General features: G+C 47.6%; 3 protein-coding genes across 7 annotated transcripts; 2 read left to right on the top strand and 1 right to left on the bottom strand.

The window, feature by feature from the left end:
* Positions 1-14,447: 14,447 nt before the first annotated feature.
* On the top strand, positions 14,448-29,274 carry Pes1 (pescadillo ribosomal biogenesis factor 1). Of its 2 annotated transcripts, XM_008841048.3 has the most exons (15): positions 14,449-14,599; positions 17,572-17,651; positions 18,556-18,709; positions 20,060-20,169; positions 22,524-22,695; positions 22,796-22,885; positions 25,117-25,233; positions 25,338-25,412; positions 25,658-25,747; positions 25,915-26,045; positions 26,421-26,546; positions 26,640-26,824; positions 27,532-27,692; positions 27,800-27,961; positions 28,968-29,274. In XM_008841048.3, exons 1-15 carry the CDS (start codon positions 14,576-14,578, stop codon positions 29,049-29,051), a joined length of 1,761 nt encoding a protein of 586 aa, XP_008839270.1. In that variant the 5' UTR covers positions 14,449-14,575; the 3' UTR covers positions 29,052-29,274. The 2 variants fall into 2 exon arrangements, with proteins under 2 accessions (XP_029423186.1, XP_008839270.1); XM_029567326.1 differs by lacking the exon at positions 28,968-29,274 and having other exon boundaries at positions 14,448-14,599; positions 27,783-27,947.
* A 1,934-nt stretch (positions 29,275-31,208) lies between these two features.
* Gal3st1 (galactose-3-O-sulfotransferase 1) lies at positions 31,209-50,931 on the top strand. Of its 4 annotated transcripts, none has more exons than XM_008841049.2 (3): positions 31,209-31,282; positions 48,483-48,622; positions 49,494-50,931. In XM_008841049.2, exons 2-3 carry the CDS (start codon positions 48,492-48,494, stop codon positions 50,620-50,622), a joined length of 1,260 nt encoding a protein of 419 aa, XP_008839271.1. In that variant the 5' UTR covers positions 31,209-31,282; positions 48,483-48,491; the 3' UTR covers positions 50,623-50,931. The 4 variants fall into 4 exon arrangements, with proteins under 4 accessions (XP_008839271.1, XP_008839272.1, XP_029423185.1 ...); XM_008841050.2 differs by lacking the exon at positions 31,209-31,282 and adding an exon at positions 38,809-38,873; XM_029567325.1 differs by lacking the exon at positions 31,209-31,282 and adding an exon at positions 42,242-42,260.
* A 13,345-nt stretch (positions 50,932-64,276) lies between these two features.
* Positions 64,277-66,856, bottom strand: LOC103740444 (galactosylceramide sulfotransferase-like). Its single transcript, XM_008841052.3, has 2 exons — positions 66,586-66,856; positions 64,277-65,714 (listed from the first exon to the last, which is right to left on the bottom strand). Exons 1-2 carry the CDS (start codon positions 66,714-66,716, stop codon positions 64,586-64,588), a joined length of 1,260 nt encoding a protein of 419 aa, XP_008839274.1. The 5' UTR covers positions 66,717-66,856; the 3' UTR covers positions 64,277-64,585.
* Positions 66,857-67,665: the final 809 nt, after the last annotated feature.

A 67,665-nucleotide genomic window follows, 5' to 3' on the forward strand; every position in this document is an offset into this window, starting at 1 on the left:
TCTTTTTTAAGAATATATTTTATTTATTATTTTTACTTTATGTGTATGAGTGTATTGTCTGCATGTATGAGAGTGCACGTATGTCATGCACTGCTGCAGGGATCAGAAGAGGGCTTCAGATTTCCCTGGAACTGGCGTTAAGGATGATTCTTAGCCACCATGTGGGTGTTGGGAATCAAACCCGGGTCCTCTGCAAGAGCACTCAGTGCTCTTAACTGCTGAGCCATCTCTCCATCCCCGAGATTTATAATCTTAAAATTCTAAAGTCAAAGTACATTCAAACCTCTACTTAAGTCTAGGTTTTGTCTGATCTTGCTAACTATTGCAAACAAAATATAAAAAAAAAACAAAAATATATGTCTGATCAAGGTTTAAGAGCATTTAGCTTTTGCTAACTGACCTTCTAGGTGTTCAATAACCATACCTGGAGTCCACTCTCCTGTTGTAGTCCTTCAAAACTACCATATTATTATTTATTTAAAAGACAGTATTTTTTTATGTATTTGCCATCTCCATGCTGTGTGAGATATCTTTAGTTGTCAACTTGACAGACCTGGATAGAGGGAATCTCAATTGAGGAACTTCCTCGATTGGATTGGCCTGTGGACAAGTCTGTGGGGCATTTTCTTGATCGTTGAGTGATGTGGGAGGGCCCAGCCCACTGTGGGTGGTGTCACCCCTGGGCAGGTGGTCACATGTTGTACAAGAAAGCAGGCAGAGCACAGACCAAAGGAGCAAGCCAGTAAGAAGCATTCCTCTATGACCTGTGCTTCAGCTCCTGCCTCCAGGTTCCAGCCCTGAATTCCTACCTGTGACCTGGGAGTTGTAAAATAAAATAAATCCTTTTCTCCCCAAGCTGGTTTTGGTCAGTGTGTTTGTCACAGCAATAGAAAGTAACTAGAACACATGTCTACTTTCAATAATAGGCATCTATGTCTCATTTAGATGGCTAGTTTTCTCTCAAGGCATAATCAATAGTCCCACCTATTCATAGTTGGTAAATAAAGGCATTGCACACTATTAGGCACACTTCTATTCAAAAAAGGAGGAATGGGGGAATAGTGAGGAAATACTGGACAAAGATAAGATGGACAATCAGCAAGACAAACACCAAATTCTGTAGCTCCATGTGCAATATATGAGACTTTAGCTCCAAAGAGTTTAGATGGCTCAATCCCTTTAGCTTTGCTGCCTGGAACATATATCTATCTCTTGGGCTGGTTTCACTTCCCGTATATAATGATCCTTGGCAGATGTCTCATGGCTCTGACTTCTCCATCTTGGGGGTCTCCACTGAAAACCAGGTTTGACCTTAACAACGTCACAAAAATGGCCTCTCTGGGCCTATCAGGGCCTTCTTGCTGGGACTCCCCTCCTATATGCTGTCTGGCTTCGGCAGCTCTCTGAAACTGTGGAGGAAGAATTAATGGCCCCCTTACTGTTGCATGCTGTTGCATCTTTCATGCCTCTAAAACCAGCACCATGTGTAGGACACTGCCAAGTTAGGCTCCCAGCTTGGGATGGATCTTGGCCCCCTTGAATCACATTTGCAGCCTTTTTTGAAGACAGAGTCTTTCTGTAGCCCCAGCTGGCCTAGAACTTACTATATAGACCAGGTTGACCTCGATCTCACAGAGGTCAGCCTATCTCTGCCTCCAGAGTGAAGGATTAAAGGTGAGCACCACCATGCCTGGGCCTACTTTAACTTTTAAAAGCTACTTACACTTTAAATTTTAATTGCTCCTTTCAATCCTTCCAGTCACCCAGCTGACACCTATGGAAAAACATCATAACAAGAAGTTTTGCCAAAACCTATGGTTTTATATAAACTCCCTTAAGGGTCAACTAATGGTCAGATTCCATTCCTCTCATTAATGGAGCCACTGTTCAATATCTGTGCTTTCTCCTACAGGCCTTCTCTGGATTCTAATGTGACTGGTAAAGTCATACCAAGAGCTGGCACCAGAAGAGAGACCCTCTCCTGAATTTCAACCTCATGAATAGCCATCATGTTTGTTTGCCTACTCCTCACAGTGATGCCCTGCCTGTGCCACCTTTTCCAGAGAATTATCCAAGATGACGTCGTGTTGACTCATGCCACTTCTCCAGCACACTGTGACATAATCAGCACACTGCTGGTGACCACGCTAATGGGCATGCTGCTTTTTTGATTAAAAACAAACAAACAAACAAACAAAAAAACAGGAAACTCTGAAAATGACTTTCACAGGCTTCTTCATTTATAAAACAAAGAAGGGAGAATTTTAAGTATGAGTTTTACAATTTGAACATATTCTGGACAAATGACTTTTACTTAACCTTGTAACCAAAGAGTTTATAATGTAGACAAGATCACTGAGCTTTATGCTCCCCTAGTGACCTGGAAACATAGCCTTGATCCCTCATCACCCTCCCTTGCCCTTCACTCAGAATTATGTATGAATCTAAGCTTGGTATGGTGGTATGCTCCGGAGGCGGGGGCTACAGGGAGACCCTGTTTCAAAAAAGACAAAGGAAAAAAAAAAGAATTATGTATGAATCTATGTGAACGTAATGAGAGCTAATTAATCCATTTGTCACAAACAATAGCTGGGCTTAAATTGATAACATCTGTTTGTGGTTGTACGCTTGGAGGTCAGTAGGGGTCAGAGGAATGTAGTCTTTGATAAGACAGCTCCTCTTTTACCAGTCTAGGCTATACACCCACACAGTGTAAAAGAGCAAGCCCTAGTTCTAGAACACAGTTTTGAGAGAATTTTTAATGAACAGGTTTGCAGCAGTTTGGGCCTGCTCTTGGCAACTAACAACTGTCTGTAACTCCAGTTCCAGGGGGTCTGACACCCTCTTCTGACTTCTGTGTGCATTGCATGTGTGTGAGTGTTTTGTCTGCATGTATGTAACTGCAGCTCATACATACAAATCAGAGAGGCCAGAAAAGGGTGTTGAATCAGATGAATGTTAGTTGCCATGTGGGTGCTGGGAACCGAGCCTGGATCCTCTGGAAGAGCAGCCAGCTCTTAATCACTGAGCCATCTCTCCAGCCTCTATAAATATGTTTCTAAGCCAGCTTAGCACATGACAGAAAAAAAATGAGATGAATGAAAACGCATGCACACAAGAATACCCCAGCACACCAAAATATATCAAACACCACAAATGCAATTTTCAAATGAAAATGTATAGGTGTTAAATACCTACATTAAAAGAAAAAAGTCTTGGGGCTAGAGAGATAGCTCAGCGATTAACAGCACTGACTGCTCTTGCAGAGGACCTAGGTTTAATTCCTAGCACCCACATGATGGCTAATGACTGTCCATAACTCCAGTTCCAGGGGATTCTATGCCTTCTTCTGACCTTCACGGGTGTTTCACGACAAGGGTGCACTTACACACAAGCAGGCAATACAGACATACACATAAAATAAGATAGATAGATAGATAGATAGATAGATAGACAGATAGATAGATAAAATAAGTAAAATATTTTAAAAAGAGAGAAAGTCTGAGCCAGGTACAGTTGCATTCATCTGTAATCCTAGCATTTGGAGGCTAAGGCAGGAAAACCACAAGCTTGAAACCAGTCTAGGCTATACACCCACACTCTGTCTTGTGGGAATAGCCTTTCTGGGACTGCCTCCTGTCTTACCTAACCTTGTAACCAAAGTTAATCTTATGTCTTGAGATCATTTAACTCTATTCAGTCTGCCTTCCTAATGTGTAATCAGCCTATTTAAGACTACCTGTCCTTCAGGAAAACAATGCAAACAATCTTACTAGGCCTTGGACTCCTCTTGTAATCAACTTTTACAAGCTGAGCTAAACATACAGCTTTAAACTAAGGTCCCCTGTTTTTCCTTCATGACCCTTTCTTGTCCCAAACCTAGAATAATATATGTATGTTTGTTGGGAGCCTCTGTTATGCAAAAGTCGAAGCCCCTTCACACCGGACAGCTCATGCAGCTCGGGAATGTGCTGCAGGCTCCTTTTCATAGCAAGGTGCTTTCTGGCATCTTTCCTGTCTCTCCCTTTGAAGTGGCCGCCACAAATGCCCTGACATAAACATGGCCTTTGGCTCTGAAAAGATACCATGCCTTCCTGTAATTTTCCTAGCAGACAGCTGCCTGGCAGAAATCCACTTCCACATGCAAACAGAATGTCTCACAAAGCATCTAACAGCCAGAGCTTTTACCACTACCCCCATGGTATAAAATATCCTAGGCTTCTCTTAATATTGGGATTTTGGGATTCTGGGTCAGAGACTGGGTTCCAGAGATTGGGTCCCAGAGAGAATAAAGCTGTAAGCACAGACTAAGCTGAGCCTTGAGTCTTGTGTACCGGCGACCTGATTCCCCCGGAGGGCAGCACCTTCCGTTACCGACCCACGGACACCAGCTTTCGCCTCTGTGCCTCTTCCCTGTGGGGCTCAGTGGCCAGGAACCCCGCAATCCTGAGGAAAGGTACACGGGTGTAATAGGGACGGGATTCCGGCTGGACAATGCTTCAGTAGCAGAGCAAGCTCCCAACACCAGAGAAGTTACGGCAGCCACCAGCTGCCGTCACTCCCAGAGACGCGGGACCCAAAGCAGCCGCCGGGAAAGTCTGCGGATCCGCCGTGCCACTCCCGGAGCCGCTGCTTCCCAGAGAAGTCTGCGGACCCGCAGGGAGTGAGCGCAGTCGCCCATATATGTTGTGAAAATGTGATCTCTGAAAGCAGCAATATTGACTATAAGGAATTATCTACAGTATATGTTGCAAATAACAGGTGGGATTAGATTGATAACGTCTGCTTGTGGTTTCGTATGCTCTTTTGGGTCAGCAGAGGGTCAGAAAAGGCAACTTCTTCCCTAATGAGACAAAGTTCTTCATTCCTTCCTGTATCATGCCAGGTCATACTATTTAAATAGAGTACACCCTTGGTTGGAGGAAAGTTTCTTGAAAAATTAGAAGGAAGAGGCCTAAGAACAGTTTAGGCTCACTCTTGGTTGAAACAATCCCAAAAGTTAGATTTTTATTGTTGTTGCTGTTCATGTGCTGCTGAATTCTGGCATCTCCATACTGTCTCAAAAAAGGAAATCTCAAATCTGTAACCTAAATTTGACTCCTTAAGGAATAAGCATGAAAAAACCCAAAGTTAGCAGAAAGATTAGAGATAAAATAAGCAAAATAGAAAGTCAATGAAAGCAAAAGTTAAAACCTAATGTAGTGACTATATAAAGAATTCCACAACAGCCTGAGAAAGGAAGAGGAGGAAGAAGAGGAGGGATAAAAATGCAAATTACTACAATCAGGTATGATTACCACACTATAGAAATAAAAGGGTTTTAAGAAGATGCTATAAATAATTGTAAGTCAACAAATTGTATAGCCTAGATGAAACAGACTAACCCTAGAAATACATATTTGACTTAAGAAGAAATAGAACATCAGAGCAGGGGTGTGGTGCATGCCTGTAATCCCAGAAGTTGGGAAGTAGAGATAGGAAAATCAGGACTGAGGCCTTTTTCAGCTGTACAGCATATTTGAGGCTAGCCTGCATTATATGAGACCCTATCTCAAGAAAAAGAAAAAAAAGTGACTGGAGAAATGGCTCAGTAGTTAAGAGCACTGGTTTTTTCCTGCAGAGGACCCAGGTTCAGTTCCCAGTACCCACATGGCAGCTAACAACCATCCCTAACTCCAGTTCCAGGGGATTCAGTGCCCTGTCTTCTGGTCTCCACGGGCACTGCCTGCACATGATGTACATACATGCAGGCAAAACACTCGTACACATAAAATAAAAATCAATCTTACAAAAACCCTTTGAGAGTTTTAATCCAGCCCTGCTCCTCATCTTGCTCTTTCTGCTTCCTGATCTGCTAAGCTGCCCACATACTCCCTCTGTTCTGCCTTCTCCATCTTAATAGATGGTATATTCTGAAAACATGAGCTAAAATAAATCCTTCCTTACTTGAAAATACATAAATAAATATGTGACCAAGTAGAGAATTACCGAATGACATAGGAATAAGCCAAAGGTGAGGCTGCCATCCCTAACTCTGGTTACAGGGGATCCAACACCCTGTCTTCTGGCTTCCCTTCCAAAAAGGGAAAAAGGGAAAATCAGGACATAGCTATAACAAAAAAGATTAAAATCAGCCATTATTACCCCTGGGCCAGGCAGAGATACCACAAGAAATAGTGACCAAGTTCCCTCATAAATAAAGAGGCAAAAATCTTCAGCAGTATACTACCAAAACAAGTTCAACAACATTTAAAAGATTATACACCATGACCAAATAGAACAAATCTCAGGAACTCTAAAATAATTCAATATTAAAAAAAAATCAGCCAGATGTGGTGGAGCACGCCTTTAATCCCAGCACTCGTGAGGCAGTGGCAGGCCGATCTCTGTGAGATTGAGGACAGCTGGCCTACATAGTAAGTTCCAGGCCAGCTGGGGCTGCAAGGAGACCCTATCTCAAAAAGACAAAAAAGAAAAGAGCATTTACTGTTCTTCCGGAGGACCTGGGTTTGATTCCCAGTACCCACATGGCAGCTAACAACAGTCTGTAACCCTAGTTCCAGGGGCTCTCCTTCTAGTCTTTCCTGGGCATTACAAGCCACGGTACACTTACATACATGCAGTCAAAACACTCATACACATAAAATTAAAAAAATAATAAATAAAATATTTTTTAATCAATCAGGGCTGGTGAGATGGTTCAGTCAGTAAAGTGCCTGCCACACGGCATCAAGACTTGAGTTTGGTTCCCCAGAACTCGTGTAAAAATATAAAAAGCCAAGCATGGTGGCTAGTGCATATAACTCCAGCCTTGTGGGTGAGGAGTAGAGATAAGTAGATCCCTAAAGTTCATTGGCTAGCTAGCCTAGCCCAGTGGATAAGCTTCAGGTATACACACACACACACACACACACACACACACACACACACACAAATAAACTAAATTAAAGGAAAAAAGAAAAGGAAAAACTGAGCTGGAGAGATGGCTCAGCAGTTAAGAGCACTGATTGCTCTTGCAGAAGACCCAGGCTCAAATCCAGCACCCACATAGCAGGTAACAACTGTCCGTAGCTCCAGTTCAGGGTATTTGATGCCCTCTTCTTACCTCCATGGGCATTGCATGACACAGGTGCACTTACATAAATGCAGGCAATACACTCATACACATAAAAATAAGTAAATAAATGAAAAGGAAAAACAAAAGTGGAAGATGACTACTCCTTATTTTGAAACTTCATACAAAGCTACTATGATCAGGAGACATGGCTCAGTAGTTAAGAGCACTCTATGCTCTTCCAGAGGAAGTGGTCAGTTCCTACATAGGGCAGTTCACAAACACCTGTAACTCCAGCTCCAGGGGATCCACTGCCCTCCTGTGGTTTCTACAGGCACCCATACATATACACATACCTATATACATATAAATAAAATACATTTTAAAAATTGAACTTCTAAAGATAAAAATCAGTCTGGAAAGTTAAAAAAGAAGTAGAAACTACTATAATAACTAAACTGATATAATTTTCAAACAAAAAATATGTAATTTTATCTTAAAATATAAAAAATACATCTTAAAAATAAAAGCTATTGGGGGCTAGAAAGATGACTCAGTGGTTAAGAGCACTGGCTGTTCTTACAGAAGACTCAGGTTCAAATCCCAGAACCCACATAGTGGCAAACAACCACCCATAACTCCAGTTCCAGGGGATCTTTCCTCCTCAGGCACTGCATGACACAGGTGCACTTACACACATGTAGGCATAATATTCATATACATAAAATAAATAAATACATTTATTTTGGGGAAAAGGCAGACATATATCATAATGTGTGTGACTGTGTGTGCACACGTGCACAACTTCCAGGAGTCAGTTCTCACCTTTCACCATGTTTGTCCTGGGAACTGAACTTAGATCAGGCTTGGCAGCAACTGCCTTTACCTTCTGAACCATCTCATCAGCCGACATTTTGTATTTCATCCTAGGACTCCATGAACCTCTGAAGTGATTTTTAAAAAATTTTTATTTCTCTTTTTTTTTTATGTGTATGCGTGTATTGCCTGCACGTAGGTAAGTGCACCCGTGTCGTGTCCAGCAATGCCCGAGGAGGTCAGAAGAGGCTGTTGGATCCCCTGGGACTGGAGTTACAGACAGTTGTTAGCCGCCATGTGGGTGCTGGGATTCAAACCCAGGTCTTCTGCAAGAGTAATCAGCGTTCTTAACCGTTGAGTCATCTCTCCAGCCCCTGAAGTGATTTTTAAAATTTTTTAAAATTTATTTATTTTTATTTTATGTGTATGTGTGTATTGCCTGCACGTAGGTAAGTGCACCCATGTCGTGCATGAAGTGATTTTTTAAACTGATTTTTTTTAGCTTTGCATAAAGACTCACTCTTTTAAAAATCATGATTTATATTTATTTATTTATTTGTTCATTTATTTATTTATTTTTATTTTTGGTCTTTTTGAGAAAAGGTCTCCCGGTAGCCATACCTAGCCTGGAACTCACTATGGAGACCAGGCTGGCTTTGATCTCACAGAGATTTGCCTGCCTCTGCCACCCAAGTGCTAAGATTAAAGGCATGCACCACCATACCAGCCCTTATTTTAAAATTATGTATATGGTGGGAGGTTGTGCATGAATACAGGTGCCCATTGAAGCCAGAAGTGTCAGATCCCCCTGAAGCTGAAATTAGAGGTGGTTGTAAGCTTCTGAATGTAGGTGCTGGGAACCAAATCAGGTCTTCTGCAAGAGCAGCATATGCTCTTAACCACAGAGCCATCTCTTGTCTTGCTCCCCACCCCTTTTTGAGACAAGGTCTTGCTGTATAGTTTAGACTGACCTTGAACTCCTAGTAGTCCTTCTGCCTCAGCCTCTCAAGTGCTGGAATTGGTCCTGTGCACCACACCTGGCTTAAGATTCAGTCTTTTTTGCATGTGCATGCAGGTGTGTTCATGGTTGTGCTTCTGCACCTTTATGTGAAGGCTAGAAGTCAACCTTAGGTGTCATCCTCAGGAACCATGCCAGGGTCTCTCACTGGGACTGGGGCTCTCCAATTAGGCTAGGCTGCCTGGCTAGTGAGCTTCAGAGATCCTCCTGTCTCCACCTCCCCACTGGTTTTATAAGTATGCACCACCACTCCTGGCTTTATATATGGTACTGGGGATTGAACTAAAGTCTTCATGCTTGAGTGGCAAGCACTTTACCAACTAAGCCATCTCCCCAGCCAAGACACAGTTTTTAAAAAATTATTTTTATGTGTATGCGTGCATTGCCTGCATGTATGGAAGTGCACCCGTATTGTGCAATGCCCGTGGAGATCAGAAGAGGGCGTTGGATCCACTAGAACTGGAGTTGTTAGCTGCTATATGGGTGCGGGGATCTGAACCCGGTCTTCTGCAAGAACATTCAGTGTTCTTAACAGCTGAGCCATCTCTCCAGCCCAGACACAGTTTTTATAGTATGATAGTCTATAGATTTTGATAAATGCATTAGTGTCATGTGTCCAAGGATAGTTTCGCCAACCCCCTAAACTGTGTGTCACTTAGTCAACCTCTCCCTAAGACCTAGCAACTGCTTATTTGGGGGGTGGGAGGACAGGATCTCATGTAGCTCAGGCTGCCTTCAAATGTCCTACATGGCCAAGAATGACCCTAAACTTCTGACCTTCTATCTCCACCTCCCAAGTGCTTAGATTTCAGGCATGCACCCCAAGCCTGATTTTATATGGTAATGGGGACCGAACACAGGGTTTCGTGGGTGCTAGGCAAGCACTCTAACAACTAAACTATAGCCCCAGACTCTTCTACTGATCTTTTTGTTGTTGTTATAGTTTTCCTTTTCCAAATGCCATGAATTGAAATCATAAAATAGTAATTTTTTGGCTGTGTGTGATGGCACACTTCTGTAATCTCTGCACTTAGGAAGCTGAAGCAGGAATCATGAATTCAGGGATAGCTTTGGCTACATAATGAGGTCCTGTCTCAAAAAGCAAACCAAACAACACAAAAATAGTAGCTTTCAAAGACTGACTCCTTTCATTTAGCAATATACGTTTAACTATTCCTCTGAGTCTTCTCGTGCCTTGATAACTCACTTCTTTGGGGGTTGGGGGAGCAGTTCATGAGCATGTGGAGGCCATAGGTCGACACTGGGTGTCTTCCTCAATCACTCTCCATCTTATTGTTTAAATATTTTGTTATTTTTATTTTATGTGTATGAGTGTATTGCCTGTTTGTATGTCAGTGCGCTCGTGTTGTGAAATGCCCACAGAGGTCAGTTATGGTAATGGGGGAATAAGATCATTCCCTTTGTTTTCATAGGCCACTGGCAATTCCACTTTCAATTAAAGGGAAGCTGCTGCCCAAAGAGCCACTCCACAGCATTCCCATCATGGTGGAACCCTACCCTAGGCATGTGTTTCCCTCAGAGCTTCTAGAAACTTCTGGCTAGGCCTGCTCTGACACGCCACAGTCCCCAGACTCCCACTGAAGCCTCATTTTCCCTCCTACTCCATCAAAAGAGGAAAGAGAAACAAGACTTCCTCTTAGGAGGCTCTAACTGGGCATTTTTTATAGTTGCCATTTCAACTGTTCTTCATCCTCTAATTCTCAGTCTTACAAAGTGGGTTCTGTCATCACCAGCCCTGCTTGTCAAACAGGTGGGATCTGGTGAGCTGAGGCTACGTAGCTGGATGCAAAGCTCTGCTTCCCGGCTCTCAGGCACACCATGAAACAGCCCAGCACCATTCCCACCTCTTCTCTTTTGTTTTTGTCTTTTTGAGACAGGGTCTCCCTGTAGCCCCAGCTAACCTGAACTCACTATGTAGACCAGGCTGGCCTTGAACTCACAAAGATCTGCCTGCCTCTGCCTCCAGAGTGCTGGGATTAAAGGTGTGCGCCACCACGCCCGGCTCCACCGCTTCTCTTTATGGAGCTAAAATCTTCCTGACACTTTCTTGGAATCATACAGTCATCTTTCACAAGACAGAGGGCAGGGACCTAATGTGGCATATCCAGGTCAGGAGGGAGTGGTGTTTGAGTTTGGTAGTGGACTCTAAAGCCAGACAGATGTTTGGGAAAAATCTCTGACCAGCTGAGTGAACTTGGGTAAGGATCCTCACTTCTCTGAATCTCAGTTTCCCTAATTATAAAGGGTTCCACTTCAATGACTTCTGTTTGGACTCCAGATCGGATTGTTCAACTGCTCTCTCCACCTGTGTCTTTCTCTGACCCCTCAATAGTTGATCTTCTTTCCCTAACTATGATCCTTCCTATGCATGATCAGCCAAGCCTTTCAAACTTTAGAGTTCTGCTGGTTGTGATGGCTCATGCCTTTAATTCCAGCACTCAGGAGACAGAAGCAAGTAGATCTTTGTGAGTCTGATGCCAGTCTGGTCTGCATAAGCAAGTTCCAGGCCAGCTAAGGATACATAATGAGACCCAGCCCCCCCGCCTCCGAAAAAAAAATTAAAAATATTTAGCTTCAAGACAGTGGCGGCATTGGACCCAATATGAGCACCCTGGCAGTTGCCTAGGTCACATGCCCAAGACACTGGCCCTGCCCTGCCCTTCCATTCCCTTCAAGAGTGGCTGCTGCTGCCTTTTCCAGTCCTCTCCTCTTACCCAATCACTCCTTCCATGTTCCAGGCTTAATTAACTTCTCAAAGTTCCCTGAGTTCCTGAACTTTTGCCTCTGGCCTAGGCATTTTCCTCTCCTCATCTACCAGCTCCTCTTCTTTTCTCCTTGTATTTTTTTTTTTCTTCCAGTGCTGCGAATAGAAATCAGGGTTGTGGGCATGCCAGGCAAGCACTCCACCCGGACTTGTTCTCAAATTCCTTCTGGAACACTCTCCTTGGTCTTATGTTGTGAATATCCCATGCCTCTGATTTCCCTCACATCTATCTGGAAAGTTCCAGATGTTTTCCAGCTCATGCTCTGGTTCCCAATTTTTCACTTGATGTTCCATGTTTGCACAATTGTTTAAATTTATTTGTTTTTAACTTTAAAGTGGAAAATAAAAGTCTAAGTATACAGGCATTCAGCAATGTTTAAAATATGCCTCTACTTCTGAGGGATGACTTCTATGAACAAGACCTTGGACCAGGTCAAATTCACAAGGGCCTCAACTTTAAACTTTATTTAAAAACGTGCTGTGTGTGTGTGGCGGGGTATGTGTACATGTGTGGGTGCAAAATTGTGAGTCATTGGCAAATCAAAGGCAAAGAAACTGAGATTGTTGTTAATTTATTGATTATTCAATAAATTTTTGATCTTTTTGAGACAGGGTCTCCCTGAAGTCACAGCTGACCTGGAACTCACTATGTGGACCAGGCTGGACTTGATCTCACAGAGATCTACCTGCCTCTGCCTCCTGAGTGCTGGGATTAAAGGCATGCATCACCACATCCAGTTTATTTAATAAATTTTGACACTATGAAAAGACATACAAATACCTGTTTGTATTTCTGACATTACACACATATAACAACCACCTAAACCACATGTGAAGATTTATGTAAATCCTGTGTTTATTCCTTAAGGAATGCAACATGAACCTCCTTGTCTTTTTTATGTGTGACATGTATGTAGTATGTACATGTAGGTACATATTACAGACTCAGCTTTACAAGGATTCTGGGGAATCCAAATTCTGGTTCTCACACTTGCCCTAAAGTGCTTCATCCAGTGAGCCATCTCCCCAACCCCAACATGGAACTTCTATGTTCAAAATAAAAGCTCAAATTTGCTAAATATACATTTGAAATACACCATGATTTATTTAACTCTGCTCAGCTTTAGTTGGTGTGCATATGTTGTATGCTTATGCATGTGTTTATATGGGTATGTGCACTTATATGTTCAGGTGATTGTGTATAAGACAGGAGTTAACATTGGGTGTTTTCTTTACTTGCTTTCCACCTTAAAAAAAAAAAAAACAACAAAAACAGGATTTCTCAGCAGACATGGATGCACACACCTTTAATCCCAGCATTTGGGAGGAGAGACAAGTGGATCTTTGTGAGATTTCTGGGAGATGGAGCCCAGCCTGGTCTACATAGCAAATTCCAGGCCTGTTGGGGCTACAAGAAGACCATCTCAAAAAAACTATAAAAGGGGGCTGGAGAGATGGCTCAGCGGTTAAGAGCACTGACTGCTCTTACAGAGAACCTGGGTTCGATTCCCAGCACCCACATGGTGGCTAACAACCGTCTGTAACTCCAGTTCCAGGGGATCAGGGGAATCTGCTGCTTTCTTCTGACCTCTTCGGGTACTGCACAACAAGGTACACTTACACACATGCAGGCAATACACTCTACACATAAAATTAAAATAAAAATATTTTTTAAAACTAATAAATAACGAAATAAATAAAAATAAAACAAGGATTTCTCACTAAACATGGAGCTCATAGATTTGGTTAGGCTAGGCTGCCTGGCCAGCGAATTTGAGGGATCTTCCTCTACCCCCCACCTCCCCACCCAAACCCTGGTATTATCGACCCCCGCTGTCACGATCAGCTGCAGCAATGTGCCTGCTGGATATTCGAATTCAGGTCGTCATGCTTGCATGTCAGGCGCTTTACCCACTGGGCCAAGTCCCCAGCCTTGTTTTGTTTGTTTATATTTATTTATTTATTGACAGGGTCTCTAGCCCAGGCTGGCCTGGTACTTGTGATCTTTCTGCCTCAGGCTCCTGCGAGCTGTGATTACAGGCTTACACCATTATGCTCTTCCATTCTTTTTGAACTCATTCAAAATTTAAAAAATATTTTTTTTGGTTTATTTTCATTTTATGTGTATCATGTTTTGCCTGTACCCCTGTCGTGCAATGCCCACGGAGGCCAGGAGAGGGCGTCAGATCCCTTGGGGTTACCGAAGGTTGTCAGCCACTATGTGGGTGCTGGGAACTGAACCTGGGTGCTTTGCAAGACCAGCCAGTGCTCTTAACCGCTGAGCCATCTCTCCAGTCCCTCACTCAAAAATTTTAAGTGGTCCCTCCGATCTCTTTACTGTGTGATGGAAAAAAGTGGGCTTTTGCTCGATTTTATCCTTGCGTAAGCAAGTGAATCAAGAGATGCTGAAAGCGAGGGTGAACGGTGCAAAATAGAGCCAGACAGTTTACATCGCACAGTAGCGGCTGCCACAACATAACTCCAACACGACACAAGTCCAATCAGCGACCACAAACATCCCCACTGCATCCCAGAAGGCACTGCGCTCTCTCTAAGCCTTTCGACTTCCTCCATCCCGAAATGCAACGAGGCTCACATTGTCAAGGAACCGTCCTTAAGGTGGTTACAAAAATGCCTGAATTCCCACCTTGGTTTAAAGGTTTAATTGGGTTTCTCAATCCCATACAGCGTGTCTGTATGGGATTGAGAAAGAGAAAGAGCGGCCTACAGTTTAGCTCTAGAGAGCGTGGCCGTATATAAGGACAAAGCTCGGTCTTTCGCACAGTCATCCTCTTGGGCAGCCCGCTCAGCTGTGGCGTGGGGCCCTTGGGGCCCCGCGGGGCACGTGCAGGAGGAAGTGTCCCTGTCCGCTCGGCCCTAGTCGGTCCCGCAACGTGGAGCCATGGGAGGCCTGGAGAAGAAGAAGGTGAGTGGGCTGAAGCTGGTTGCCAGGGGTGGAATGCGGGGTTGGCGGGGCCTGCGGACCCCTTCCCCGGGCTTCGGTGGACAGGTCCGGAGACAGCCGCCGGAAGGGTTGCGGGCGGGTGGGACTCCGTAAAGACCTGTGGAGTGCTTTCTCCATAAGACATTGTGAAATCGGGCTGAGGGGTTGAGCCGAGTCCGGTCCTAGGCGCTGGGGATGGAGGAGTAAGCAATCAGATGTGGCCCTTGTCCCGGTGGTTACGAATATAACCAGATGAAATGGCCACTAAGTGTGCTCTGAAGGAAGCTAGCGAGGAATAAATAATAGGGTGAAAAAACAGACACCTATTTCAGTCAGTGTGGAGCGCTCTTTGAAGCACATTTTAGTGGAAATCTGGATCAGAATATCTTGGATGGGATTTGAAAGTGCTTAGCGGGAGTCTCTAGTGGAAACGAATGCCAAGGCCAGAAGGTAGATCAGGGTATGCAAGGTTTTGGAAGGACAGAAACATGACTGGGATGTAATAAACCAAGGGAAGTGTCATCTGGCGGAGGATGGAGTTGGACAAGGACTGTATCATGATTCTGAATGAAAACAGCTAAAGGGAGAGAGACATGATCCAGAAATTCTGTTGTAAGGAGAATCTCCTTGGCATGAAGGGACTGAGGGGATGGGGATGAGGGAGATAGGATTGGCCAAAGCATTTCCTTCAGCTTGCAAGTTTCTGGTACCACTTTGTTTGTATCCCAACACACTGTTATGCATCCAGTATGTGCCAGCCACTGGAGCTAAAAACTATAAGAAAGAAAACCTACCGGGTGTGGTAGTGCACACCTTTAATCCTAGGACTCGGGAGGCAGAGGCAGGCAGATCTCTGAGTTTGAGGCCAGCCTGGTCCACATAGCAAGTTCCAGGCTAGCCTGGGACTGCATAGTGAGTCCCTGATCAAAAAAAGGAAAAAGAAAAGAAACGTTGCCCTGAGGTGCAGATGTAGATTCATTAATGAATCATTAAACTTTTCAAGCTGAGTTTCGAAACTGTTTGACATTTTGGGTCAGATAATTCTTTGTTGTGGGAAGGGCTTGCTCTATGCATTGTAGGATGTTTAGGAACATACTGTGCTAGTGGCACCCAACAACCAGAAGTGTGTCCATTTGCTGGACACCCCCCCCCCAATCCAGGACCTAAAATCACCATGTTAAGAGCCAGTTATTTCCTTAATGTTTAAAAGGATACGTCTAGTAACGAGAAATACATACGGTGCAGAAGACTTAAAAATATTTTTTGCTTTGTTTTTTGGTATTGGGTGGGGTTTTGAGACAGGGTCTCACTGTATATTACCACAGGCTATCCTGGAACTCATTCATGTCCTCCTGCTCCAGCTTCCTGAGTACTAGAATTACAGGTGTGAACCAGCCACTGTGCCTGGCTCAGTGGAAAATACTACTTTTTTTTAAAGTTCAAAAATTTAAAATTATATGTGCCTGCATTAGTTTATGTGCACCACTTGTGTATACAGATACCCACAGTGGTCAGAAGGCATCAGATCCCCTGGAACTGGCTTACAGTCAGTTTTGAGCTACCTGATGTGGATGCTAGGAACCAAGCCTGTCCTCTGCAGTCTTACCCAGGGCCATCTCTCCAGCCCCTCCTTGTTTTATTTTAACATTTATATATTGGGTGGGGCGTGGTACCCCATGGCCTACATGTGGAGGTCGGAGGACAACTGCAGGAGTTAGGTCTTTCCTTCCACTTTGTGGGTCCCAGGGATCAAACCCAAATTATTAGGCTTGGTGGCAAGTGCCTTTACCCACTGAGTCATGTCATCCGCCTTGGTGGAAAACAATTCTAATAAAAAATCTGAAGCTCATCTTTGGTTCCCTCAGATTTAACACAGGCCTGTTCCCCAATAGACAGTTAATGAATGTTTGTAAGAAAGAATGAATGCTGTGGAGTCATTTATAAACATGCATAGTCAGGAGGCTTCAGCTTTGACTGTTGAGAGCAGGACCTGGCTGTAGAGGCTTCTGCTGTCTCACTTCAGAGGATGCTTTTGTTTGGAAAGGACATGGGTGGTTAGCATTGCAGGGTGTTTGGCATAGGGCACTGTTCCCCTCTAGCAATGATGTGAATGTGAAGCAGTATTTTAGCATCACAGGCATCCAGACAATTGAACAAGACGATGTGCTGCCTGGAGGCAAGTAGAAACTAGGCCTGTTGTCTTTATTGCCCTCATAGCCTCTAACTTAGTGCTTTGAACATAGTTACTGTCTGGTGAATGCACTGGGGCAGGTAAAAGTATGTGTGACTTAAGGTATGGATCTTGAATTAGCATGGTATCACCTTTTAAGGGAGCAAAACTTGGCTGGAGGAGATCTTAGAAGTTAAAATGACTTGCAGTCCACCTCAAAGGAACATACTATGTAAGAGGATCTTTAGTAAATCTGTGGTACTAACATTTCATAAAAAGTCTGGTGATGGTGAGGGCAAATAAGATTGTGAACACAGGATTAATAGGTAGGCAGGCTCTGGTCCTCGGACCTGGGTTGAGTCTCAATCTCAGCCCTTAGGCTATGTCACTTGGACAGGCTATTTCACTGAGCTTGTTTCTTTGGCTGTGAAGCAAGGGTTCTGATGGCATTGCTCTCTCACAGGACTGTGGGGATTTAGTGAAATGCAGCCATCACAAACCGCACAGAACAGGATATAGAGCTAGTACTAAATACCTGGCACATCTAATTCACAGTAGCCTCGAAGTCCCAGCATCATGTGGAATATATGTCCTCTATGCTGCAGCTACAGACAGTAAACAGCTCCTTTGGGCAGGTCAGCTCACTTTGTACAGCAGTCTGAATCCTAGAAACATCTTGGCCAGCTACCCAGAATGTTAGCTGCCTCTGGAACTCAACATTCACAGAATTGAATATCACTGCATTCATTACTAATGGAAGCTGTTTGTTTTTTTCCTCCCTAAGTATGAACGAGGTTCTGCCACCAACTATATCACCCGAAACAAAGCCCGGAAGAAGCTGCAGCTGAGCCTGGCTGACTTCAGGTGAGGTCGGAAAGGAGTTGAATAGGGATCCGCTGGAAATCCAGCAGGGAAATGGACAGTGAAAACTTAACCACATCCCAGCCTTACCTGAGCTTGTCAGGCTCTGTAGTCTTCTTCCTTTTTCTTACCTGGCCTTGCTAGGGAGCTGTCCTTTGTCAGGTGTGGTCTGAGAAGAAGCCAGAGAACTGGGACTTAAGATTGGGCTGCCTGGGTCTTTGCTGTTCACCCCTCCCTCCTGGAAGAACATGTCCTTGATCCTGCAGCTAGGGAGTCTCCTTTTAGGGGCAAGTTTAGATTTCTCTGCAGTCTGTGGGCCCTTCCATCAGGCTAACCCTGACCTCTGTAGCTTCCCAGCCCACTTTAATCCTTCACACATGCCCAACTCATTCTGACCTTACAGTCTTTGTCCTTATTTCTATTTCCCTCTCTCCCTCCCTCCCATGTGCGTGTGTGTCATAGTTGCAGGTTTTGGGGGGACTTTCTTTTTTTTTTCAGTGCTGGGGATGGAACCAAGGTCTCGTACATGGTACTCAAGCACTGTGCTGTGGTGTTCTGTCACTAGGCCTGTTTTTTTCTGTTTGAGACAGGATGTCACTGTGTAGCTCAATCTGGCTTCAAACTCATGATCCTCCTGCCTCAGCCTCCTGGGTGCTAGTAGTACAAGTGTACCCCACCATGCTTGGCTACCCCCCTTAGAATGTTCATCCCTTTACCTTATATAGGGCTAAAATGTTGACTTCTCAGATAGCCTTTCCTGATTTAGGTGTCTACCAGCCTTTGTCAGTGTCCTTTTCTGATGCTTGTGACTGTCTACATGCACTGTGTGTTTAGGGACTTATGATCAGATTCCCACATGCAGAATCTCAGGCCCCTTTGCTAACTGAACAGATGAATTGTCTTTCAGGCGGCTGTGCATCCTGAAGGGCATTTATCCCCATGAACCCAAACATAAGAAGAAAGTTAACAAGGGCTCCACAGCAGCCCGAACGTTTTACCTTATCAAAGATATCAAGTTTCTCCTCCATGAACCCATTGTCAACAAGTTCCGGGAATACAAGGTGAGATCTGGCTTCTAGTGTTTGCAGCTTTGTGGCTCACTAGCTGTGACCTTGGGTAGGTTGCTGACCCTCTGTGAGCAGTCCTGTGGGAAGGAGGAGGGATGTCGCCAAGGTTCACTGAGATTTTGTGTCTGGAAAAAATTTTCACAGGAACTGGCAAATAATTAGTACTTTATCTATTAGCAGTTTTTCCCTCTGAGATTAAAAAAATTTTGCCCCCAAGGCAAACTTGATGCTATTTCAGGGGCTTTCCCTTGCTTTTTCTGCCCCTCACCTCCCCACTCTTACTCTACTTCTTTGTAAGATTGTGCCCATGAGACCCAGGCTTCAATTCCACAGATAGAAATCATTAATGCTTAGATGCCACAGGGAGGGCAATAAGCTATTTCCACTGTGTGCAGATAATGGAAGGTAGACTAATTGAAAGTGAACTGCTGTTGCTGGTCCCTCTGACTCCAAGCCAGACACTACAAGGAGTGGGTGCCACCTGGTGGCTAGCAGGAGACTCAGCAACTGCTGTGGCTGGTTTTTCAACCACAGGAACTCGCTATTAGAAGTGCAGTGAGGGGGTGGGGTAGAGAGATAGCCCATTGGTTAAGAGCACTAAGTGCTCTTGCAGAGGACCTGAATTCTATTTCCAGCACCTATGTGGCGGCTAGCAACCGCCTGTAACTCCAGTTCCAAGGGATCTGACACCTTCTGACCTCCATGGACATTGCATTACACGGGTGCACTTACACACAAACAGGCAATACACTCATACACATAAAGTAAAAATAATTTTTAAAAGGTGCAGTGGGAAATAACTGTTCCAGAACTGCTGTTTATAAACCCACATGCTGTTTGAGCTTCTGGGAGCCCTGGGACTGGACCTGAACAGAAATTTTTGGGAAGAACAGCATCCATTGGTTTGGAAGATCTGGCCTCACAATTTATCTTGGTTGCTTTTTCTGGGTAGCTCCGTGGAGACCCACAACTAGTTTCATATGATGCAGATAGGAGTTGAGAACAAAGGTCAGCCCTTTTGGCTGTGATCCGCCTCAGTGGAAGGTTACTTGGCCTCTTTGCAGGTGAAAAACAGGACTAATGGACCCTCCCATGTAGACATGGGGTGTCAGTGCATCCATGCATCATCAGGGTGCCCTGCTCTACCCCTGGGCATTATCATGGGTCTGGAGCTCTGTGGAATTGGCTGTTGGCATCTTCTGGGCTGAGGGGGCTTATGGCACAAGCAGACATCTGTGGCTAGCTTCTGAAGGCATTAAGAGCTTCACTGCTCAGTGTATTTATCCTCTGGAGGAGGGGTGCCCAGTAGTCCTCAGCTACAACATCGCCAGTCCCTTCCTCCAGGTATTTGTTCGGAAGCTCCGGAAGGCCTATGGGAAGAGCGAATGGAATGCTGTGGAGCGCCTGAAGGACAATAAGCCCAACTACAAACTTGACCACATTGTCAAGGAGCGGTGAGCTGGATGCCCCTCAGAATGATGCAGTTTCATTGGTGGGCAGTGTCCTAGTACTGGGGACACAATGGGGGACAAGACCCAAGATTTGGCTGACGGAGCTCACATCCTTTTGAAGGAGGCAGACCAAAAACCAAACTGGCAAATCACTGTCATAATTGCAAGTGCATTGGATACCACAGAGGTTGTAAGCAGCATTGAAAGAACTGGGGGGTAGAGAGAGAGGTATGTTGATTGCACACAATCAGAGAAGGTCTCTGGAAAATTACTTGTTTGAGCCAGGCAGGGAGGCACATTACAAGCAGAGACAGCAGCAAGTTCAGAGACCCTTTGGGTGAGAGCGAGCTAGAGTCACATGGTAAGACTTGGAAGATGTGGTAGGATACTTCTGGTCTTAATTAGCTCAGGCTTCTCAGAAGTCCCTCTCCATTGGCTGATCAGTGTTTGGCAATGCCTGGAGGTTTGTGGTTCCCACCATTTAGATGGAGTATGTTTGGTTTCTTGTGGCTAGAGGTGAGTATTGCTGCCAGGGTGCTTCTGATATCTTGTGGCTACATGCCAGGGTTGCTGTTCTATATTCTGCAGTGCCCATAGTAGTTCCTACAGCAGAACATTTTGGCCTAGAATATCTATTCTGTGGGATGATGGCCTAGGCATACTCAGCTCTAGAATGGATGGCTTAGCTTTATTCCTGGGCTATCATGCAAAGGGCTCTTCCTGGCCTGGGAGATAGCAGTTGGTATTCTCCTGGCCCTGTGGCTCATGACCTAGATGGCCAGAGGACAGTGCCTGTTCTGACAAGCACTCATCACTAATAGAGAGGCATTAGTGGTTCCTGTCCTGCCTGTGACACAGCTATTTTGTGGAATCAATGAAAGAAATTTGCAAAAAAAAAAAAACCAAAAAACCCCAAGGGCTTGCATTAGTTCCCAAAGCAAATGATACTCCGTCTCCTTACTCCTTAGCCAGAACCGAAGTGTAAAGAAAACCAGGTAGCCCAGAAATGGCATGTGCTATTCCTTAGAGGGCCTGGGATGTTAGCTTTGTCTATGAAGTAGAAAGTTGGGGAACTCTGAGGCACCAAGGGGACTAAGGGAGGTACCTGCCTCTGCCCCAGAAACACCAAACAGCTGTCCTGTCACCTGTAGGCTTTTCCATGTTGGCTTGGGTTCGAAGACCTAGCAAACATATTGACTCACTGCAATGAGTGATACCATCTGGTGGGGGGTAGGGAGGTTAGCAGTGTGTGGTGGTGTACCCTTCAGGGCTGACTTAGGACACAAAAGCCCCTTTTCTTCAAAGGAAGCTACTTAGAATGTGGTTGGCATGCCAGCAGCTCTGGGACTACCTGGCTGGGGGAGGGAACTGGAAGCCCTGCATGTTAACTTGTGCTCAGCGTGTCTTTAGGGAGCTGCAAAGGGTGGGTAGGTTCATTGGTTAGTTTGGTTTTGAGACAAGGTCTTTCTTACTATGTAGTCTAGACTGGCCTGGAACTTGGAGTATTCCTGCCTTAGCCTCCCAAGTACCAGGATTACATGTGTATGCCACCATGCCTAAATCAGCATGCTGGTCCAGCAGTGTTTTGTAGAAGACGCTGGAGCTAGATGAGGCCCAGTGACCTAGTCAGAGTCACGGCTCAGAATGGGACTAGAATCCAGGTATCGTGACTTGAGGTTCAGTGTCTTCTCTGCACCCCACACCTCCTCAGCTGGGTAGCCAGCTATGCAGCGGTGACTCCTGCCCAGGTGATGCTTTCCAGTCTGCTTCTTCATTTACCATGGGATTCCTGGAAACATGTTCTTAACTCTAACTGGCTAAGGTTCTGTCAGCTATACAGTTCTGGCTGATGAGCGGCAAGAAGAAAAGACTCATTCTGGTGACTAAGCCCAGGTACAGGTGCTGCTGGGAAAGCAGTCCCTGCTCCTTCCTTGGCTCTCTACGGCAGGGGCCCTTTTTTTCCCATTAGTCATGGTTAGCCTTTGAAGATTCTGCCTTCAATGAGAGTCAGACAGCCACCAATTTAGTGTCCCCTTAATCACAAAAAAGAAAAAGCAGGGGCCGGGCGTGGTGGCTCACACCTTTAATCCCAGCACTTGGGAGGCAGAAGCAGGTGGATCCCTGTGAGTTCAAGGCCAGCCTGGTTTACAGTTCAGTGGCTTCAGGGTTGTTTCCAGGTCTGTGGCCAGCTGTGGGGACGTTGTTGTTGCCACCCCCACATCAGGAGGTATCAGTGGCAATGCCTGGCTTGGGGATCAGGGGCTCTGCAGTAGCTACCAGGGAGAGGCAAGATGCGTAAGGGACCCTTGGAACCCAGGTGTAATGGGCTCATGATCACTGCTCTTGGTGTCCTGTAGGTACCCCACATTTATCGATGCTCTTCGGGATCTAGATGACGCCTTGTCCATGTGCTTCCTCTTTTCCACCTTCCCACGCACAGGCAAGTGCCATGTTCAGACTATTCAGCTGTGTCGCCGGCTCACTGTGGAGTTTCTGCACTATGTCATTGCTGCCCGTGCCCTGCGCAAGGTGAACTAGGGCTCCCCTGGGGAGCCCCGGCCCTTTCCTGCCACCCCTTGGTCTTCATACTGTCTGCCTTCATCTCCACCCCCCTCTTCCCCCTTTCTAGGTCTTCTTGTCCATCAAAGGCATTTATTACCAGGCTGAGGTGCTAGGACAGCCCATTGTGTGGATCACACCCTATGCCTTCTCCCATGATGTGAGTACACTTTTGGGAAAGGCCTTGTGCTGGTTTCTAGAAAGATGTGGGGGCAGGGTACTGTCTTTTTTGGTCAAGTCCTTGTTGGGCTCCTGTTTGTTGGCTGTTGTGCAAGGTGGGTGGGTGGGGCAGCACTGGGAATGTGTTCCACAGTCTGATATCAGTACCACTGGACCAGTAACAATTCTTAGTCTGGTATGTATACTCAGACCTAAAGGTTAGCTAAGCCTGTCCCTCTCCAGAACTTCTGCTAGATGACTTTGGATATATTCCTTCTCCTCTCTGCCTCCCGTTACAGTGCTTCCATCTTCTCAGTCTTGTCATGAAGACTTGCCTTCAAAAGCTGGGCGCTTGGCCTTTTGTGGTCAAATGGACAGTAAAGGCAGCTCTAGGGACCATGTATGCCCAGTACTGTGTACGACTCCCATTTAGACCAAGTAGAGAGCCCACCCCTTTTCTCAGATCCCCTGGGGTCCCTGTCCCCACTCTGCCATCAACAATGGCCATACCATATGCAAGCTGCTTCACTCCTGTTTCTCCTGTCTGCTCCATCCTCCCCACAGTCTAGAGGACAGGGTGACTCCAGAGAAGGGAGCACAAGACAAGAGAGGCATTTAGCACATGGTGCTGCCCCTTGACCTCTTTTTAAGTGCTTGGGATTGGTGGTAGGGCCCTGCAGAGAGGAGTCCTGTTTTGGCTCCTGTGGAAGTATCATTAGCTTCCAGTCAGCCAGAGGATCTGATCTAGCTGGTCTTGCCCCGCTGACCTAACCTTCTGTGGGCTGTAGTTGATCCACCTTCCTGCTTGTTGTTTGAGCAGGAACTGGATAGCAGATGCTGCAGAGTAAGCTGAGGATCTGTGCCCCCGGGTACTGGGGGTGCCAAGGCTAGAACCTGCCCTGTCTGTAGTACATTGGTGGTGGAGCTTGTTTGTGGCTGAGGGCCATGCTTGGTGCTCAGCAGTCCCTTTCCCCATTCCTTGGGGGCAGGCTTGTGGAGCCAGAGCCTATGGCCCCTTCCTTCTCTCCATTTCCCTGTTCCTCCTCCTCCTTCCTGCCTTCCTTCCTCTTTGGCCCTCTCTGTCCTTCCTTCCCTCTGATGTCCTACCCCCACGCTGCTCAGACTGGTCTTTGTGTGCCCTCTGGGATGGTGAATAGGGCACTGGGGAGGGCCAGTCTCCTCACAGCTGGCCCTGGGGGAAGGGCACAGGCTGTCTATGTCGCCTTCCTCCCAGCTTGCTGCAGCAAAGGGTAGCTGACAAGTGCTAGGTTGTAACTAGGACCCTCTTGTGCCCCTCACTTGGACAGCCAGTGCTGTATGTACAGTTATGGGACCCAGACAATGGCAGAGCGAGGGGTAGAGGGTACCTACCCTGCTTAGTGCTGTGGGAAATGGAGTTGGTGCCCAAGTGCCCACCAGGCAAAGTGTCATGGCATTGGTTACTTACTGCCTGGTAGCAAGATTGAGAAACAGCTGAGTTGTGGGTGCCCCCTGCACAGGCGATATTGGGATCATTATCAGTTTTGACGTTTCTTGGAAATGTTTCCTGTCTGCCTCTCAGGGGCTGTCGGGGCTGGGAGGAGCTTTGGAGTAGATCTCTCTGGTTTTAGAGGATGGGACCATTCTAGAACTGAAGTACTTTTGTCTAGGTCGATCAGTTCCTCATTGGCAAAGATGATTTCACTTCTTTGCCTGCTAGGTTGGCAGCTTATGAAGGTAGTCAGTCTGCTGTGCCTCAGCCTAGTCCTCGGCTCTTAGGCTGGGTCTGAGATGGGAATGCTGGAATCTGAGCTTTGTCTCAAGACTCTTCTGGGGTGTGGATAGATTGAATCCTGTTCATGTGCTCCTAGCCACAGCTAGCTTCCCAAGGCACCTTAGTGTGTTCTGGAAAGGCTGCCTTCCTAGTGTTCATGGTGGCCTTGGACCAGATTTTAAATAGATGTTGAGATGGGTGGTAGAGGCTTGATTCTGTCTAGTTCACACTGATGTGACAAAGGAGTGGGCAGGGAAGGGGAGGGCAGGCCACCTATGTCAACAGCATACTCTAGTTCTCCTTGTCACTGTTCTGGCTCCCTTTTTACCACATGGGGGTCTGGCATTGACTTCCACATACCCATAGCCTTTGGGGCCTCTGTCTAGAACCTTGTTGTGTTCAGGTGCCTATGAGTTGAGAACATAACACCTGCCTCTACCTCTGTGCTGACCCTGCTGATGCATCTCCTGTGCCCCCAGCATCCAACGGACGTGGACTACAGGGTCATGGCCACCTTCACTGAGTTCTACACCACCCTTCTGGGCTTTGTCAACTTCCGCCTCTACCAGTCACTCAACCTTCACTACCCACCCAAGGTAGAGCCTCAGCCCAGCCTAGCTCCTTCTTACCTAGCCTGGTTCTAGCCCTTCTCTCCCACACTGAGGCAAGGGGCTATAGGTTTCCTCTTCCTTCCTCCCAGCTTGAGGGTCAGGCCCAAGCAGAGACAAAGGCCAGTGAGGACACATACGCGTTAGACTCTGAGAGCTCTATGGAGGTAAGAGGGGCTTCAGCGGCATTGGCCCTACGTGGCCCCAGAAGGATGGTCTTGGTCCCCAACACATGTGGTGTTCTGGCCTATGGGTTTGGCTAAGTAGGTGGTCTCAGAACTTGCCCTTAGAGCCCAGACCCATATGTGGCCCAGAGCTCTTGCTGCTGCTCCTCCTCCCACCCTGCCACACACCCAAGTGAGGTCCCCTGCTTGTAATCAGACCACCTTGCTGCTATGCTTCCCATCTATAGAAACTGGCAGCCCTCAGTGCCAGCCTGGCCCGTGTGGTGGTGCCTGCCGTGGAGGAAGAGGCCGAGGCCGACGAATTTCCTGCTGATGGGGTAAGTGAGCACTATGCTGCCTTCTGGGAGGGTTCAAGATGGGACAAGGCATGGGGCCAGTACTAGAAGCTATGACATCTAAAAGGAAGCTGGGAAAGTGGGACACTCCTGCCTCCCAGTGGAAAGGGATGGCCCTGGTGGTGTGAGGCCTGGCCTCTTCTCTGCAGGAGATGGCAGCACAGGAGGAAGACCGCAGGAAGGAGCTGGAGGCACAGGAAAAGCACAAGAAACTCTTCGAGGGCCTGAAGTTCTTCCTGAACCGAGAGGTTCCCCGTGAGGCTCTGGCCTTCATCATCAGGTGGGGAAGCTGATAGCAGCCCATAGCTCTCGCTGTACTGTGGTCTGGTCTCCATCCTTGCATGTAGGCCTAATGATAACCTCATGAGATGGGTCTACTTCTCACAAAGCAGTGTGTGCAAGATGCTTGGCCTGAGTTCAGACACCTTCAAAGCTCTAAACTGAGGGAAGAGCTGCACTTCTGTTATTACTGGCTGAGGTCCTTCTTCACTGGACTAGAACTGCAAGTGTCATCACAGACAGGAGGCTCTAGAGTAGGGATGGGCCAGGGTACATTCTAGGGAGGTGGGTTTGTGGGAAGTGGATCCAACGAACCAACTCCCAGGGCAAGCAGCTCATGCTGAAAAGGCCCTGTCACCTCTCCCTGTGCCTGTAGGAGTTTTGGTGGGGACGTGTCCTGGGACAAGTCTTTGTGCATCGGAGCCACTTATGATGTCACAGACTCCTGCATCACCCATCAGATTGTTGATCGGCCTGGGCAGCAAACCCCCATCATTGGCAGGTAGACTCTAAGGCCCTCATGAATTCTCTAGGGATGCATTGGGACCTCTGGTTGTTCCCTCATGACCTGTCTTTGCTGGCCATTCTGCATCAGGTACTATGTGCAGCCCCAGTGGGTGTTTGACTGTGTGAATGCCCGGCTCCTCCTCCCAGTGGCAGACTATTTCCCTGGGGTGCAGCTGCCCCCACACCTTTCGCCCTTCGTATCTGAGAAGGAAGGAGATTATGTTCCCCCTGAGAAGCTGAAGCTGCTGGCTCTGCAGCGGGGAGAAGATCCAGGTAAGCTAGAGGGTTGGCTAGCAGGGTGGATACACTCCTCTGAGGCCCTGGCGCCGTGCCCAAACTAGCCATTTCCCTCTGCTACAGATATGACAGACTTCAGGAAAGTTGGGAGCAGAAAGCCCTTTGTCTTTTTTTATTGTGAGCTTGAGTCTTTAATGGCTGCGCTAGCACTCCAGCCCCAGAAAGCCCTCTGAACACACTTCTCGGCATTTGCATTTTAGTCAGGTGTTATTTGACATTCAGAGTATGTGAGCCAGAGTTGTCAGTGTTTGCATGAGAAGTGCAACAGAGGGCCTTGGAAAGTTTTCTTTGAAAGCAGCTCAGCTGGAGCTGTGGGAGCTGTTGGGGCCATCAGGGAGCAGTCTATTTTTTTATGTATATGAGTGTTTTGCTTGCATGTATGTAAGCATACCCATGTGTAAAATACTGAGGAGGCTAGAAGAGGGCATTGGATCCCCTGTAACTGGAGTTGCATAGATGGTTGCTAGCCACCATCTGGGTGCTGGGAATTGAACCCAGGTACTCTGCAAGAGCAGCCAGTGCTGCTAACTGTTGAGCCATCTCTCCAGCCCCAACGGTCTTGAGCTGTCTTTGGAAAGTAGCCAGGCAGCAGGGTCAGAGAAGTTGGTGTCTGGGACTCACCTTCACTCTACAAGGGAAAGAATAGACATCCAGGCCTTTCCAAAGTCATTGGCTATTTGTAGGAAACTTGAAAGAATCAGAGGAGGAGGAGGAAGAAGAGGAAGAAGATGAAGGGGATGATAATGGAGAAGAAAATGAGGAGGAGGAAGATGCAGAGACTGGTTCAGAGAAAGAGGAGGAGGTGCACCTGTCAGCCTTGGAGGAGCAGAGGATAGAAGGAAAGGTATGGACTTAATAGGCCAAGGGCTCTACCTAGGAAGCAGCCTCTTAGTGTAGAGACCAGGACTCAGCAGACCCTGGACATCATGAGCAGCTACCTTGTGTTCCCAGAAGCCCCAGGTGATAGCGGGCACTGTGAAGTTGGAAGACAAGCAGCGGCTGGCCCAAGAGGAGGAAAGTGAGGCCAAGCGCCTGGCCATCATGATGATGAAGAAGCGGGAAAAGTACCTTTATCAGAAGATCATGTTTGGCAAGAGGCGTAAAATCCGAGAGGTAAGGCCTGTACTTTTGGAGTGGCCACTGTGCAGCTGCACAGATGAGCTCAGGACACTGGGCAGACTCTGGGTCTCTTGGAGTTTTTTTTCCTGAGGTTGCCCCTTGGCCCAGGCCTGCCTTCATTTTTTTGTTGGTTTGGCATAGCTAGGAATAGAACCTAGGATCTTACTTGTACCGGGCCACTACTTTCCCACTGAGCAGCATTTACTAATCTCTTAAGATCCCTTCCTCCTGTTATCTGTGCCTGAGTATTGGGTCTGGGAACGGAGCTATCCCAGCAGACTTAGGAAGTTTTTATGAAGCTTCTCTATTTTCTTTTTATTCACAAAACCACATGTGAATAAGCTGGAGATAGCTTAGTGCTACAGCACTTGCTTAGCATGCACAGAACCCTGGATTTGATCCCTGACACTGAAAAATCAAAGCAGTTGTACATCTGAGAACTCTGTAATCTATGGCACAGAAGTGACTCCTGCCTCCAGATTGATCTTAGGAACAGCTCAACAGATTTCTCATAGGTGTAGAGTAACATTGTGGCCTCACTTAGCCATAACATGGACTTTTCTCTATGACATTGTACAGTGACCTGTTTCTTGCTGGTGGGTTTTGATACTTTCTCTTTTCAGTAGTGCTCAGAAAACATCCCTAGCAGACTCTCTCCACCTCTGGATGCTCGTAGGAGCATATTTCTAGCCCAGGAAGGACTTCCTTTGTACTATCTCTGCCAGCTCCCAGTGAAGGTTTGAGTGACAGAGGTGCCCTGGGAGCCTAGATTCTCTTAAGCTGGAGATTTGTGGGCCATAAAATAACGAGTTGTAAAGGCAATGGTGGAGGTTGTTTTTTTTACTCTTGGGTGATTTGCTTGTTAGCTTTTCTAGAAGCTCTGCTTATAAGGGATAGCCCTAGTAGGAGAAAGATTCCCTGCCCCTGCTTTTATGATCCTGTAATTATGTCTGGATACATGCTCCCTCCCCCAGCCTGATTTCTCCCTTCCTCTTCACAGGCCAATAAGCTGGCAGAGAAACGAAAGGCCCATGATGAAGCTGTGAGGCCTGTGAAGAAGGCCAAGAGGGCAAGGCCCATGTGAGCTCCAGTGGCCCCTTACTGAGAGAAGGCCACCCCCTGGCATTTGGACATGGCAAAACCAAGTCATTGGGCCTAAGCTTGGTGACAGACTAGAATTGCTTATTTTGTTTCTCTCTGTCTCACTCCTTTTCTCTCATTTCTCATACACACCACACACACACACACCCAGAGGGTGTGGTAATGTGTGGGCAGCTCTAGCCTCCCATGGAGTTCTTGCTGGTATCTGGGCAAAAAAGAAGCTGCTTTGTTGCCCCACCCCCACCCCCCCAGCTTTCCATAGCCTCCTAAACAGTTGGACCCATGATACTCAGGGTGCTGTGATGGGGTGAAGATGGGGAGCTTTTGTTATTAAATGGCTGGGCTTCTGCAGCCAATTAGATTCTGTGTCTAGATGCTTTTCTGAAGTTGGAGAAGGGCCACCCGGTCAGACCCAGATGGGTTCAGATATACTCAGAACTCTGTGTCCCAGAACCCCTCCAGGTCCATGACACTGGGAAGAAGACAGTTTCTGGGCTTGGGCTCTGCAGTTACCCTGACCTTGGTTCTTATTCCAACTTAGATGCTTATTCTGAACCTGCTTCCTCATAAGTTATGGGGAAGTTCTGGAACCTTCCTGAAAGTGCTGTACTGAGGGCTCAGGGGAAACTAGTGTCCCTTGTTCAGTTAGTGCTCTATAAACACTAACTGGCTTCTCTTACCTCCTGCTGGAGCTAATCTGGAAAGTAAAAACCAGTGCCTGAGGGATAGAACCAAAAGGCAGGTATAATCTACCTTTGCACCCAAGTGTAGCCACTGCTGGTAGCCCGACTTGTGACCTCTGTGGACAGCTTCTCATTCTACCTGCAGTACTTCTGCAAGTGCCCAGGTGAATAGCCCTTGCCTGGGACTGATGGCATCATGACAGGGCCAGTGCTCTGAATAGTTATTCAGTCCCTCCCTGGACACCTTCCCAAGGCTCCCAGTGGCTGTACTGCCATGACCAGGCCTGAGGCTGGGCTTCTCTGAACCTAAGGGTTTGGTGGCCTGGCCTGCCTGTTAATTGTGTGCTGCTCTGTATCTGGAGAATGATTCTGCAGCAGTGCTCAACCCACCCTGTGCAAGAGGAAGGCAAGTTTTAGCAAACTGTGGCTTATGGACCAGGGAACCCAGGGCCCCTAGGGCCTCCCCTGGTGGGCCTCACTGTATGTGTGGGAAAGAGGACTATATCTGGTACCAGCTCTGGCATGGCAGTTGGGGGAAGCAGGAACAGAGGGTTGAGCCTTATAGAGCCACAGCCCGCACCCCAGGAGATGACTCAGGCCCACGAGGTCAAGAGCAAGCCCATCAGATATGGAAGAATGCCTGGCAGCCATGCTGATGTGGAATTTTTCCCATTCCAAAGTCACCCAGAAATGGCGGGGGCAGTGGGACTCCGACGAGGCCGGTGTTCCACTGGGTGGCTGCCTGGTTCTGTGCTGCGGGCAGCTGGAGCTGAAAATTCAGTGTAGTCCCCAACCTTAGATCTGTGGGGTGGAGTAGGACATCCTGAACCTCAGCTCTCAGCCCTAATGGGCATCGAGGTGAGGGAAGTCAACTGAAACCAAGTGATAGGACCCTTTGAGTCCAGTCCCTTGTGCCCCCAGAGGTCCTGACTTTTAACCCCAGCTTCTTTACCAAAAATGTGTCCCTGGCTTGGAGAGTCGGGAGCCAGGAAGGCCTGCCTGCCTTGGGTCTTAAAGAGGCTCCAATATTTACAATAAAATTAAGGCAGCTAGTGCAGCCACCTTTTTCCCAGAGCCCTGGCTCCCCTCCCCAGCACTACCACCAAGCCACAGGAACCCTCCATCCCCTCTGTGGCTGGCTGAGGTCTCTGCCAAGCCAAAGGACTGGCTGCAGGACAATGGTCCCTCTGGCCCATTGGAGACAAGTAGGCCTTGTTGGGCTGGTGGCGGGGGCGCCCAAAGGAGTTGAATACGGCTTCTGTGCCTCCTGGGCAGGCGCGCAGGGGACCGGATGGGGGAAGGGGCCAAGGCGCCCATTGGCGGTGGCGCCAGGGGCCGGGCCATGCTGGTGGCCTCACCTGGCTGAGAGTGGTGATAGCGGCGCGGCAGCCGCTGCGGCGGCGGGGCGGAGGCACGGACCAGGCCTGGCGGAGCGCGCGCCCCGCCGCCCAGTGAGCGCCCTGGTCAGCGCCCCGGCGGCGGGGCCCCTGGGCCGACCCGCCACGCTGAGCCCAAGGAGAACCGGGCCAAGGTATGTCGGGAGGTCCAACACCCTTGCTGGCTTGTGCGATGATGCCTCAGTCTACTGTTTGAATACACTGTCCAAGTCACCAAACTGGGACAGTATGCTTGCCCCCCTACTCGGAGAGGTATAGGAGTGCCTCAGTGACTCCAGGGGCTGTGTCCTGCAGGCTCAGGTTAGTGGTTTGCCCCGTGCAGGTTGTTTCCCCAGACCCCCAGTGGGGTGGATGGGGCTGGAGAAGGCTGGCTGCAGAACTGGGCGGGAGCTGTGATCCTGTTAATGATTAATCTTGGACACCGTGGTCCGGGCCCTAGTGGAGGAGGAAGGGCAGGACTCTCCCCTTTCCCCACCTGCCTTCCCTAGAAGGGGCTGTCTCAGCAGGAGACATGGCCATGACCAGAGACAAACCCATGTGCTTGAAGGCCTTGCTGGTATGTGCCCCTGGGGGAGAAAGACCACTGAGGAGAAGCTTGTGGAGGTAGGACAGGAAATGTCCTACATGCATTTGCACAGTTCTGGGGTCCTGAACCAGTGCTCATCAAGGTTGGTCTGCTCCCTTGATGGCAGGCCAGCACTTTGGTAACAGCAGAGTATGACTGGTCCCTTCCCAGTGGAGACTCTCTCTTGGCTCCCTAGCTGTCAGTGGTGACAGGCACACATCTGGCTGCAGTAATCCACACTAGAGGGTGGGAAGCTGGCCTGACACCTGATCTCTGGGGTTACTGTGGTGACCAGTGCCATGGAAATCCTCAAGAGGAAAGAGGTGTGGAGGGAGGTCCAACCAGAATACTATCCTCTGCTGAAGGTATGACTGAAATCCAGAGGGTATGAGGGTTGTCCAAGGTCACTGGAGCAGCACAGCAGGGCAAACCTGAGCCCAAAAGCTGCTCTGTACCTTGCCCTACAAGGGAATGTTGCTCCTTCTCTAGAGCGAGGGTACTGAGGCTCAGGGATATTCAGTGACTTGTTCAAGGTCACATAGTTCAGAAGTGGCTGAGTTCACTCCAGATCCGAGCAGTTCTGCATGGTCCCTATCTCAGGACCCCAGTTCTGCCTGACTGAGGCATCCTAGCCCCTTGGATTTTCCTGAGCCATATCAAGACCCCTCCCCCTTGCCTGGCTCCCAGCTCTGCCTGACACTCCGGGGTGAGCAGGCTGTTACCCTAGGAGCAGAAACAACAGAGCCCTGTTCCCAGCTGTCACCTCAGGCTGCTTCATCCCCTGCGTATTGCTCAGGCACAGCCCTGCCTAAAGGAAGCTCCCTATGGGCAAAGAACGCCCGCTTCCTCTGCATCCCTTTCCCTTACTGGGTTCTGTGCTGTCTTGTCATCCAACAAGGGCTAAGTATGTCCCCTGCAGTGCTTCTCCCTGGGCTTCAAGGCACTGAGTAAGCCACCCTGTACAGGAAACAGGGATCACAGGGAGAAGAGTGGGGCATCCTGCTTGTGACAGGCTTCTTGAATTGCCTTGACTCTAGATAGGGCAAGGCAGGATGGAGTGGAAATGCCCCCTAAGAGTCACCAGACTGGGGATGTCTGGAATCACATGTGAGGGCTAATGGGAAGAATTGCCCAGGGGACACCTGTCTTCTCACATGCTTCTTTCAGGGCACAGATAAGGGCCCCAGTGGTGCCCTGACTTACAGTGACATGCTGGGCTAGTCCATCCCTCTTGGCATCAGTTTTGTTGGATGTGGAATATGAGGGCTAGGACAAGTTGGATATGGAACAAGGGAAATATAGGTCCTTGGAAGGGCAAGATGGCATTCTAAGGCATGTAGACCGACAGATCCTACATCCCATGCCAGGTGAGATCTAGAAGAATCTAAGAGGGTCATGATTGTAACCAGATTTACTTACGTGTGCCAAGCACCATGCCAAAGGCTGTGCATGCCTCACACCATTGGATCTTCCCAGCAACCTTCAAGAGTGTAACTGCACCTGTTAAAGAGAAAAATCCCTTGCCAGAGGTCATCCAGCTGGGGAGCTGTGGGGGCAGGACTTATAATTAGGGCACCTTAGAGTGTAGGGTAGAACAGTGGGTACATGGCAACTTATCCATATCTATAAACCCTTTCTACCAAGCCACTTTTTAGGCAGACAAGTGGATCACCAACCTTTAAATACTACCATAGGCATATCACAAAGTACACAAAATGTTTATTGCTGACTCCTACATACTCACCCCTGGAGGAAGACAGAGGAGGAAAGAAATGGGAAGGTGTAGATAATATTGCAAAATTTAAAACTAACAGGGCCAGAGACACGGTTCATTAGTTAGAGCACTGGTTGCTTTTGCAGAGGATCCGGGTTTGGTTCCCAGCACCCACATGGTGGCTAACAACCGTCTGTAACTCCAGTTCCAGGGAATTCAGCACCCTTTTCTGCCCTCCACAGGCATTGCACAGCTTGAGGATACTTAAATACATGTAGGCAATACACTCATACACATAAAATAAAAATAATAAAATATATATTTTTAAAAAAACTGCCTTCCAAATCATCGAAGAACACCCTCTCTTCTCAGTCACCAGGCCTAGAACCACTCAGGATCCATAACTCCAGACAAGGGGCAGTAGGGTAACAAGATATCAGGGCTGCGAGCTTGGAGGTGGTCCTGTGAACTAGCAAGTTAAGACTCAGATAAAATGCCTGCTGAGTGGTACTCCCTATCTCTGTTCTAGTCCCCTACTCCAGAGAGCCCAAGTGATGAAGCTCCCTACAAGTCACTCAGCAGACCCAACCTCTCCCAACTGCACCTTCTGCCAAGCACCCCATACTTCCCAGCTCTATTTCAGCACTGGCAGCTCCTTCCCATTTAGGAGACCTGCCTTAGAAATAATGAGGTGGAGGCCTGACTCCTACTAGCCACTGCTCCCTCCAGCTAGCCTAGGTTTTCAAGAAATATAAAAAATATAAATGAGTGTGGAAATTAAAGAACAGCTTAAAGGAGTCGGTTCTCTCCTCCCATGCGGGTTCCTGGGATCAAGCTCAGGTCATCAGTCTTGGTGGCAAGTGCCTTTACCTGCTTGCCAGTCTGTTCAGTCTGCTAATTTTAGTTAGTTTTTTTTTTTTTTTAGCTTTTTATTTATTTTTTATTTATTTATTTATTTTTTGTGTATGAGTGTTTTGCCTGCATGTGTGTAAGTGCACCGTGTGTGCAATGCCCATGGAGGACAGAAGAGGGCACTGGATCCCCTAGAAGTGGAGTTACAGATGGTTGTTAGCTACCACGTCAGTGCTGGGAACTGAACCTGAGTTCTCTGGAAGAGCAGCCAGTGGTCTTAACTAGTGGCGTGTTATTTTTAAATTTTTACTTTTCCCCAAAGTAATATAGACTCTGGTAAAATGAATGTATTATATATATATAAAAAAAATATATATATATATATATATATATATATATATGTATTTACAGAATCAAAATGGACATAATGAACTTTGGAAAAACTGTGAATCTAGTAGAGACCACTAGATTCACCCTGCAATCTTGAAATGAGACCACAAAGATTAGCCTCCTTTACCTCATTTGCTGTCACTGCTCATATTTCTTTGGTTAGGATCCAGTCATTTGAGTCTCCTCAACTGCAAGGGAGGATGGGAACTGCAGTCTATGTGGCCATGGAGGAAAGTGCACTGTCTTTGGAAGTTGGAAAGCACACATTTCTTCCACCAGGAAGCCTTGCTGAGGACACCCCAGCCCTTTCCCTACTGGGTCAGGTGTCCTTGGTGCCGCACCAAGCCTCAGCTAATGCTTCCTCCATTGCAGCTGTCCTTTCTTCTGTCTCCCCTGGGACTGGGAACTCCACACTTCCTGCAGGAGGTATCACGTGCCTCAGTGCACATCTATGGGTTAGTATACAACTATGATGATCACAAGAAAATGCCCACAATTTATTAATAGGTAGGAGGGAAAGCAAGTTAAAAACAAAGTGTGTGTGTCAGTGAAATGGCTCAACTGGTCAAGGCTCCTGCTGTCAAGCTTGACAACCTGAACTGGATCCTGGATCCTTGGATCCCATAGGTTAAAAGGAAAAAACTGACTCCTGCAAGTTGTCTTCTGACCTCCACAATACTCATCATGTTACAAGCACACCCCCACACACGTTCACACACGTACACACAAAAAAGTGTAATAATTGAAAAAAAATTAACAAAAAGGAAGTCTGCCTTCTCCCAAAAGACCCCTGCCACCATCTACATGAATATAGGAAAAGCACAGAGCAGCTAGAGCCAAAATCTTAATAACAGCACACTATCTGAATGGGGCTTTCTTCATCATGGTTGGTTTTGCTTTGTTATTTTTGATGAGGTCTCAGTATATAGTCCAGACTGACTCAACCTCATGATCCACCCTGCCTTAGCCAAGTGCTGATAGTATTCATTCTTTTCTTTTTTTGTGTTTTCCAGAACTTTTTATGAACCTATACTGCTTTTAACATTTAAAATATGGATTTATAGGGAGAGTGGTGAACATATGAGGTCACTGATACCCTAGGAAATCACCTGACCCTTCCACAGGGCTGAGGGCCCAGGTCTATTTTGTCTTTATTTGCCTTCCCACCCAACCCATTGTTTCACACCTTGCTGGGACATCTGGGTTCCACTCCATTCCTGCCATATGGAGGTGACAGCAGAAAGTCCCTAGTGAGGAGGGTGAGGGTATATCCATTCCTCAAAATACAGCAGGACACTGCTCAGTTCAAAGTCCATGTCTGTAAATCACATTCCTACTGTTTTTTTTTTTAATTTATTTATTTTTAGTTTATGTATCTGAATGTTAAGCTTGCATGTGTGTAAGTGTGCCTGTATCATGCAGTGCCTTTGTAGGACAGTAAACGGTGTTGGATCCCCTGGAAGTGGACAGTTGTTAGATGCCATGTCGATGCTGAGATTTGAACCCAGGTCTTCTGCAAGAACAACCAATGCTTTTAACTGCTGAGCCATCTCCCCAGCTCCCACATTCCTACTGTTTGATTCACTTCATAGAACCATCTTCAAAATAGACCAATCCAAAAGACAGACGAGCCACTGAATGTTAGAGGAAAAAAATAGAACAGCTGCATAGCCTAGTGCTGTGTGCATGGCAGGTGGTTTTTGAAAAGACCTGACACATAGTGACCCTTTAGAAATTAGCTTTATTAGGAGAAAGGGCCATGAGACCATGATTGGGCTTTGAGGTGGGAGGGGGCAGAAAAGGAACAGTACAATACATTAGGACAACATAAAAGGGAAAGAAAGGCTTCCCGTTAAAATCCAGAGCAGAATTTTATTACGAGGGACAGCTTGAAGCAAGAGTGAAAGAGCCATCATGGGCAGAATGAGGAGGCGAGGCCAAGAGAAGCGAGCCTTCAGAGAAATCCCTGGACCAGAGGAAAATACCTGGCCTCTACATCCTTTCAGGGAGTGGGGGGAAGTTTTACACCACGAGATTTAGTCTGGAATAGCCTTCACAACAAGGATCATGGAGGATCCTAGAGGGCAGGATCATAAATTAAAATCTACAAAAACCACAACACAGGGGTATCGAGATGACTCATTGAATAAGGCGCTAACCACCACACCTGACAACCTGAGCTCTGAGTTCAGTCCTAGGGACCCACATGGTAGAAGGAGAGAACTGTTTTCCACAAGTTGTCCTCTGACCTCCACATGAGCACCATGGCACATGCATTCCCCCCCCCCCCATAGATAAAAATATAATGTTTTTAAAAAGAAACAGAAGGTTTTGTCTGTTCCAGTGAGAGGGACTGGTGTGGCCTCATTTTTTTCAGGCTGTGGGATTTGGCCTCCTAGAGTGACCAGCATCTTAAAGGGACAGGTCCATGATCTAATAAGTGAAAACCTGCTTCTAGCACTCAGTGAGATTGGATCTCTGGGTTTTGGAGGGTTCCTTGGGGCTGCTGCTGTGAGGAAGGGGTTGCATGGAGGAGGAAGGGCTCAGAGCAAGTGTCGGATGCTCCATTTCCTGACAGAGTTGCTGGCTGTGTGCTCAGTGGGGATAAATGATTGTCATAATACTACTCTTTTTTTCCTTCTTTATTTTTTAATTTTATTATTATTATTATTATTATTATTATTATTATGGATTTTGGTGGTGGCAGAGGGGGACAGGGTCTCACTGTGTAGCCCTGGCTGACCTGGAACTTGGAACTTACTATGTATGGTCTTGAACTCAGTGTTTCAACTGCCTGAGTACTGGGATTAAAGATATATGCCACCATGCCCCACCACTGACTATTATTATTAATAATACTTAATTATAGTAATATAATAGTTTATTAATTATTATACAATAGTCTATTATTGCTGTTGTTTTATATGACACAATGTCTCACTATGTAAGCCCAGCCTGGCGTGGAATTCCCAGTCCTGCCTCCATCTCCCTAGTGCTAAGATTATAGGTGTGTAGTACCACATCCAGCTCTATTGACTTTTAAAAATTTTTAGACAGGGTCTCATGAAACAGGCTGACATCAACTCTCTATGTAGCTGAGGCTGACCTTAAACTCCTAATCCTCTTACCCTACCTTCCAAAACTGGCATATCCCTATGCCCAGACTTGCAAACTACTATTAATTAATGGTGACCTCCTTCATCTTTAGAGCCTTCTGTGTGAGCCATTACAGGGGTGTAGGCATCAGTGCTGAAGGGAGAATGTAGGAGGCCTTTCTGGATATAAAGAGACTCCTCTGACCAGGGACACAACTTAGAGGAAAATGGACTGAACCTAAGATTGCTGTGCTGACTAAGTCTGCACCTGGGGTTTAGGGCCAAGGTGCTTAGCACTGTCTCTTCTTGCCGAAGTCCTGGGAAAAAGCAGCATCTTCAGCCATCCTCACACCTACAAGGCTGGTTCAGGCTGTGTGTGACCCCCATTACTTGCCCATATCGGCTACCTGGGGTGGCTCATACCCTTTAGTGAAGGCCTTGTACTTTTGCAGGCCTCCCAGGCTGTTAGCTGCTCATACCTCAAGACTCTTGTAGGTGCTGATGAATTTCAGTCCCTGGCTGTCTCACATCTTCAAGTCTGAGAACCTGGCATGCATGTATTTGAACTCTGGATTAGCTGTTCTCTGCTAATGGCATGGCCTTTGCTTTCCTGAGCCTTGGTCTCTTTTCCCTGGGGAAAAAGAGCACAGAGCAACGAGGAGGCTTAAATGAGGTGCCCCCATAGGTGGATCAGTTCACATCCTGCCTCCCAGTTCCTCTCACAATCTACAAGCCTGTCCCAGGGCTCTCTGCAGGGCTCTGCAGTTGCTGTGCCCTTGGCCCAAGGACATCTAAAATTTTGCTGAGCCCTTGGGTGGAAGAGCTGCCTGGCTGTTGGTGTCCAGAGAGAGACAGGGATCAGCCAGGGCTGTCTGGCCAAAGGAAGGGAGAGAAGACCAGAGCAGCGCCTGCCAGGTGCTGGGGATTCCACTCATTATCCCCTGGGAGGGAGCTCATAAATATTCATACACACTGGAGAGGGTGGCAGGAGCCAGCCAGGTGCCTGCTGGGTATCATTGGAGCATTCCTGTCTCTGACTGCAGAGGCAGCCTGGGTGTTGGACTTGGCTCAGGTTGGGAGAAGAAAGGGGCAGCCAGTCACAGCCCAAGGTGAGTGTATCCCCTATGCCCCCAGCATGGGGAAGAGGGGGTTCTGCATGGTGGTAACATTCTCAGTCAGGCTTACCTTTCTGGCTGGGTTTCATGGTGTGCAGGATGTAGTGGATGAGTCCCACTTCTCCTTCAGTCGTGCAGGGTCCTAGCTGAATGGGAGGATGTTGGGTCTGGCCTGCTGCCAGTGATGGGGGCCAGCATGGCTGGGGTAACACGAGAGTAGGGATAGATGGGGATAATAACAGGGAAGCGTCTGTCCTGAGTATCCCAATCTGTCACCACCATGGGCAGAGAAGGTAGGGACCCAGGTTCTGGTCCTGATTCTACTGCCACAGTGCTGTGTGACCTTGAGTGTTCTCCTGTCCTCTTGGGTTTGGCCTCCCTGCTCCCCTAGAGACCATAAAGCTCAGACTGCACTGAGATCATTCTTGAACCTTCGACCTTAAACTTGGGGCCATTAGTCACTCATATGACTGTCTTGGGTTAGTGGGCACACAACTGGATGGAGCCAGCCTAGGACCCTGGGATAGCCATACTAAGAGTAACTAGAGGCAGCCCACACTCAGTCAGTGTCTGCTCTGTGCCAGCCCCAGGCCTGCATGTTCCGCCCCGTTAGCACCCTGTGATGGAGGAAATGTTGATATTATTTGGAGGACAAACTGGGACCCAGAGAAGGGCAAAGCCTTGCTTAACATGCACAGCAAGGAAACAACAGAGCTGGGATATTTATTTATTTATTTATTTATTTATTTAAATATCTTATTTATTATTTTTATTTTTTTATTTTTATTTTATGTGTATGAGTGTTATGCAGGCATGTATTTAAGTAAGTGAGCCTGTGTCATGAAATGGCCCAGACATCAGAAGAGGGTGTTGCATCCCCTGCAACTAGAGTTACAGATGGTTGTTAGCTGCCATGTGGATGCTAGGATTTGAACCCAGGTCTTCTGCAAGAGCAGCCAGTGCTCTTAACCGCTGAGCCATCTCTTCAGCTCCTATTATTTTTATTTTATGTGTATGAGTGTATTACCTGCATGTGTGTAAGTGCACTCATGTCGTGCAGTGCCCACGGAGGTCAGAAGAGGGTGTCAGATCCTGTGGAACTGGAGTTACAGATGTTTATCAGCCACCATATGGGTGCTGGGAACCGAACCCTGGTCCTCTGCAAGAGTATCCAGGGCTTTTAGGTGCTGAGACATCTCTCTAGTTCCCCCTTTTTTTATATTAAAAAATTTAAATTACATTTATTTCTTTATTGTAGAGAAGGGGCACATGGGGATAGTACAAGTGTGGAGGTCAAGGGACAACTTGTGGGAGTTGGTTTTCTCCTTCCACCATGTGGGTTCTGGGGATCAAACTCCTATCTTCAGTTCAGGTGGCAAGTACTGAGCCTGCTGTGCCATCTCGCTGACCCTATATTTTGTTTATTGAAACAAGGTCTCTCTGTGTAGCCCATTCTGTCTTCAGACTTACCATCCTCCCACCTCTACCTTCTGAGTTTTGGGGATTACAGGTGTGTGGCACCACACCAGGCTTCAGAGCTGGGATTTCAAACTAGACCCCCAGCCTGAGGTGCTGCTCTTTCTGGCTCTCACATGTGTCTTTCACATACCTCATCCTCACAGGCGTGTTCTTGTGTGTGTGTGATTTTCATATTTGACTTCCCTACTTAGCTTACTCATAGGGGTCATTTATCTGTTTTTAAACCCTTTTAAAAATATTTATTATTTTTATTGTATGTGAATGAGTGTTTTGCCTGCATATGTGTGCCACCTGTGTACAGTGCCCTCAGAGGCCAGAGGAGGGCATCAGATCCTCTGGAACTGGAGTTGTTAGCTGCCATACAGGTGCTGGGAATCAAACCTGAGTCCTCTGCAAGAGCAGTAAGTGCTCTTAACCACTGAACCATCTCTCCAGGCCCATTTATTTATTTATTTGGCATTTTGAGACAAGGTCTTGATCTGTAGCTTGTTCTGGCCTCTAACTCAAAATCCTCAGCCTACTGGGTGCTAGGATTATAAGCAAGTATCACCATACCCAGCAAACGGATATTAGATATTTTTGTAATCATTATTACAACCATTATTATTATTATTATTATTATTATTGTCTTTTGTGGTGCTGGAGATAGAACTTAGGGGCTTGCACATACTGAGCAAATCTCCCTCATGGGGACTTTGACATATACAGGGCTCACACGCATGACCCACCATGTGTCTGTCTCACCCATAGGCCATCTCCCATGTGACTGTCACTGAGGTGGTAACTGCCTGACCCAGGGTTTTATCCATACTCTTCCCTTAACTGTCCAAGCCTGGAGTGTCATTTATCAAACATTCACCAGGTACCAGGCTCGGGAATCTTGGGATGATTCACCTGCAGCTAACTACGGGGGAAATATCTCCTGTGAGGCAGGACTGCACCCTAGTTAATAATGATGATGATTGGGTAATTGTCATTGCTATTAATAATTAATTCTGAACCCCTGTCATTAGAACTCCAAAGCCTTAGGGCTATTTATCAGTCCGGGCTCCTGGCTGCTGGTCAACCTCTGTGCAGCTTCAGTTTGCACAGGGGCTCTTCAATGCTCGTGGAGGGGCCCTGAGCCTATTACTGTGTATCCACCATGTGCAGGTGGAGACAGGCTCAGAGAGGGGGAGGGTTGTGGCCAATTTTCACAGAATCCATGCAGGAAGAGGGTGACTAACCTTGGATATCTCAGCAGACTAGCTCAGAAGAACCTGCCTCCAGGTCCCCTTCTTCCTGACTGCTGACTGGCTCTGCCCACTGAGACCAGACTATTCTGTGTCCCTGAGACAGAGCCCCTGGTCATGTTGGCCTTCTTCACCATGTCCTTCCCCCAGGCTTGGGCTACCCCAGGCAGGGGCAGCTGTGAACAAAGCAGGACACTGGATATCATGGAGGTTCACAGACCTGACCTCAAAATCCTGCCCCCTCTTTACCTTGGTGAGTGACTCTGCAAGCCATGTCACCTCCTAGAACCTCAATCTACCCATGTGCATTTAAAATGGGGTGACCATCGGGTACAGTGGCATTCACTAAGTGGAATCAGTTAATTGCTATGGAGAAGCTCCTGTCCTAGGCCTGGTTCCTCTTAGCAGGAGTTCAAAAGTGTCATTAGAGAGTGGAATGGCCTAAGATTCAGCAGCCAGCAGGGCTTGGCACACACAGAAGCATGACAGGGTTTGAGAAAGGCCAAAAGGGAGAATGAGTGAAGGAGTGAGCCAGTAGGGGACACTCTGCCCTGGGTAGGGCCAGGTGGCACCTGATTGGCAGTTCAAGAGTCTGGTCTGCCCCCTGCTGCCAGACCTCCACTCCAGACCTCCACTACTGCAGCTTCTCAGAGTTCCGGAAAGGACCATGGTGAGTGCACTGCCTGGGTAAGGTGGGTCTTCAGGATTTCCAGAGGGCCAACTATAAGAATTTTGATCCCTCTCCATTCTAATGCCAGAAAAACAAAGACCCTTGGCTCCACTGTCTGTTTGGGGCTTGGGACTGTCTGTGAGTTGACTTTGTGCTAGGCTCCTGAAGAAGAGGAGGCTGGTGGCTGACAGGAACTCAGAGTGACAGATTTGTGGTTAGTGACATCCCCTTTCCTACCCCCACCACTTCTTGTTGAAAGCACGTAGCAGATCCTCAGGGGCTCAGGAGGGTTGCAGCCAGTATTCTGAGTGATGTTGATGTACTGGCCCATCTCAGAAGGCTCCTATGGGCCCAGCCAGACTCATCTCCTCAGCTTCTCTAATTTATAGATGAGAAACAGACTCCAAGGAGGTTCCTGATTTGTTTGAAGGCTCAGTGCTAAGTCTAAGCCCAGGCCCGAGGGATCCAGAGCTTGAGGTTAACACCTTCCCCTTCGGGACCCTCCTGATGGGCTCATCCCTTCAAGCAAACTTTAATTTGCTGATGTTTTTTGCTTGTTTGTTTGAACTCTGGACCTTCACCCTCCCTGGGATTATAGTCATATGTCACCATACCTGATTAGCACTTGGTAAACTTTAAAAAATATAAGTAGGTATGTGGTTCAGCGGTAGAATTCTTGTCTGGAATGCAGGAGGCCCTAGATTAATCCCAACACTGCCTCCCCCCACCCCCAAATTAAATGTAATATAGTGCCTTATTCTTCTTTTTTTTTTTCCTTTTGAGACAGGGTCTCATTGTATAGCTCTTGCTACCCTGGAACTCACTATGTTGACTGGGCTGGCCTCAAACTCACAGAGATCCACCTGCCTCTACCTCCCAAGTGCTGTGATTAGAGACATGTGCCACCACACCTGCCTTGTCTTTTCTTATTAAAAAGTAGTATTATGTTCCTTGTAAAAATGCAACTATTATGAAAATATACAATTTAGAGAAATCCTCATTTTTATGCCTCTCCCCAGCTGCGCTGGGAGGAAAGCACTCTTGAATGTAGAATACAGTTGAGAATCTCTAACCCAAAATCTGAAATTGGAGATGCTCCAAAATCTGAGGGTTTTTGTTTGTTTGTTTTCTTTTGTTTGTCTTTTTGAGACAGAGTCTCCTTGTAGTCCCAGCTGACCTGAACTCACGACGTAGACCAGGCTGGCCTTGAACTCACAGTGATCCACCTGCCTCTGCCTCCCAAGTGCTGGGACTAAAGGCATGTGCCACCATGCCCAGCCAAAATCTGAAACTTTTTGAACAACAACATATTGCTGGAAGTGGAACATTCCATACCTGATCTCATGTAGTAAGTCACAGTCAAAACACAGGTATCCTGCAAATATTATAAAAAATTATCTCAAGCTGTGCATTTTAGGTAAATAAGAAACACAGGCCTTTAGTCCCAGTACTTGGACAGAGGCAGGTGGATCTTTGTGAGTTCAAGGCAAGCCTGGTCTATACAGTGAGTTCCAGGCCAGCTGGGGCTACAGGGAGACCCTGTCTCAAAAAAGACTAAAAAAAATTAATTTCATGTTTAGACTTGGGTCCTATATCCAAGATATCTTCTGTGTGTGTGTGTGTGTGTGTGTACACGTGTGTATGTGTGTGTTTGTGTGGGTACATATGTACATGTATGCACATTCATGTAAGTTAGAGGTCAACATAAGGATATCTTCCTCAAATGCTCTTCACCTTATTTTTTGAGGCAAGGTCTCTCATTGAACCCAGAGACTCACTGATTGGCTAAGCTGGCTAGACAGAGAGCTCCAGATATCCACTGTCTTCACCTCCCCAGTGCTAGGATTATAGGTGTGTACCATTGTACCTGGATCGTTAAAAAATGTAGGTATTGGGAGATTGAACTCAGGTCCTCATGCTTGTGTGGTAAACATTTTACCAACTGAACTATCTACCCAGGCCCTTCAAGTTTTCTCTTTATGTATATACAAATATCCTTAAAAAGTTTTAAATGAAAAAATCTGAAACACTTGTTCCTAAGCATTTTTGGTCAGGGATATTTAATCTGCACAGTCCTTCAGGTGCTTTTTGCTTTTTGGGGGCCTTCATGTATTTATGCTTCTAGAATGTCTCTGTCTCCTCCACCCTGTTGGTGGTTTTTAAAATATATTTTTAATTTTTAATTTATTTTTATTCATATGAATGTTTTGCCACGTGTTCAGTGCATATGAAGTCCAGAAGATGGAGATGGTGTCAGATGTTTTGGAACTGGAGTTACAGATGGTGGTTAGCTGTCATGTGGATGCTGGGAACCAAACCCAGGTCCTCTTCAAGAGCAGCCAATGTTCTTAACTGCTGAGCCATCCCTCCAGTCCCTATTGGGTTTTTTTTTTTTTTTTTTTTTTTTTTGAGACAGGGTCTTCCTGTAGCCCCAGCTGTTCTGGAACTCACTATGTAGACCAGGCTGGCCTTGAACTCACAGGGCTCCACCTGCCTCTGCCTCCCGAGTGCTGGGATTAAAGGCATGCGCCACCACGCCCGGCCCTATTGGTATTTTTTTTAAAGGTTATTAAATTTTTGTGTATTTCACACATAAAATCATCTTTATACCACCTTCCCTTTTAGCACCCTCCCATAGACCCTCTCCCCCCGCACTGGAATTCATACATTCTGTCATTTGTGTTAAGGCCTATTATGTAAAGTTACTATCCAAGATGTCCCTCAGTGCAAGTTCATTGACCTGGATTTAGACAGCCTATCCAGAGTCTCTCCCTTCAAGAAGATCAGCTCTTCATCACTCAGCAGTAATCAGCTGCCAATAATTCTTCGACTAAGATTGGGGCTTGCTGTTCATTTCCACAGTTCTGTGCTGGGTTTTTGTCTGCTTAAGTTTCATGGGTCTTGTGCATGCTGACACCGTTGCTGTAGGTTTGTATGAAAAGAGTCCCAGGAGCCTGTAGGACTATTTCCATATGGTCATGCACCTCTAGGAGTCCTGTCCAAGGACCGACACTCTGCCAACTCTTATTCTCTGTGCTTTGGCCATTTGTGTTCCTGGCCCTCTGTTGCATGAGGGAGCTTCCTTGGTGAGAACTGAAAGATACATTAGTGTTCTCTTCATCCTATGAGTCTTAGGTGTGGAGGTTGCATCCTGGATGTGCCACTTAGGCTTGGACAATTCACAGATAATCTCTGTGTGTGGCCAGTGGTAAAACTCTGTAATAATCTGTTGAAAAAGAAGCTACTTTGATGGGTAGTGCTTGGGATACTTGTCTGTAAATTTAAGGATACATATTTTGCATATAGTAAGAAATTACATATATCTAGGATAAGAGAGCCTTTGGGTTTTCCCTAAGACCTATGACCTCTCCAGCTATGTGTATTTGGCTAGATTTACAGTACCACTCATGAGTTTCCTCCCATTGAGTGGGCTTTAAGTCTAATTAGGTAGCTGTTGATTACCCCTAAGATAAGAGCACCATTACTGTACCAGTTCGTTTGCTATGCTGGTCATTGATGTGGTTTTTAGGCCTTGAAGCTAGAGTTGGATTATTGATTGATGTTCTCCCTTACCAGCTTGTGTAGTGCTCTTGTGTAGCTATGAGAGCTAACCTTCAGGAGAGGTGGCTTCCAGGTCAGTTCTAGCTCCATTGTTCCAAATCCTGTGTCCAAAATATGCCCTGTCTTCAGCAATAGGGTCTTACCATCAGGTTCTGGAAGGCAATCAAGGACTGTGGCAATATCCTGTGTAATTTTGGGATTCTCTTGAACCACCCTGGCCAACAACTCAAAGGAAAGTTTCTCCTGTCTGACACTGCTTCTTGTTATGTAGTCCTCAGCTATACTTATGGACTCAGGTGGGGATAGTGCACATGCAATTCTTCAGTAGATCTCTGGACCAACACAATTCCCTCCAGTTCTATTGGCATTTTTAAAAAGATTTAATTATATGTTATGTATGTGTATCTCTGTGTGTGTATGTGTACATGAGTGCAGGTGCCCACAGAGTCCAGAAGAGGGAATTGGCTCCCTTGGAGCTGGAGCTACAGGCAGTTATGAGCCACTTGCCATGGGCGCTGGAAGTTGAATTCCAGTTTGCTGGAGAGTAGCAAACCCTCTTAACCACTGAGCCTTCTCTTCAGCCCCTCTATTGGTGTTTTTTGTTTTGAGACAGGGACTCCTATAGTCCAAGCTGGCCTCAAACTGGCTTATGTAGCCAAGGATGACCTTGAACTCCTGATGTTCTTGGCTCACTCTACAAATACTAGGATTATAGACAAGCATTATTACGCCTGGCCTCTTTGCTTTGCATCTATTTATTTATTATTTATTTTCAGTGCTGGGGAATTGAACCAAGATCTCAAGCATGCTAGACAAGAAACTAGATCATGGTGTGTATTCAGGCTGGCTTTTTTTTTTTTCATCTAGAGATGACTCCTGGGAATGGGGCTGATGATGGTCCTTTTGGTCCCCTGCTGATAGTCACTCAAGCTGTTTCTAATCACTTGTCATACATGACTTTATACATTTGTCCAAGTGTTTCCACAGAACAGTGACAGGTCAGAGAACTTAAACCTCCTTTGAAATCACTGCCCTCTGGAAACACTCTTCTGAGCCCTTGCTCAGCCTTACAGAGTGAGCAAGAATTTCTCATTGCCATGAGAGGGGCAAAATTCTCTCTTGGATAATTTCTGCCTCTGTAAATTGCCTTGTCATGTACTTTCCTGTGAGAGATATTTCTAAATGATGAACCACCTTGTCAGGGGTGGACCTGGAGAGTCTCTCTCTAGCAGTTGTAGGCACCTTGGGTGACTTTCCAAGGCCTCCTAGGAGCACTTGGTAATATGTCAAGCATGTATTCGCCGGGCAGCACATATAACCTCTTGAAGCCTCAGGGGCTCAGGCACATGAGCTGGGATAGAAATGGAAAGTTTTGAACCTTGGCTTTACAGCTAAGGGGAGGTAGAAAGCCCCACCCCCCAAGCCTTAGCTCTCTCCTGAACTCCAGTTCCAAAGCCTGAACCTTGCCCATGACCACCCACATTTTGGTCCCCTGTGGTCCTTGCATTCAGATCAAACCTCCCCTCAAATAAACAAACAACAATAACAACAGCAAAACACCAAGACATCCTATTAAAATGAAAGAGTAAGCATTTTTTATTTTTAAAAATATTTTATTTATTATTTCTATTTTATGTGTATGAGTGTATTGCCTGCATGCATGTGAGTGCATCTGTCTTGTGCAATGACCGAGGAGGTCAGACACGGCGTCAGATCCCCTGGAATTGGAGTTAGGACGGTTGTTAGCAGCCACGTGGGTGCTGAGAATCAAAACTGGGACTTCCACAAGAAGAGTTAGTGCTCAGAACCGCTGAGCCATCTCTCCAGCCCTAGTAAGCAATTTTAATATAAATATATCCCATGCAATATTTGGGACACATACAGCTAAATATATATTTTTAAATTTATTGCTCATTTGAAACTCAAATCTAACCCAGCAGTCCTGCCTGCTGGTAGTCAGAGGGCAAAGGAGTGTGGTCTGGCTAAATGGGTGATCTGAGCCACCTTCTTCCAAGTGATGAGCCTTAGTTTCTCCATCTGCCTTCTCTCTAGACTGACCCAGAGGAGCAGGGGCTTCTCTCAGGGCAGCTGGGAGGGTGGTGCAGGGACAAGAAAGGCTAACTCTGCCTTCTGAAATAGAAAGAATTCTCTCCTATAAACAGACTGGTTCACAGGACACTGAGAGGGGTTCTTTTTGTCCTTTTCCCTAGGAATGCACTTTACTATAAAGCCCAAAAGGTCTACAAAGGAGGCAATGACCACTAATGTCTTCACCAAGCAGCTGACAATTAGAATCATGCCACAGAACCTTCTCTCCACCCATTTCTCCTCCTCTCAGGGAGTTCAGCCAGTCTCCTGTATGTGCGTGTGTGTGTGTGTGTGTGTGTGTGTGTGTGTGTGTGTGTGTGTGTCTTTGTCTGGCCTTTGCTGGGTTTCCACAGAGCTCCACCCATTTCTCCTCCTCTCAGGGAGTTCAGCCAGTCTCGTGTGTGTGTGTGTGTGTGTGTGTGTGTGTGTGTGTGTGTGTGTGTGTGTGTCCTTGTCTGGACCTTGGTGGGGTTCCACAGAGCTGGCAAAGGCAGATCCCTGCTGTGGGCCCTGGCAGCCCCTGGGGCCAGCCCCCTGACCCTTGCTGTATTCTGTCTGTGCTGTTCCCAACAGGTGCCCGAGATGCCGCTGCTGCCAAAGAAGCGCTGGGAGTCCATGGCCAAGGGGCTGGTGCTAGGAGCTCTCTTCACCAGCTTTCTGCTGCTGCTTTACTCCTACGTGGTGCCCCCGCTGCACCCCAACGTGGCTACCACGTGAGTGAACTGAAGAGTGGGAGTGGGGAGGGGCTTCTCCACAGGCTATAACAGCTGAAGCACCTTTCTGATCCAAAGCGTTCTTCTAGACAGCCACTCTGCACCCTGCACTATGCTGTGCCAGCCAGACATTCTGGAGGAACTCTTGGTACAACCATGGTCTGGGTGTGCACCTTTGAGAAGAGGGGATAAGGACAGAGCCTGCCTTACAGAGCAGGTGTGTCACCTAACATTGAGTCCAGGGCTTGAATGATCACCTGAGGCTGCAGTAGGGCCACAGTGGGGGCAGGGGTGAAGTGTGAGTTGCCCAGAGCTCTCAGCTGGCACAGGGCCTGGATTCTTTTCAGTCTTGTGCACCCGACTATTTCACATCGTCCCTCACAGGGCTGCGCAGGATAGGCCTATGCTAGTTGGAGGGATTAAGTGAATCTGGAGACTACAGCCAGTGGGTGAATGCTTTTTTCCTTTAACTTTAAAATGGCAATTTCAGGCAGGGGATGCAGCTCAGTTGGCAGAGTGCTTGATAGCATACAGAGAGCCCTAGGTTCAAGCTCCAGGACTGCATAGACCAGGTACAGCTGCCCATGCCTGTAATCCTAACACTGGGGAGGTGGAGGTAGGATCAGAAGTTCAAGGTCATCCTTTAGACAGAAAGGCCAGGAATTCAGCAACAGCCTGCATGCCTGATCTCACTCGGATCTCACCCCAACACTATGAATGGGGCTTGTGTTTCTCCCCTATCACAGGTGCCAGAGAGACCAAATCACTGGCCCTGCCCCAGACTCCCCTGCCACCACTGTCACCAGCAGTCCTGGTGTAGAGCTCAGTCCCCCTGCAACTCCTGACACTTCTCCATCCTCTGTCTCCCCAGAACTTCAGAGTCCACAGCTCCCTGCTCCCCTGCTTCCAGTGAGCCAGAGACCAACAGGTCTGCCGGAGGGTGCCAACCCCAGCAAAACATCGTTTTCATGAAGACGCACAAGACGGCCAGCAGCACGCTGCTCAACATCCTCTTCCGCTTCGGCCAGAAGCACGGGCTCAAGTTCGCCTTCCCGAATGGGCGCAACGACTTCCACTACCCATCCTTCTTCGAGCGCAGCCTGGTGCAGGACTACCGGCCAGGGGCCTGCTTCAACATCATCTGCAACCACATGCGCTTCCACTACGAGGAAGTGCGCAGGCTGGTGCCGCCCGGCGCCACCTTTATCACGGTGATCCGCGACCCTGCGCGCCTCTTCGAGTCCTCCTTCCACTACTTCGGGTCCATGGTGCCCCTCACGTGGAAGCTCTCGAGCCGGGACAAGCTGGCGGAGTTCCTGCAGGACCCCGACCGCTACTACGACCCTAGCGGCTACAACGCGCACTACCTCCGCAACCTGCTCTTCTTCGACCTGGGCTACGACAGCGGCCTGGACCCCAGCAGCCCGCGGGTGCAGGAGCACATCCTGGAGGTGGAGCGCCGCTTCCACCTGGTGCTGCTGCAGGAGTACTTCGACGAGTCCCTGGTGCTACTGCGGGAGCTGCTGTGCTGGGACCTGGAGGACGTGCTCTACTTCAAGCTCAACGCCCGCCGCGACTCGCCAGTGCCGCGCCTCTCGGGGGAGCTGTACCGCCGCGCCACCGCCTGGAACCTGCTGGACACCCAGCTCTACCGCCACTTCAACGCCACCTTCTGGCGCAAGGTGGAGGCCTTCGGCCGCCGGCGCATGGCCAGCGAGGTGGCCACGCTGCGCAGCGCCAACGAGCGCATGCGCCGCATCTGCATCGACGGAGGTCAGGCGGTGGACGCTGCGGCCATCCAGGAGTCGGCCATGCAGCCGTGGCAGCCGCTGGGCGCCAAGTCCATCCTGGGTTACAACCTCAAGAAGAGCATCGGGCAGAGGCACGAGCAGCTCTGCCGGCGCATGCTCACGCCCGAGATCCAGTACCTGTCGGACCTCGGTGCCAATCTCTGGGTCACCAAGCTCTGGAAGCACCTTCGGGACTTCCTGCGGTGGTGACATCCCTCGGACCAGCGGCTTGCCTGCTCCCTTGGAGGGCTGGGCAGGGACCCGCTGGCGCTGGCCTTCCCTGGCCCCTCCTGGTGCCACCCTGGGAACCAGGGTGTGGCGGGGCTTCCCTGGGGTCATTAGCCAGCCTGGGGTCATCTCCCTGGGAGATCAGTATTTGACTAATTCTGCTGTTTTTGTTTTTTTGTTTTTGTTTTTTGTTTTTTTGTTGTTGTTGTTAAACCCCCCTCCCCTCTTTTCAGCTTCCTCTTTAACGGGAGATTCTGAAGTAAAAGAATTTTATGTGTTTTTGTTAATCGACTTCACTGTGGTGACTGGAAAGGCCCTGGGGTTGGGGGACCCAGAGAGCACAGTGAGACCTTTGGAAGGGTGATTGTAGAATGGAGCACAGTGTTGGGGAGGGTGGAGGAGGAGGGCAGCGACCTGGTATGTGAGTTACATGCAGAAGCTGGAAAATCATGTATGTGACTGAGCACTGGTTATGTGACTGGTACTAGGCTGAGTGTGCTTTGAACATTATCTCAACTCCACCAAAATTCAGTGGCTTGGGGATATGAATTATCTCATGTAACAGACCAGGAAAGAGGGAGTATCACCGGACTAACATCACAGGGCACCTGGTAGGTGGAAGTGGTGGCCACATTGGAACACAGTTTAAGAATGAGCTGGGCATGGTGGTCTTTAATTCCAGCACTCCAGAGGCAGAGGCAGGCAGATCTCTGTGAAATCAAAGCTAGCCTGGGGTGGTCTATATAGTCAGTTCCAGGCCAGCTGGAGACCCTGTCTCAATGCCCCCCCCCAAAAGAATAGATGTGTGCATGCATGTGTGTGTGCATGTGCGTGCATGTGATAGGGAGGCTGAGAACATTTCCTGGGGTGTGGACAGCAGGGCCCAGGCTACGTCATCTCGCTAATCCTCACAATTTCCACAGTAAACCTTTGAGGCAGGCACAATTACTGCTCCATTTCCTGTTGTGGGAATTAGGGGGGTAGGGATGATCCTAAGAGGGGTAGGGATGTGCCGCGGGAGGGGGGTGTCATATCATAGGGTGTATAAGACTCAGGACCACAAGTACCTTCCATTTTCAGTACCATTTCAGACCACTCCTCTGCCCCTAATCCTCCCACCCTTCACCAACAGCTTTTGTTTCCACTGCCCCTCTCACTTATGCTGCCCCACACAGCTGCTCTGTAATCTCGGAGCTATCTGGTATCCACCCAGTAGCACACATTTGTCTGGATCCTCTTGTGGACTGTTTCCAGAGGTAAAGATGACCACCAAGGCACCTGAGCATGGCCAGGTGTCACCAGGTAAGGATGTACCCGATTTTATCTCCCTGCAGCCAGTCTCCCCAAACCAACGGTGCCCTTTTAGGAGTGTAGGACTCTGACGCTTCCAACTAGGAGCTGAATGACCAAAGTCACAGTCAAATGACAGTTGAGAACTTTGCACGGAGGTCCAAGCCAAGAGCCCGCATATGGAATCTGAATTTCCACAACCTCATGGCTTTATCGACCAAAGCTCTAAGAAATGACATACTATCTAAGGCCACATAGCTAATTAGCACCAAAGTCAGATTGAAAACTGAGAGCAGTCATCTCTTAATCTCTACTAAATTTGGGTTGATTAGGTCTCCTGGGACTAAGCTTCTGGCCCAAGCAGGATGTGGAGGGTTACGGTGGCCAATTTCCCAGTTTTTTTGAGACTGCCCTGGTTATTTGTTTTTTCTTTGTTGTTTTTCTGTTTTTTGTTTGTTGTTTGTTTTCTTTTGAGACAGAGTCTCACTCTGTAGCCTGTGCTGGACTAGACCTCTCTATGTAAACCTGGATGGCCTCAAACTCACAGAGATCTGCCTGCCTCTGCCTCCTAAGTGCTGGGATTAAAGGCAGGCACCATCATGGCTAGGAACACTGTTCTGATTTTACCACTGAAAGTTCCCCATCCCAAAACAAAGAAAAAACAAATAACCAGGGCAGTCTCAAAAAAACTGGCACAGTTGGCCACCTTAACCTTCCACATCCTGCTTGGGACAGAGCTTAGTCCCAGGAAACAGAATTAACCCAAACCTAGTAAGAGATTAAGAGCTGACTGCTCTCAGTTTTCAATCTGACTTTGGTGCTAATTAACTACGTGATTTAGATAGTATGTTACTTCTCAGAGCTTTGGTCGATAAAGCCAGGAGGTTGTAGATATTCAGATTCCATATGCCAGCTCTTGACATAGAACTTGGCACAAAGAAGTCCACAATTGTCTCTTGGCTGTGACTGGTTATTCAGCTCCCAGTTGGAAGCCTTAGAAAGAAAGAAGGCGGCGGGGGGTGGGCTGGAGAGATGGCTCAGCGGTTAAGAGCACTGACTGCTCTTGCAGAAGACCTGGGTTCGATTCCCAGCACTCACATGGTGGCTACGAATCATCCTTAACTCCAGTTCCAGGGGAATCCAAAGCCCTCTTCTGACCTCCACAGGATTGCATGACATGGGTGCACATACATGCAGGCAATACACTCATACACATAAAATAAAAATAAATAAAATATTAAAAAAAAAGAAAGAAAGAAGGCGGCTCAGATCACCCATTTAGCTAGGCCACTGCCCATACATTACTTTCCCCCTCTGACTGTCAACAGGCATGACTATTGGGTTATATTTGAGTTTCAGAAGAGCAATAAAATTTTAAAAATTAGTTGTATATTTAATATGTTTCACAAGATATATTAAAAATTGCTGGGGCTGGAGAGATGGCTCAGTGGTTAAGAACATTGACTGTTCTTGCAGAAGACCCAGGTTCAAATCCCAGCACCCACATGGCAGCTAACAACTGTCCATAACTCCAATTCTAGGGGATCTGACAGCCTCTTCTGTCTTCCTCAGGCATTGCACAACATGGGTGCACTCACCTACATGCAGGCATAACACTCGTACACAAAATTAAAATAATAAAATATTTTTAAAAATTGCTTACTTGGGGGTTGGAGAGGTGGCTCAAGCAGTTAAGAGCACTGGCTGTTCTTGCAGAGAACCCTGGGGCAGTTCCTGCCTCCCTCATGGGTCACAGGCACTCCACTGGCATTTTCCTCTAAAGCCAATGACCTGCCAACAGAAGGACATGTCTTCGGGTATACCATGCCAGTATGGTGATGAACCCTGCCAGGCTTCAGCAGGACCCCTATTGCTCTCCCCCCACACCATGGTTACACCAGTTCTGCCCCTCAGACATCTTGGCTAGACAGCTGTCACTAGATGTACCTCCAGATAGTAGGACTTGGTTTGGGTGACCCTGGGAGGAGGGTATGGAGGGAGTGTCCACAGGGCACAGAGCCTAAGCACGTGGTTTCATACCTGGACCTGCCTAGGAGTTGAAGATTTGGCTACAAGGCTGCAAGACCTAACCCTTCTCAAGCCATTTGTGCCAGGAGAAGAGAATGAGGGCTATAGATCTCCCCTTACTGCTTCCACATGGCTCAGGGTCTTTGCACATGACAGTCTGTATCGCTGAGTACACCTGTCTCACTGAGTACACCTATCTCACAGCAACTCTTCTGATGGAGCTTCCTCAATCAGAATCCTGCATCTTTTTCAGAGTCGGCACTGCTTACTGTGACCATTTTCCTCACTCACTTAACTGTCAGGCTTATGAAGCATGTGCCATATTCACTGTGCTAATCTTCATACACATGATCCTGTGTTACGCATCCAGGGATTGAGTGGCAGAAGTTAGGAAGGACCAGAGGCAAGGCTTGAACCCTTGCCTTCTCTAACCCTAAGTCCTGCATCCTTAACAACTTTCTACCCTGGCCATTGAAAGATGGCTAGTCTAGTCAAGGTTTAAGCATGAGCACCGTACTAGCAAGTCCCAGAATGCCTTGCAGAAGAAATGGCTTTTGAGCTGAACCTCTTAGGTGGACATGGTAAGAGAACATTCTAGGTGAAAGAAGAAAAGCCAGAGAGATGAGAAAGAGGAGAGGTGCCGTGAAGTCCCAGAGCTCAAAGGGATGGAGGGCAGACAGGTCACCAAGGAACTCCAGGCCCTGACATTGGGCTGCCTCAGTAGCTGGGAGCCAGTGAAGGTGCTAGACTCAGAGGAAGACACCAATGTAGTTCTGTGACAGGAAGAAAACCTAATGTGTAGAATGACCTGGGGATCATCGATGCTCACAGCAGAGAAACAAGTCATGAGGCTGTTACAAAAATTCATGGTGGGTGTGGGAGTGTGGGAGGGAATGTTGGAGGAGCCATCAGGAGACAGGGAGTCTCAGCACCTCACTTCTGCCCCACACGGGCACTTTCTTGGCAAGCTTAATCAGGGACTATCAGAGGCCAGGGATCGCCTGGTCAAGGTGGATGATCGGCTTGTAAATTACTGGTTCATTTTAGATGATTCTTTGAGTTCGTCAAATACACAGGGCATAATGATACCCAGCGAGGGCTACAGGGAAACCCTGTCTCAAAAAGACAAAAAAAAATCAATGAAACAGGAATGTAGTTATTCACTCAGCGTGTTGCAAGCATTATTCTGTGATGGCTCTTTTCATTACACATTGTATATTGCTTGGAGATCTCTCTGTTCAAGCAGGTTTTAGAATGGCTGTGTAGTATTTCATAGTATAGAGTCTCATCACTTATTGAACCAGTCACCCTAAGAAATGTTTTCTCAGGTGTATCTTAAGAGGTAACATTACTGGACAGTCCTCTTTGAGAGTCCTAAGGAGACTGTGCACCAAGATGCGGAAAGAGAAGAGACTGACACCAGCTTGTTCAAGTTGTTAACAATATTGGGAAGGATTCTTTCTTTCTTTTTCTTTCTTTCTTTCTTTCTTTCTTTCTTTCTTTCTTTCTTTCTTTCTTTTTTTCTTTCCTTTCTTTCTTTCTTTCCTTCCTCCCTTCCTTCTGTCTCTCTGTCTCTCTGTCTTTTCTTTCTTTCTTTCTTTCCTTCCATCCTCCCTCCCTCCCTCCCTCCACCCCTCTCTCTTTCTTTCTTTCTTACTTTCTCTTCTTTTTTTGTGTGTGTGTAGGTAGGTCAGTGGGAGTATGTGTGCCATGGAGCACATGTGTAGGTCAGAGGACAGTTTGTGGACTTTGTGGATGTTGGTTCCCTCCCTCCACATGTGGATTCTGGGGATGGATTGTTAGGCTTGCTGACAAGCACCTTTATCTCCTGAATCATCTCACTGGCCTGTGTTTTGTTTTGTTTTTAATTTATTTTGATTTTATGTTCATGGGTGTTTTGCCTATATGTATGTAAGTGACCTGTGTCATGCAATGCCTTGGAGGCCAGAAGAGGGGGTCAGATTCCCCTACAACTGGAATTATGTATGGTTGTTAACCACCATGTTGCAGCTGGGAACAGAACCTGGTCCTCTGCAAAAGCAGTCAGTGTTCCCAACCGCTGAGACATCCCTCCAGCCCCCACTGTTTTGGCTTTTGAGACAGAGTGTCATGAAGCCTAGGCTGACCTCACCTCACTATGTAGCAAAGGATGACCTTCAATTCCTGATTCTCCTGAATCCAGTTGCCAAATGCTGAGGTATACACCACTCACAGTGGGAAGTGACCTTTTGATTTATCCTCCTTACACATTCACAATCAAGACCAGTGTTCCCAGGGCCCAGGAGACAGCTCAGTGGGTAAGTGCTTGCTGCAAAAGCATGAGGACCTGAGTTTAGATTCCTAACACCCACACAAAAAGCCAAGCATGGTGGCACAAATCTGTAAGTCTGGCACTGGAGTGCAGGGACAGGAAGATATCTGGGGCTTACTGATCAGCCAGTCTAGCCGAATTGGTAAGCTCCAGATTCAGTGAGAGACCCTGTCTCAGAAAATAAGATTACAAGATTGAGAAAGACATTTGACACCAACCTCTGACCTCCAAACAAGCACAAATGCAATACCCGTGCACCTGTATATACATTCACACACATGAACATACATACACACACACACACACACACACACACACACACACACACACACACCTCTGGAAACATCCTCATAAATAACACATCCAGAGGTGTGGCACATAGGTAATTCCAAATACAGTAAACCTGACAGTGAAGATGGACTCTTTCTGTCACCTCTTCTGCAATGGTCCCTGAGCACTGGGTGAAATACAGTAAACCTGACAGTGAAGGTGGACTCTGATATGGAATTCCTGCATTTGCTGTTCAAGCTACTGTTATGTGGGGACAAGATTCACCCTGAGAAATGTGTCCTTAGGTGACTCCCTTGAGTGAACACCATGGAATGTCCTTATCCAAAGTGAGATGAATGACGTCACAGAATTAATCACACAGAGTGCTGGGATTAAAGGCATGAGCCACCACGTCCAGTTTGTTTTATTGAAGTTTTAAAGTATGTGTGTATGGGGGCTGGAGGGATGGCTCAGCAGTTAAGAACACTGGTTGTTCTTGTAGAAGATCTGGGTTTGAATCCCAGCACCCAGATGGCAGCTAACAACTGTCCGTAACTCTAGTACCAGGAGGGTACTAGACAGCCTCTTCTGACGTCCGTGGGCATTGCACAACACGGGTGCAGTTACCTACATACAGGCAATATGCGCATACACATAAGATAAAAATAATAAAAAATTTAAAACGTATCTATGTATGTATTACATAGTGTGAAGTACATGACAGTATATTTACATATGTGTAGTATATTTGTATATATTATATGTGCATGCATATATGTCATTGTATGTACATGAAAACACAATGAAGAGTCCACACACCTGTAATCAGCATTCAGGAGATTAAGACAGGAAAATTGAGAGTTTGAGGCCAGCCTGAGCTATATAATAAGATCCAGGCGAGCCTGAGCTACCTTTTAAGACCCTGTCTCACAACCCTATGTCCCCACAAAAGTCTGCAAGATTAGTCTGGAAACAGTGTCTGTACACCCATATGCAAAACAATACCATTCAGAATGAGTAACATGAAGAAGCCAAGCCACCCACATGTAGCCAAATGAATGGCTTTGCAAAACATGGGATGTCCACAATGGAATACTATTCAGCCTGAAAAAGGAAGAAAGATATTTTATTTGTTTGTTTGTTTATTTATTTGTTTGTTTATTTATTTATTTATTTTTAAAGACAGGGTTTCACAGCCGGGTGTGGTGGCGCATGCCTTTAATTCTAGCACTTGGGAGGCAAAGGCAGGTGGATCTCTGTGAGTTCAAGGGCAGCCTGGACTACATAGCAAGTTCCAGGCCAGCTGGGGCTACAGGGAGCCCCTGTCTCAAAAAGACCAAAAAATCCCCAAAAGCAGGGTTTCATTGTGTAGTCCTGTGTTGGGTGACACCGTTCTTAGGGAAACATGAACAAACATCTACTGACGCAGAAAAGAACCAACTTCGGAGCAACGTAAAGATCCCACAAAGCTCAAATTGGTGAATCAATGAATTTATTGAGATGAGAATTGTGTCCTTAACCACCCATGACATCACTCTGTGTGTCTGGGATCTGGCACACAGGAGGCGCTTGCCTTAGTCTGAGTCACAAAGAAAAAAACCCATAGGCAAGGGGCCCAGAACAAGAAACGTGTCTGGGAGGCAATCCCAGAAAGTGGAGGCAAATGATGGAGGAAGTGAGGCAGCTATACAGGGAGGGCTCCATCCCAGAAAGGGCTTCCCAGGTGGAATAAGCCTTTCAGAGTTCCGCTCCAGCATCACCACTCCCTAGGGAGGTAGCTAAGGTTCTGACACATCAACCCAAGATAGTCTGGGGTCAAGCTTTGCTCCACGGGCTAATACTTCTGGTCTGCGGTGCACAGAACTCCGAAGGTTGAAGAAAAAAAAGATGTTGGCCAAGATACAGGTGACACAGCTGGGAGGCAACAAAACTGGGGTGGAAGCCAGGGCGTGGAGGTCAAGATCAAGGTCTGGGCCAGTCTTTAGGACATCTGTGAGTTCCAGACTGTTCTCTGACAGAACCTGGAGGAAGCAGCAGCATCCTAAGCCAAGCAGTGACTGAGTAATATTAGGATTGTCCTGGCTTGGTGCCTAATCAGGACTCCCTAACCCATGTGCCCAGCACCAGGGAGAGCAAGCATGTAGGTGGCAGACCTGCCTCTCCTGCAGAGATGGGCTCCCTACAGGCCTATAGGTCTGAGTTTAGTCACAAGGGACAAATTCAGGGACTCTCCCTGCTTCTGCTCTGGTCCAGGCTCTAATTGCTGTCCTTGGGTCTTTGCTCACCACACCTCTGACCCACCTTCATCTTAAAAACCAACAACTTTTATTTGCATTCATCATATGCTAACTATATTCCTGTGCCATAAGGCTTTTGTTTCTTCGTTTTCTTATGGGATTTCCTTCCTCCCTTCCCTTCCTCCTCCTCTTCCTCCTTCTCCTCCTCCCCTCCTGTTCTCTTCCTCCTCCTCTCTCCACTTCCTAAATCCTCTTCTTCTCTCCTCCTCTTCCTTCTTCTTCCTCCTCCTCTTTCTCCTCTTCCTTCTCCTTCTTCCTCTCTCTTTCAACAAGGTCTCACTGTGTAGCCCAGGCTGGCTCAATCGCAAGATCCTCTTCCTCATACTCTCCAGTCTGGGATTGCAGGCGGGCACCACATTCCTGGCCAGGATATGCTTTTCTTCTCTCCAGGATCATCTTCCGGCTTAGGGACAGTTAGTTCCTTTCTAGTGAGGATCATCTCATTGTGGCTGAGGGAGCTCTTAGGCTCAAAGGTGCTAGCTTGTTCAACTGGAGATGCTCAATGAGCAGACAATCCCCAACCAAACCCTGAAATTCAGCAATGCTCTGTACTTTTAGACTGTGGAACAGAAAACTCCAGTACTCTTCTTGAACCACTAGCCTTGTGTCCAGACCCAGTATTTGGTCTGGGCACACCTACCAACTCCATCATTATAACAACTTATTTGTGGCCCATCTGGCATCTGGCTTCTGAGTACATTCAACCCTGCTCCTGTGGCTCCTGTGGCTCCTGTGGCTCCTGTGGCTCCTGTGGCTCCTTGCTGTAACTAAGGGAAATGGCAAACTCTTTACCCTTCACTTATATGTTTTCCTTTCTTCCTCCCTACTTTCACATTTCTGGTCTTTTCTGTCTTTCATTATTTAATTAAAAACTTGCTGGCTGCTGGAGAGACAGCTCAGCGGTTAAGATCATATACTGCTCTTGCAGAGGACCCTAGTTCAATTCCCAGCAATCAAATTGAGTGGCTTACAATCACCTGTAAGTCTAGCTCCAGGGAATCCAATGCCCACCTCTGGTGTCTGAGGGCACTCACACTCATGTATACATGCCCAGACACAGACACAGGCATATACACATAATTAAAAATGAAATCAGGGCTGGAGAGATGGATCAGCAATTAAGAGTACATGCTGATCCTGCAGAAGACCCAAGTTTGGTTCCCAGCACCTATATGAGGCAGCTCACAACTGCCTGTAACTCCAACTTCAGGGGGATCCAACACACGATCACACTTGGTTTTGGTGGTACTAGGGATCAAATCCAGGCAAATTCCTGCATACTAGATAGGTACTCTACCAACTGAGCTACATCCCCATCCCTTTTTACTTACTTGTTAGCCAGGTTCTTGCTATGTAGTCTAGGCTGACCTCCAGTACCAGCCTCATGCCTTGACCTCCACAGTGCTGGGATGACATGTGTGATTGTTTATTTGTTTGTTTGTGACAGGTCTCATGAGGTATGATTCAAGCTGGCCTTAAACTCATGATCATCCTGCCTCAGTCATACGCCACCACGCCTGGCTTCTGTACCCATTCTGTATAAGAACAGCAGAGGTATTGAATTAAGGAGTCATAGGATGATCTCAACTTTATTGTATCAAGATCTTATTTCCAAATAAGGTCCCAGTCAGAGGATACTAAGGGTTGGGACTTCAACACATCTTTGGGTAGGGGTACAGTTGAACTAGTAACAAAGGGGAGAAGGTGATTTTACTGAATTTTGTGAAGGGGGCAGCTGTAACCCTGGCCTTAGGATCACATGCCACATTAGTAGATGCTTGGTCACTGCGAAGTGCTGGCAGAGCTGGACAAAATCAAATTCAGTCCAAGGGCGCCCTCTGCTGTGCAGGTGTGATAAGAGCAATCTGCCTCCTGTCTGCAACAGTCTGTCATTTTTCAGCTGTTCTGGGACATTAGTTCTCATACTGTGGAGGCCAGCCAGACTGGTATTGAGGGTCTGGAAGCCTTAAACTCTGTCTTAACATCAAATGAGTCTGAGTTTCCATTCTTTTTCTTCTCTTGCTGCCTTGCTCTGTGACCCAGAACTGGTTGCTCAGCCTTGAGTCTCCATCTCCGTCTTGGGGAAGTAGAGAGGATCACCCATCTTCTCACATGGTTCACTATCCATCAGTCACTTAATCAAATATTAGTCATATAAATGAGTTAATGACTAAAATGTCCTTAGAACCAGGAAACATTAAGTACCATGGATGTAACATATTCCTGGAACCTGCTGTTTGCTAAGTTTGCCGACCTTAGGTTCTCAATGGCCACATATTGCAATTATAATAATGATTAATAATGTAGTAACACCCTGATAATCAACTGACATTTCTAAGCCTTTTGATATCCAAGAAGATGTAATTATGAAGTCTCTTAAACTAAGCTCATAAATTCGGGGTGAAACATCTTTTCCTAGGAATACTCTTACTTCCATCAGGTTTTTTAAAAATATTTTATTTGTATGTGTGTGTGTGTGTGTGTGTGTGTGAGAGAGAGAGAGAGAGAGAGAGAGAGAGAGAGAGACAGAGACAGAGACAGAGACAGAGTCAGAGGGCAGAAGAAAGGGGTCAGATCCCCTGAAGCTGGAGTTACAAGTGGTTGTGAGCTGCCCAATCTGGGTGCTGGGGACTTAACTTGGTTGCTCTTGAAGAGCAGCAAGTGCTCTTAAACTACTGTACCATTTCTCTAGCACCTGCATCAGGTTTTTCCTCTATGGTTTCAAAATCAGTTGATGGGGGGAGGGCTCTGGAGAGCAGTATTCCTTCAGAACATCTTGAATGTACCTCTGGTGCCCTGAAGAAGCCAGACCTTGCTGTGTAAGGCTGAAGGGTTTTCTGGGATGGGGAACTTTCAATGGCAAAATCAGTGCAGTGTCACTGGGCATGGTACCTACCTTTAATCCCAGCACTTGGGAGGCAGAGGCAGGCATATCTCTGTGAGTTTGAGGTCAGCCTGGTTTACATAAAGAAGTCTAGACCAGCACAGGCAAAATAGTGAGACTCTGTCTCAAAGCAAAACAATACAAAAACAAAACAAAACAGAAAGACAACAAAGAAAAAACAAATAACCAAGGCAATCTCAAAAAAAAAAAAAAAAAAACTGGAACAGTTGGCCACCTTAACCCTCCACATCCTGATTGGGCTTAGTCCCAGGAGACAGAATCAACCCAAACCTAGTGAGAGATTAAGAGCTGACTGCTTTCAGTTTTCAATCTGATTTAGGCGTTAATTAGCTATGTGACCTTAGATAGTGTATTAGTTACTTTTCTGTTGCTGGGATAGAAATACTGACCAAAACAACTTATAGAAGGAAGAGTTTATTAGAGCTTACGGTTCTAGGGGAATTACAGTCCATCACGGTGGGGGAGGAGAGGTGGCTGGAGCAGGAGAAGCAGAGGTTAAGCCCTCACATCTTCAAGCAGGCACAGGAAGCAAGAGAAAGACTCGAGATCTGGTATTATCCCAGCATCTAGGTCAGGATGCAAATCTTCACCTTTGCAGAGATGAAAATTTACAGTGTTGAATCTACCTGATGGTGCAGGAGTCACCTCTGCATCTGCATGGACAGAGAATGAGCAGGTTTAAGAATCTAAATTAAATTCCATGAAGACAAAGAAATGGTGATTGTTCTAGGGTGAGCATGTCTCAAGCAGGACAGCTTCATGTTATACAAGCAGGTGTAAAGTTACAGCTTTCTCTAGAAAAGCAGCTTCACACCCGGGATGGTGCAGAGAACAGGACAAACCAATGGAGTATCCCTGGGGCATCCATCTTCAGAATAGTCAGACTCAGTATTTGGAGACAGAGTCTACCCGGCTGAACGAATGCTCATCTGTTGGCCACTGTGATGGTTAATATAGTGTCAACTTGACAGGATTTGGAATCACCTAGGGCACAAATCTCTGGGCATGTCTGTGAGGGACTTTTTAGATGAGGTTAACTGAGGTGGAGAGATCCACCCTAAATGTGCAGCAGTATTCCATGGGCTGGGCCCAGGGTGAATAAAAGCAGCAAGCTAAACACCAGTCTTCAGCTCTCTGTGACCTGCTGCCTCATTCCCTGCCAGGGTGGACTGTATCTTTGAACTGTGAGTCAAAATAAACACCTCCTTCCTGAAAAAACAAAAAGAACTCTCTAAGCCCTGCTCCCAGTTTTTCCTCCAGCATAGCCACACCTTTAAGACCTCTCAAAACAGTGCCACCAACTGAGGACAAAATGTCTAAATACTTGGAGTCTATGGGGGACATTCTCATTCAAACCATCACAGATAGTTAATGTCACTTCTTAGAGCTTTGGTCGATAAAGCCATGAGGTTGTGGAAATTCAGATTCCATATGCCGGCTCTTGGCTTGGACCTCCGTGCAAAGTTCTCAACTGTCATTTGACTGTGACTTTGGTCATTCAGCTCCTAGTTGGAAGCGTCAGAGTCCTACACTCCTAAAAGGGCACCGTTGGTTTGGGGAGACTGGCTTCAGGGAGATAAATCGGGTACACCCTTACCCTGGTGACACCTGGCCATGCTCAGGTGCCTTGGTGGTCATCTTTACCTCTGGAAACAGTCCACAAGAGGATCCAGACAAATGTGTGCTACTGGGTGGATACCAGATAGCTCCAAGATTACAGAGCAGCTGTGTGGGGCAGCATAAGTGAGAGGGGCAGTGGAAACAAAAGCTGTTGGTGAAGGGTGGGAGGATTAGGGGCAGAGGAGTGGTTTGAAATGGTACTGAAAATGGAAGGTACTTGTGGTCCTGAGTCTTATACACCCTATGATATGACACCCCCCTCCCGCAGCACATCCCTACCCCTCTTAGGATCATCCCTACCCCCCTAATTCCCACAACAGGAAATGGAGCAGTAATTGTGCCTGCCTCAAAGGTTTACTGTGGGAATCGTGAGGATTAGAGAGATGACAGCCTCCCTATCACATGCACACACATGCATGCACACATCTATTCTTTTGGGGGGGGCATTGAGACAGGGTCTCCAGCTGGCCTGGAACTGACTATATAGACCACCCCAGGCTAGCTTTGATCTCACAGAGATCTGCCTGCCTCTGCCTCTGGAGTGCTGGGATTAAAGACCACCATGCCCAGCTCATTCTTAAACTGTGTTCCTATGTAGTCACCATTTCCACCTACCAGGTGCCCTGTGATGTTAGTGCGGTGATACTCCCTCCTCCCTGGTCTGTTACATGAGATAATTCAAATCCCCAAGCCACTGAATTTTGGTGGAGTTGAGATAATGTTCAAAGCACACTCAGCCTAGTACCAGGCACATAACCAGTGCTCAGTCACACACATGATTTTCACATACCAGGTCGCTACACCCTCCTCCACCCTCCCCAACACTGTGCTCCATTCTACAATCACCCTTCCAAAGGTCTCACTGTGCTCTCTGGGTCCCCCAACCCCAGGGCCTTTCCAGTCACCACAGTGAAGTCGATTAACAAAAACACATAAAATTCTTTTACTTCAGAATCTCCCGTTAAAGAGGAAGCTGAAAAGAGGGGAGGGGGGTTTAACAACAACAACAAAAAAACAAAAAACAAAAACAAAAAAACAAAAACAGCAGAATTAGTCAAATACTGATCTCCCAGGGAGATGACCCCAGGCTGGCTAATGACCCCAGGGAAGCCCCGCCACACCCTGGTTCCCAGGGTGGCACCAGGAGGGGCCAGGGAAGGCCAGCGCCAGCGGGTCCCTGCCCAGCCCTCCAAGGGAGCAGGCAAGCCGCTGGTCCGAGGGATGTCACCACCGCAGGAAGTCCCGAAGGTGCTTCCAGAGCTTGGTGACCCAGAGATTGGCACCGAGGTCCGACAGGTACTGGATCTCGGGCGTGAGCATGCGCCGGCAGAGCTGCTCGTGCCTCTGCCCGATGCTCTTCTTGAGGTTGTAACCCAGGATGGACTTGGCGCCCAGCGGCTGCCACGGCTGCATGGCCGACTCCTGGATGGCCGCAGCGTCCACCGCCTGACCTCCGTCGATGCAGATGCGGCGCATGCGCTCGTTGGCGCTGCGCAGCGTGGCCACCTCGCTGGCCATGCGCCGGCGGCCGAAGGCCTCCACCTTGCGCCAGAAGGTGGCGTTGAAGTGGCGGTAGAGCTGGGTGTCCAGCAGGTTCCAGGCGGTGGCGCGGCGGTACAGCTCCCCCGAGAGGCGCGGCACTGGCGAGTCGCGGCGGGCGTTGAGCTTGAAGTAGAGCACGTCCTCCAGGTCCCAGCACAGCAGCTCCCGCAGTAGCACCAGGGACTCGTCGAAGTACTCCTGCAGCAGCACCAGGTGGAAGCGGCGCTCCACCTCCAGGATGTGCTCCTGCACCCGCGGGCTGCTGGGGTCCAGGCCGCTGTCGTAGCCCAGGTCGAAGAAGAGCAGGTTGCGGAGGTAGTGCGCGTTGTAGCCGCTAGGGTCGTAGTAGCGGTCGGGGTCCTGCAGGAACTCCGCCAGCTTGTCCCGGCTCGAGAGCTTCCACGTGAGGGGCACCATGGACCCGAAGTAGTGGAAGGAGGACTCGAAGAGGCGCGCAGGGTCGCGGATCACCGTGATAAAGGTGGCGCCGGGCGGCACCAGCCTGCGCACTTCCTCGTAGTGGAAGCGCATGTGGTTGCAGATGATGTTGAAGCAGGCCCCTGGCCGGTAGTCCTGCACCAGGCTGCGCTCGAAGAAGGATGGGTAGTGGAAGTCGTTGCGCCCATTCGGGAAGGCGAACTTGAGCCCGTGCTTCTGGCCGAAGCGGAAGAGGATGTTGAGCAGCGTGCTGCTGGCCGTCTTGTGCGTCTTCATGAAAACGATGTTTTGCTGGGGTTGGCACCCTCCGGCAGACCTGTTGGTCTCTGGCTCACTGGAAGCAGGGGAGCAGGGAGCTGTGGACTCTGAAGTTCTGGGGAGACAGAGGATGGAGAAGTGTCAGGAGTTGCAGGGGGACTGAGCTCTACACCAGGACTGCTGGTGACAGTGGTGGCAGGGGAGTCTGGGGCAGGGCCAGTGATTTGGTCTCTCTGGCACCTGTGATAGGGGAGAAACACAAGCCCCATTCATAGTGTTGGGGTGAGATCCGAGTGAGATCAGGCATGCAGGCTGTTGCTGAATTCCTGGCCTTTCTGTCTAAAGGATGACCTTGAACTTCTGATCCTACCTCCACCTCCCCAGTGTTAGGATTACAGGCATGGGCAGCTGTACCTGGTCTATGCAGTCCTGGAGCTTGAACCTAGGGCTCTCTGTATGCTATCAAGCACTCTGCCAACTGAGCTGCATCCCCTGCCTGAAATTGCCATTTTAAAGTTAAAGGAAAAAAGCATTCACCCACTGGCTGTAGTCTCCAGATTCACTTAATCCCTCCAACTAGCATAGGCCTATCCTGCGCAGCCCTGTGAGGGACGATGTGAAATAGTCGGGTGCACAAGACTGAAAAGAATCCAGGCCCTGTGCCAGCTGAGAGCTCTGGGCAACTCACACTTCACCCCTGCCCCCACTGTGGCCCTACTGCAGCCTCAGGTGATCATTCAAGCCCTGGACTCAATGTTAGGTGACACACCTGCTCTGTAAGGCAGGCTCTGTCCTTATCCCCTCTTCTCAAAGGTGCACACCCAGACCATGGTTGTACCAGGAGTTCCTCCAGAATGTCTGGCTGGCACAGCATGGTGCAGGGTGCAGAGCGGCTGTCTAGAAGAACGCTTTGGATCAGAAAGGTGCTTCAGCTGTTATAGCCTGTGGAGAAGCCCCTCCCCACTCCCACTCTTCAGTTCACTCACGTGGTAGCCACGTTGGGGTGCAGCGGGGGCACCACGTAGGAGTAAAGCAGCAGCAGAAAGCTGGTGAAGAGAGCTCCTAGCACCAGCCCCTTGGCCATGGACTCCCAGCGCTTCTTTGGCAGCAGCGGCATCTCGGGCACCTGTTGGGAACAGCACAGACAGAATACAGCAAGGGTCAGGGGGCTGGCCCCAGGGGCTGCCAGGGCCCACAGCAGGGATCTGCCTTTGCCAGCTCTGTGGAACCCCAGCAAGGTCCAGACAAGGACACACACACACACACACACACACACACACACACACACACACACGCACATACAGGAGACTGGCTGAACTCCCTGAGAGGAGGAGAAATGGGTGGAGAGAATGTTCTGTGGCATGATTCTAATTGTCAGCTGCTTGGTGAAGACATTAGTGGTCATTGCCTCCTTTGTAGACCTTTTGGGCTTTATAGTAAAGTGCATTCCTAGGGAAAAGGACAAAAAGAACCCCTCTCAGTGTCCTGTGAACCAGTCTGTTTATAGGAGAGAATTCTTTCTATTTCAGAAGGCAGAGTTAGCCTTTCTTGTCCCTGCACCACCCTCCCAGCTGCCCTGAGAGAAGCCCCTGCTCCTCTGGGTCAGTCTAGAGAGAAGGCAGATGGAGAAACTAAGGCTCATCACTTGGAAGAAGGTGGCTCAGATCACCCATTTAGCCAGACCACACTCCTTTGCCCTCTGACTACCAGCAGGCAGGACTGCTGGGTTAGATTTGAGTTTCAAATGAGCAATAAATTTAAAAATATATATTTAGCTGTATGTGTCCCAAATATTGCATGGGATATACTTATATTAAAATTGCTTACTAGGGCTGGAGAGATGGCTCAGCGGTTCTGAGCACTAACTCTTCTTGTGGAAGTCCCAGTTTTGATTCTCAGCACCCACGTGGCTGCTAACAACCATCCTAACTCCAATTCCAGGGGATCTGACGCCGTGTCTGACCCCCTCGGTCATTGCACAAGACAGATGCACTCACATGCATGCAGGCAATACACTCATACACATAAAATAGAAATAATAAATAAAATATTTTTAAAAATAAAAA

The sequence above is a fragment of the Nannospalax galili genome, unplaced genomic scaffold, assembly GCF_000622305.1.
Source record: "Nannospalax galili isolate Female #2095 unplaced genomic scaffold, S.galili_v1.0 scaffold259, whole genome shotgun sequence".
In the NCBI taxonomy this organism is placed as follows: Eukaryota; Metazoa; Chordata; class Mammalia; order Rodentia; family Spalacidae; genus Nannospalax; species Nannospalax galili.

What these genes read in the sequence shown, in the direction of transcription:
- Pes1 (XM_008841048.3), top strand. Translation starts at nt 14,576, where the DNA reads ATGGGAGGCCTGGAGAAGAAGAAG. An exon ending in GAGGCCTGGAGAAGAAGAAG is followed by an intron (nt 14,600 to 17,571) that starts GTGAGTGGGCTG and finishes TTCCTCCCTAAG; the next exon opens with TATGAACGAGGTTCTGCCAC. An exon ending in GCAGCGGGGAGAAGATCCAG is followed by an intron (nt 26,825 to 27,531) that starts GTAAGCTAGAGG and finishes GGCTATTTGTAG; the next exon opens with GAAACTTGAAAGAATCAGAG.
- Gal3st1 (XM_029567325.1), top strand. An exon ending in CACCCCAACGTGGCTACCAC is followed by an intron (nt 48,623 to 49,493) that starts GTGAGTGAACTG and finishes CTGTCTCCCCAG; the next exon opens with AACTTCAGAGTCCACAGCTC.
- LOC103740444 (XM_008841052.3), bottom strand. Translation starts at nt 66,716, where the DNA reads ATGCCGCTGCTGCCAAAGAAGCGCTGGGAGTCCATGGCCAAGGGGCTG. An exon ending in CACCCCAACGTGGCTACCAC is followed by an intron (nt 65,715 to 66,585) that starts GTGAGTGAACTG and finishes CTGTCTCCCCAG; the next exon opens with AACTTCAGAGTCCACAGCTC.